We start from the raw sequence: 72,089 nt of genomic DNA, 5'->3' as shown, positions 1-72,089 counted from the left end.
ATTAAAAAAGCCCCAAAAGGCCACCACGTTCATATATTAGAAGTACCAGATCAACCAACTATCGAGGATGTTGGAAGAGGTCCGGCAGAAAGGGTGGTTGAAGGATTGGAGAAGATTCAGATCAACGAGACTGATCCTAAAAGATATTTCTTGATCGGAGAATCATTACCAGCAGATGAAAAGGCTGAACTGATAAGATTTCTAAAAGAATATGTCAATGTATTTGCATGGGTGCCAAAGGAAATGCCCGAAGTGAATGCAGGTGTGATCTGTCACCATTTAAACGTTGATCCTCAGCATAAGCCGATCATTTAGAAAAAACGGAGGGCAGCCGTGCAGCATGTGGATGCAGTAATTGAAGAAGTCAATCGTTTACTGAAGGCCAAAGCAATACGTGAGGTTTACTACCCAGAGTCCATCCAACACCGTGGTGGTGAAGAAAAAGAATGGGAAGTGGCGTGTCTGCGTAGACTTCACAAACCTAAACAAGGCGTGTCCAAAAGACAGTTTTCGTCTTCCAAGGATAGACCAGTTGGTTGACGCAACCGCTGGTTACGAGCGAATGAGTTTCCTCGACGCATATCGAGGATATCATCAGATTGCTATGTTTGGGCCTGATCAAGAGAAGACTTCATTTATCACACCACGAGGGTTATACTGCTATAGCGTTATGCCATTTGGGCTAAAAAACGCTGGGGCAATGTACCAAAGACTTGCAACCATCATGTTCAAAAAGCTGCTTGGCAAGACTATGGAGGTTTACATCGATGATATGGTGGTGAAAAGTCAAGATAAACAGGGACACATAGCGGATTTAAAAGTAGCTTTCGAAATCCTGAGCGAGTACAAACTGAAACTCAACGCCTCAAAATGTGCGTTTTGAGTCGGTTCAAAAAAGTTCCTGGGCCATTTGGTGACCATGAGAGGGATTGAGGCTAACCTTGATCAAATTGCAGCCCTACAAAGGCTACAAAGTCCCAAAACCACTGAGGAAGTCTAGAGGTTGACTGGAATGGCTGCAGCACTTAATAGATTTATCAACAGGTCAAGTGACAAGTGCAGACCCTTTTTTCAATTATTGAAAAAGAGGGAGGGATTCGAATGGGGAGCAGAGTGCGAACAGGCCTTCTAGAACCTGAAGAAGTATCTGGCCGAGCCCCCACTTTTGTCAACTCCACAGCCAGGTGAGTCTTTAGTTTTGTACTTAGCTGTTTCTGAGCATGCAGTAAGTGTAGTCCTGTTGAGGGATTTGGGAATCGAACAAATCCCTATTTATTATGTTAGCAAGACACTGCTGGATGCAGAGACGAGATATCTGCCCTTAGAAAAACTTGTCCTGGCACTTAGGACAGCCACAAGGAAATTGCCACACTACTTCCAAAGCCACAAGGTTGTGGTTTATACCGAGTTTCCATTGAAATCAATGCTACGAAAAGCATACTTCTCGGGAAAGATCTCGACATGGTCCGTCGAGTTAAGCCAGTACGATATCGATTATCAGCCACGCACAGTAATCAAAGGCCAAGTGTTGGCTGATTTTGTGGCAGAGTTTTCTCCTACGGTGGCTCCCCTACCTCCTACGAGAAAGGAACAGACGACTAAGACATCACCCATGAAGAATCAACCCTCAGCCGAACAGGACCCTATGGAATGGAAGTTATTCGTTGATGGATCAGCATGTAATACTGGTTCAGGAATTGGGGTTGTCCTTTTTCCTCCTGAAGGAGTAATGATCGAACTATCTGTTCGGCTTGGTTTTAGTGCATCGAATAATATGGCAGAGTATGAGGCACTCTTAGCTGGATTAAAGAGTGCAAAGACTCTGAAAGCAAAACAAGTCAGAGTGTATTGTGATTCACAGCTCGTAGTTAATCAATTGTCCGGGGAATACCAAGCCCGGAACGAGAAGATAGTAGCATATATGGAAGCGTCCAAGGATTTACTTGATACCTTCGAAAGGGTTCACATCGAGCAGATAAGTTCAGGACAGAATGCCCATGCCGATTCTTTAGCGTGGTTAGCCGCAGCTGTCCCAACTGAACTCAAACGGAGGGTAGCAGTTGAATATTTGATAGAGCCGAGCATTGGAGGGAGTGTTGAGTTGGTCTTGGATGTGAACCAAGGACCAAGCTGGATGGACCCAATCGTGGAGTTTTTTACGAGATGAAACACTCCCCAGTGATAAAAAGGAGGCTCATAAGATAAGGACCAAATCTGCTAGGTTTTGGCTGTCCCCAGAGGGTAAGTTATACAGAAAATCTTTCACGGGCCCATATCTGCTATGCGTACATCCCGAGATGGTGCAGAGATTCCTTCACGAAATCCACGAGGGAACATGTGGGAGACATGCTGGAGGCAGATCCATCGCCCACCGAGCAATTACCCAAGGCTACTGGTGGCCACATATGCAGGAAGATGCAAAGGTGTATGTGAAAATTTGTGAGAAATGTCAAAAATTTTCACCAATGATTCGAATACCAGCCGAGGATCTGGTGCCTTTGACAAGTCCTTGGCCGTTTGCTCAATGGGGAATGGACATCGTGGGTCCACTCCACAAAGCAACTGGGAATCGAAAATTCCTGCTAGTTGCAACAGACTATTTTACTAAGTGGATTGAGGCAGAACCACTGGCCAAAATCATTGAACCTATGATAGAAAGGTTCGTGTGGAAGAACATCATCACTCGCTTTAGGGTCCCTTATTCATTGATTACAGACGATGGATCCCAATTTCAGAAGAAATTCAAGGCTTTTTGTGTCCAGTACGGAATACGAAATTATTATTCAACCCCAGCTTACCCTCAGAGTAATGGGCAGGCAGAGGCGTCTAATAAGATTATCCTTGACGGGATCAAGAAGAGGCTGGACAAAGCTAAAGGGAAGTGGCCTGACGAGTTACCACTAGTACTATGGGGTCACCGAACAACGCCTAGGACGTCTACGGGAGAGACTCCCTATTCATTGGCATATGGAACAGAGGCTGTCATACCTCTAGAAGTTGGTCTTCCAACCAATACGACGGCACTGGTTGAAAGTGGGGGCAATGATAGGGCCCTTGAAATTGAGCTTGATCTCGCCGAGGAGAGGAGGGAAAGGGCCCTGGTCCATCTGGCTTCATACGAGGAACAATTGATGAAGAGCTATAACAAGCACGTTCACCCTCGAGAATTTGGTGTTGGGGACCTCGTACTACGGAAGGTGCTCGGCAACACCAAGGTGGCCAACGAAGGCAAGCTCGGGGCCAACTGGGAAGGCCCGTATCGAGTAACCAAGATTGTAGGCATAGAGGCCTATAGATTGGCTGATCTGGATGGTAATCCAATTCCGAGGCCTTGGAATGTCCATAATCTGCGAAAATTCTTTGTTTAGAAGCATTGAGTTCTATTTTAGATTGCACTACGTGATTGTGTGGGAATTACGAATATAATTCCCTTATTCTAGTTTTTGATTTTATTATTTTAGTTGCAAGGGGTACGAATAACGCCCTTTTGAGTTTCACAGATTATGAATAAAATCACTTTTTGCAGTATAAATATTGTGCTCTTGGTATTTGTCTTAAAAATTTGAACTAAGGGCTTGGTATCCCTCATTCGTATTGGGGAGCAGGGAACAGGCACCTATACAGTAAGTACGATAAACTTAAAACTGTTGAGTACTTGAAACTTAACGAGTACAAGTATGAAACACTTGTATGGTTTGTAAGTACGAGAACACTTAAAACTGTTAAGTACGTGAAACTTAACGAGTACAAGTATGAAACACTTGTATGGTTTGTAAGTACGAGAAAACTTAAAACTTAACGAGTACAAGTATGAAACACTTGTATGGTTTGTAAGTACGAGAAAACTTAAAACTGTTAAGTACGTGAAACTTAACGAGTACAAGCACTCATCACTTGTATGGTTTGTAAGTACGAGAAAACTTAAAACTGTTGAGTACGAGAAACGAAGAGTTACAGGATTGCTAGGTATGCAACACTTGGCTAAAAACACAACGAGCATGTGATTAAAGGATCAATAATCTAAGTACGAACATACAAAGTTATAAATCCGAGTATAAATCATTTGGGTCTTACTTCTCTGCGCATACACAAAGCGGTGTCCAAATATGAGGAATCTGGGAAGCACATGAGAATATGCACAAGAATGACAAATTTTAAAGTATGAAAAACTTAAATACCCTATTTGCATCCGAACATATGCAAAACACATGAAGAGCCGAGCAAAATGTATTGTTATGCCGCAAGGGGCTGAATACCTGTGTTATCAAAATATTAAAAGTATTGGTGCCTCGCAGGGCCAAAGCTTACGGTCACGTAGGACCAGCCAACTTTTCCAAAAAACTGTTCATGGTAAATACTTACCTATCAGTCCAAATTTTGGACCTCTGGAGGAGTTTCATTTGGAACTTCTGTACTGATTTCAGTAATAGCACCATCTCCAGCTGCATTCTCTTCCAGGATGATAGGTTCATTGGTTGTATCACAGACAGGTGAACGTTCCATAGTAGCACCGCGGGTATCTGTTGGGGTCTCCTCTCCAGCATTAGTAAAATCTTCGATTTGTTGCTCAATGTCGTCTTCAGGATGCTCCACTGGATCGTGAACACTTTGAGCACGGGTGCTTGGCAGATCATTGTCAACCGAGAAGGGTGAGTCCTCGGCAACCCCTAGTTTGGTAAGACATGCCTCCCAGCAAGCTGCCCAAATTTGATCTTGGATTGCCGACATTTGTTCCACGTAATTGGCTGTTGCTGTGTCAAAACCTTTTTGGTAACCTTCTTCAAAGGCTATCTTCTTTGTACCATCGATTTTAGATAAAGCCTGGCTAAGGTTACCCTCAGCAGTCTCAAGTTTGCCTTTTGTCCCTTCAAGTTCAATTTTGGCTTTGTCTTTCTCTCTCTCGTCTGGAAATCGTCTGCAGTTGCCTGGTGTTGTCTCTCAAAAGCCTATTGCATTTTGGTCAATCTCTTGTATTTTTTGACCCAGCATTATCATTTTTTGAATAAATTGGCAAGAAACTAGCAGTTGTTAGAAATCAAGAGCCTACCAGAAACACAACTATAAGTGAAGTTGTAAAGAAAGACCTATTACCTTGATTCCACTGACGAGACCAGTGGACACCAATCAATCAGGAGAGGATGCAGCCTCCTTCTGGACATCTACAGGTAGTAGCAGGCCTTGTGCAAGTGCTAGTGCAGTCTTAGAGGAACTAGCATTGTCCTAGGACGCAAGGAGCCCATATTTGAGGAAGCATTTGGGAGTTTGCAGATGAGGGCTGATTGCCAGTTATGTCAGCCTGTCCGGCTGAGTTACTCTGGTCCTCAGTCCTAGGACGTTTGTTCCGATTAGCATCTGTAGCCTCCTGGGAACTATCGTGTTCCCGAGGAGAGGTGGAGGATCGTGTCAAATTCCCCCTAGTTTGGCGAGGTGGTGGGGGAGCATGCCCGATTGACCTCCCCCGACTTCGACCTCGTGCGGACACAGTAAGTAGAGAGCTCAGATTAAGGGGTTGACGGGTCATTGTATTTGGATCAGGAGGAGATGGAGAGTAACCAAAAGAGGAGGATTGGCTGGTATCACGATTTGAAACCAGCTGTTCGGGCTGTTGTTGTTCAAAAACTAGTCCACGCGTAGATCTTCTAAGTCTCAAACGAGGAAGCGGCACACCTTCTGAAATGGGAACTTCACCAGGTTGACCGACAACAGTAACACTAGAAGTGAATCTCGAGTTCCTCGGCTGGGGAGCAGTTGAAGTGGAGGCAGCACTAGTACTTGGGTGGGCGAGTCTCCTGTCGATAACGCCTCTGTACGCGGGATCGTATCCTAGTAGAACGTCCGCATTACGACCCCGACCAGCTGTTAAAGAGCCAGGTTCACCTGTGTATTTCAGAATCCGATTGATATCTGCTGTTCGGACGTAGCTTGGTTCTCATCTGGGGCGCTTGTTGGCGTTATCCGCTGCAAAACAAAAAGTCTAGCAAAGGTTAGCAAATGCAAACAAAAGCGGTAAAAAGAGATCACAAGTAAAATCAAAGTAAATTAAGAGCATACGGGGTAGCCCCAAACATGGGGACAATGGAGGCCCACCACTTGGCCATCTTCCCCTATCGGCTCGAAAGCTCCGGTAACGTAGAGGAAGTTAATCTTGTGATAACGAGCAGAATCTGGCAGGTTTAGCACGAGACGCTTTTCTGCTCTTCTAACTTTGAAGTAATACGTATTGTATTCACGGTTTAGTACAATGCTATACCACCACTGAATGTCCCAAATTTCTAGCTGGGTCCCCAGAATCCTATTTGGAGCTACTACTCCCATTATCACCTAAAAAACATTTGTTGATACTTGCATGGGGGTGAGACGATACCAGTTGAGGATCCGGCGAAGTAGTGGGTGAAGGGGAAATCGGACCCCACCTTCGACAATGGCCACAATAGGGATACACATTCTATCCCATGAGCCACCATCCCTATCTGCTCCCAAAGGGGCAAGTTCGAGGCCCACGTTGTCTGGAATGTTATATTCTGCCCTAAATGCTGCCATGGCAGTAGGAGTTTCACAAAGTTTCCTAAACTTACTGGGTTTTAGGGGATTTTCATTTTCATCCGCCATGAGTATTCTAGAAGTTCTACGAATTTGAAAGTACGTACGAAACCCTAGTGACAGATGAGCCCCGAGGACAGAAAATCTCAGAACGAAACAAGGAAAAAGGAATGAGAATCTTACGAGAAGAGTGGCAGTGGTCCCCAAGCACGAGACCGTGTTGCAGAAGGCGGCAATGGCGGAAGATGAGAGAAACTTTCGTCTGGTTTAAGAAAGAGAAACGATGAAATTGGATTTTCTGGTAAAAAGCCCCAAAAAGGCCCTAGAAAGGATATAAGGAAAGACAGAAGAGAAAACATCACCCCCTATACCGTTACAAGAAAAGTAACGGAAAGAGGGCTTCAAAGGATGTTGTTCTAAACGTCGTTTAGACAAAGCGTTAGTTCACATTAAATGAAAAGCGTACGAGACGCGCCACGTGGAGTCATAGCCTCGAGATGGTATAATGACAAAGGCGCCAAAGCCGTCAATAGATATAAAGTACCATGTTAACATAGGACGCAAGGAGCTCGGCTCCAAGATGATTTTTTAGCTTTACCCATTGCCCCTCAACGGTGGCAATGAGCAAAGCTAGGGAGCAATTGTGGGGAGGTATTCCCGAACAGATAAAGTAATAACCAAGCGCGTGATATGAGCGATCCTGGGTTAAACACGATTAAAACCACCATGAGCGATGGTCGGCGACATGGACTACTGGCATGAGAAGTCATTAGTCTAAACTGACTATTCGGTAGATAGTGACATACCGTTACATTGGTCCAAATAGCTAAACAAAGACCAATGTTATATGTGAAGTAGCCGGCCCAGGCGGTCTGTTCGGCTATGAGAGAGCCGAACAAGGAAAGAGCTCTAATCAAGAATAGGAGCAGAGGGAATACTCTAAAAGATTCCAGAGTAGTCATGTCCCGTAAGGGATAAGATCCCGAGAATACAGGATCTGGGAAAGATACCCAATGAGAATGGGATGTTCGGCCAGTAATGGAAAAGAATCCTAAAAGGACTCTTTTCTAAATAAACTGATAAGGGAAACGAGAATCCTTGATATCCTAGATTTCCTATACGAGTTGGGAATCCTATGGCAACAAGGATATGCTTGGGCAACAAGCATACACAAATCTATAAATATGAGGTAAACCTAGAGGAAAAAGGTACGCAATATGTTGCATTCTCATATTCTCCTACTGATAATTAGGGTTTCTCTAAGTACGTGATACTAACTTAGGCATCAGAGGGCCTTTGCCACGAGAGGCAAAGGTGCACTCATCCCTTATCTGTTTTGCAGATTAGGGTACCGATGACGAATTAGGGTTCCGATGAAAATGCACGAATAAGCCGTAGCAATCCAAGGTGATCCGAAGCATCAATTGTTTTCATCCCCCTACATCCATGAAATGGCATTTTTCCCAATTCAACACCAAATTCTTTTCCTCGCATCGGAGTAGCACTAGCCCCAAGTTGGTGAGACATGCCTCAAAAGAGTCACCGAAAACGGAGAAGTCGTCCATGAACACCTCCATAATCTTTTCCACCCTATCGCTGAAGATTCCCATAATACATCGAGAGAAGGTGTTGGGGGCGTTGCAAAGCCCGAACAGCATACGACAATAAGCAAGGGTCCCAAATAGGCATGTGGACGTAGTCTTGTCTTGGTCCTCTAAAGCCACTTCAATCTGATTATAACCGGAGTACCCGTCTAGGAAGCAATAGAACTTATGGCCGGCCACTCTCTCCAAGATTTATTCTATGAAGGGAAGAGGAAAGTGGTCATTTCGTGTGCTTGCATTCAACTTCCGGTAATCAATACACACCCTCCAACCTATTTGAACACCCATTGGAATAAGTTCATCCTTGTCATTTCTCACCACTGTCATGCTCAACTTCTTTGGTATCACCTCTATCAGGCTCACCCACTTAGAGTCCACAATGGGGTAAATTATCTCGACATACAACAACTTGAGCAACTCTGCTCGCACGACGTCCATCATAATCGGGTTCAATCGTCGTTGAAGTTGGCGAGATGGCTTGACATCATCCTCCAAATAAATGCGATGAGAACAAAAAGATGCATCGATGCCTTTGATGTCGGCTATAGACCACCCGATCGCCTTGGAATGTTCCCGTAACAAGGCAAGCAATTCTAACTCTTGTACTTCGCTTAGGCCGGAGGAGATCACTACCAGGTAAGTTTGGCCTTCGCCAAAGTAAGCATACTTGAGTGTGTCTGGTAGCGCCTTTAACTCGTGCTTCGGGGGTTCCACACTAGATGGAATGGCTCGCTTCTCAATCGGGGTAACTCCTCAAATTTTGGAATCCACGGGTTTATGCCACACACTTGTTCCTCATCTAGCAAAGAGCACAAATACGCAACCTCAGGGGCATCAAGAAAATTGACCTCGGTGGAAGTAATCGCTAACTCCAATTCATCCTTGCAAATGAACTCATCTACATGGTCTTGAATGAGTGAATCAATCATGTTAATGCCGCATAAGTCGTCATCATCCACTACAAGAAAAATCAAAATTGGTGACGAAAAAGCGGCGACGAAATTTAATTTTGTCACTAAATGAGTATATTTGGCGACGAAAAAATAAATTCGTCACCGTTTTGACATCTTCCGTGATGAAATAATTTTGTCACCAATTATACCTGTTTAGCGACGAAAAAAATAATTTCGTCACCAAAAGTACCCATTTGGCGACGAAATACATTTTTCGTCACCAAAAGCTTAAAAAAGGTGACGAAATTATTTTTTGTCGCCAAAGATAATCATTTGGTGACAAAAAATATATTTCGTCGCTAAATGAGACCAATTTAGTAACGAAATATTTTTTTCGTCACCAAATGCTTAACTTTGGTGACGAAAAATAATTTCGTCACCATTTTAACGATTTCAGGGACGAAAAATATATTTCGTCATCAAATGGGTACCTTTCGTGACGAAATTTATGAATTACGCTTTGTCACTAAATGTATTTCGGACATAACTCTTTACTAAAAACTCCGATTGAGATAATTCAAATTGTGTTTGAACAATAACTCAATTGCTTACAACTTTCATGTTTATCAAAATTACTAATTTTAATGTTTAAAGGTTCAAAATTGCATTCAAAATATATTTTAATGTTAAACATATATGTTATATTAGATATTTCAAATATTTACTGAAAAGTGTGTGTGGTGCAGTTGCTTAGAGCTTGCGCGAAAAACTCAAGACACTCGGGTTCGAAACCTAGCAGGAGCAAGAAAGAAGGATTTTTTTCCCATATGAAAACGTCTTTTGTAACGAAAATTTTCGTCACCGATGAGACTCATCAGTGACGAATTTTTTCGTCGCCAAAAGGAATAATTTATGACAAAAAAATTTGTCATCAAAAAGCACAATAAGCGAGGAAAAAAATTTCGTCACCAATTATTCACTTTTTGATGACGAAGTATTTTGTCATCAAAAGACACTATAGGTGACGAAAAATAGATTTCGTCACCAGGTAGGAATCCTCGACAACCTTTAGTCGACAAATTTTTTTTCGTCACCTATATTATTTGTGACGAAAAACAAGCAATTTGTGACGATTTTCATTCGTCACCCAATGTAATTTTTCTTGTAGTGATCCTCCATTTGGCTTCCTATGTGGAACATGTTGACTTGCATCTTCATATTCCCAAAACTCATGTTAAGCCTCCCATCTCAGCAATGAATTACGGCATCTGATGTTGCTAAGAACAGGCGCCCTAGAATGATTGGAACAGATGCTTGGGCCACCGGCACTGGACACGTGTCTAGAACAACAAAATCAACCGAATATACAAATTGGTCGACCTGAACGAGAACATCTGCCACCATGCCCTTAGGAACTCGAATACTCCTATCCGCCAATTGTAGTGTCACCCGCGTCGGCTTCATTTCGCCCAACCCAAGTTGCTCATAGACCGAGAACGGTAAGAGATTCACACTTGTGCCCAAATCAAGGAGAGCTTTCTCCACAACTTTGCCTCCAATAATGATGGATATCGTAGGACACCCTAGATCATTATACTTAGGTTGAAGGGTCAACTAAAAGAGAGAACTCACTTTCTCGGTCAAGAACACTTTCTTTTGAACTTGGAGCTTGCGTTTATGAGTACATAAGTCCTTCAAAAATTTGGCAAAAGATGGAATCTGTTTAATAGCATCGAGCAAGGGAAGGTTAACCGTCACTTGCTTGAGTACTTCATAGCTATCGGTGTTCAAATTTGGTTTGGCCATCGTCCTTAGTCGTTGGGGTATGGTGTTGGAATGGTGAAAACATGAGGAGCATCAGTTTCCTTTGTCTTTCCTTTATCCTCTGTCGTAGAAGCTTGCTTGGGAGATTCCCCATTTGGTGTAGTTGGCTGCAATGATGCCGAAAAAGGTAGTAAGATTGGCGTAACCGGTGGCTCCACTTGAGCATTGTCAACCGTCTTCCCACTTCTCGAAGAAATATTTGCCTTGGCTTGCTCGGGGATAGTCACCGAAGAGCTACCAATCAAATGTTGACCTTGTGGGTTCAGTTGAGGTTGGGATGGGAACTTCTCTTTCTCTTCTTGTAAGACACCAATTGCGGTAGTCAATTTGCCCACTTAATTTCTAATATCGTTCATAGCTTGAGCAGTTTGCTCATTGGGAGTGGCTTGCATTTGGCAAAAAGCATTCATAGTGTCCTCCAAAGATCGCCGTGGAGGTGGTGCTTGTTGTTGCTGAAATTGATTTTGTCCTTGAAATTGGCCGGATGGTATAAATCCCGGCGGGCCTTGGATTGCAAGGAACTTTGGTGGGCCTTGAAGCTGAGGTTGCCGCCAAGTCTGATTTTGAACAGGAGGAGATTGCGAAGCTGACGAGCCTCCTGTCTCATTTTGATTATTCCAATGGAATGCCAGATTGGAACGCAACCCTAGATTGAAAGTATTAGAAGATGGATCCCAACATTGGTTCAATGCACACACCTCTTCTGCAGGTAGTTGACTAAAGTGGTGCCGAAGGGCGGGGATGGTATGGCAATTGTCGGTCGAATGTCCCACCGTCACACAAATCACACATGCCTCATCCACTTATCGAACTTCCTTTATCTCTTTCACTTGGAGTGCGTCCAACTTCATCTTGTCCAATTTTGACGACAACTCTTCCAACTTTGTCTCAAAAATATTGTGTTCGCTTACCAAAAACTTGTCGGAGCCACTCGGGCCTTGATTTCTCATTGCTTGCTCACCCGGATCTATGTATTGCCAAGTCTGAGCCCTTTCCGCCAACACGTCCAAGAACTCCCAAGCATCATCGGGATTCTTTCCCATAAAATTGCCACCTCCCATCGTGTCAAAGAGTTGCTTACTGTCTCTAAAGCAACCCAAATAGAAATAGTTAATCAAAAGGTACATGGGGAAATTATGATGTGGAATAGCTTCAAGTAAATCCTTGTAGCGTTCCCAATACTTGTAAAAGACCTCCTCATCCCATTGCTTAAAATTCTGAATTTGGTCCATGAGGAGCTTTGTGCGGCTGACCGGGAAAAACTTCGTGGTAAACACATCCTGGACTTCCCTCCAAGTTCGTAAAGATCGGGGCTTCAAAGAATGGAACCATTGCTTGGCCTTATCTTTGAGCGAGAAAGGAAACAACTTTAGCCGTGCTTGATCTAGCTGCTCCGAGCTAGTAACAAATCTTCCAATAGTAGTCTCGAATATGAGTATAAGGATCCTCAAATTCGCGCCCTCAAAACTTAAGTATAACTCGGTGATATTCTGGCTTGAAAACAAATGCATTGGCAGCATTGGCGTTCGGAACTACTATCAGTGAAACGTGTGGAGCCCTTTCGGGAGTTAGATAATCCCGCAAAGTTTGAGCCAATTGATCTGCCATTGGTCTCAAAGGAGGAGATAACTCTCGCTGTGGAGAATAGGCCTGAATGATACTACGTACCCTCGGAGGAGAAGCAGACCTATGCAGCCAATTTGAAGAGGGGCTATGATAGACGTGTAGCATATGCCCTGCACAAATCTAGTTAAAAGACTAGAGAGGCTATGTCGCAGCCTCATTCACAAAACAGTCTTGTGGGGTTATGCCACCGCCATGGCTATAAAAGCAATAAAAAATAGTAAAAAAGCAATTCATACTCAAATTAGCTTCGTTAAACCTCAAGTCGAATTGGTGGCTCAGTTAGAGGTATCCGCTAAGTTGAGTTCAAATTACACAAGGAAAAATAAATGGAGTACTTACAATAGTTTGTCGATTCTCCAAATAAGCTATAATAAGATATCCCCGGCAATTGAGCCAAAAATGCTTAGCTCCGGAACCTCGCCATCAAATATAAGGTTGGAAAACCCCAAGTGTAGGGCTAGATCGTCGGTAGCATAATAAACCGGTAAGTCCGGGATCGTACCACAGGGAATCAGAGATAGCTTAATCGGATTGTAAGTTTTATAAGGTGGATTGCGGCGTTTAAGATGACCAACTTGGTTTTGTTTTAAACGATGGAAATGATAATGAAAACGACTAGAAATGAGTTTTATAAACTTAAAGAGGCAAGTCTAGGGATCGTCTATCCCTTGACAAAGGCCGTTACCGGTTCTCAATTATAACTCAAGCAAGAGTCATGACCACGTGCTCACGCCCGGAAGATTTAACTTTAACGACTACGTTTATCAAAAGATGCGATTAAACGGAATTAAAGTAACCTATTTTTGCTAATGTATCTAACACGTAGGAGGCCACGAGCCCTCAATATGCCGCTTGCCAAGACCGCTTGACTAAGCGACATACCAAGGAGTTATCACCCCTCGCTTAGACCAAAATGGCTAGGTTAGATCGATTCCGAAAATCATGATTTTAAGCCCGAAGGTTTGAGAGCCAAATAACCACCTAAGTCCTCAGGAAAGATTATCCCGACACTTACCCAAACGACTACTCACTCATAGCTAAAGCACAAAAGAAAGCATAAAAACGAGACATGAATTTTAACCGATGAAAACGAAAACAAACTTGATATTAAGGAGGATCTAGTCTGCACAAGCAACTTTAATAAACGAGAAAACAATAAAATGAGTAATACCTTAAGGTGTTTTTCAAGGAATTAACACAAAAGCTTAAAAGCTTTAATGGAGTTCTAAAAGCTAAAAAGACTTAAAGGTGTATTGAATGTGAGAGTGGTAAAGAAGAGAGAGGGTGAGGCTATTTATACAAGGTGGCCCTCCTCTTTCAGCCAAATATCTAAAAACATACCAAAAGTGGAAAACATTCCATAAGTGGAAAGTCCAAAAAGCAGAAAAGATCTGCAGAAAAGTAACCGTATTGATACAACTTTTTTTCCCGTATCGATACAACATTGAAATGGTATTTCTCCAAGCTTCTTGTTTCCTTATGGTATCGATACAGTATTTTTGCCAGTATCGATACCGCCTCGTTTTTCTGCAGCCTCCAGGTTTTGGCCTTGCATTGGCACCTGACGATTCCCCGAGTGCCCGATGGCCCTCCAAATGCCTTCACAGCCTTGCCGGCTAGTATCACGCTACCCCCGACACTTGGGCATACTCATGGGCTAAAGTTGGGTTTGAAAAGCGGCATATTATGCCGGCTTACCTAATACACTTAAGAAACACCTTACATGCAAAAGTACTACAAAAACCGAAGAAAACACAAAATAACTAGCATAAACCGAGACTAGGCGCACCAAATATACACAATATTGGGTGCTTATTAATTTATTAGAAGAGATTTTTAAAGCAAAAACAAATGCTGGAAGGTTAATATTAGACTTTAAGACTTTAAATTCTTACAAATGTTGGCGATGAAAATCGTCAATTTTCCTCCAACCATTTTGGACACGCAGTGCGTTTGTGTTAGCACGCAAATTCAACTTGTCCATATATATATATCAGTCCGTCTCTCGTAATAACCACCTCATTTTAATAAAATGTGGACCTTCCTTTCCCGATTGAATTTCGATGATTCGAGCAGCTCAATGTGTTCAGAACGTGATTTTAAGGATACCCGCGAGAAATCAGCAAAAAAAAAATGACTGGGAAGGACTTCATCCGAGCAGTTTTTGTATGTTTTTTATCGAACGGTTCAAACAAAAACTGCTTGGAAGAAGCCCTTCCGAGTCATTTTTTTTTGCTGATTTTTCTATGTTCTGAACACATTGATCGGCTCGGATCATCGAAATTTGATCGAAAAATGAGAGAAATGAGGAGGTCCGCATTTTAACTAAAATGCGGACCGCCTCATTTGAGACTGACTGACTATATATATATATATATACACACACACACACACACCTAATAAAACACAAGAGTCTTTGAGAATATTCTTAAATTCTCAACGGTTCACATTTCTCCCCGACATAAATTTTATCTACCCATACAAACAAAACCAATGGTCCAGATTTCTCCCCAACTTCTATCCTCTATACAATGGCCTTTTCATAAATACTTTACCTAAGAGGGTCTTTTGTCTAACCCCTCCTTTTTGCCCAGTGCTATATGCCAGCAACTTCAATTTCAAAATTTGAAAACCCTATTGAGAGCTTCACTGCTCTCTCTCTCTCTCTCTCTCTCTCTCTCTCTCTCTCTCTCTCTCTCTCTCTCTCTCTCTCTCTCTCTCTCTCTCTCTCTCTCTCTCTCTCTCTCTCTCTTTCTCTCCCAAAATCTCCCTGCTCCATTTCTCCAACGATCCACCTCTGGCGAGCCCCATATTTGGTGAGTTCTCTCTCTCTCTCTTCTCTGAACTCTCTCTCCCTCCTTTTCCCTCTCTCTTGGCCCCCGTTTTCAGCAAAAAAAAAGGCCATTCCCAGACATCCACGTGGCAGCCGAATCGCCGATCTCCGCCTAACAACAATGATGGCTTTCCTTCGCCGCAGCCGTCGTACTCTCTCTCTCTCTTTCTCTTTCTCTTTCTCTCTTTCTCTCAATGCACACCCACTAGCACACATGGCAATTTAACTGCTTCCCACACTCCCACCCCTCTCAAACAAGTCAATAAGTCTCTTTCTTTTTTGCTCCCAGCTAATTTTGATTTCTATTTTCATTTCAAATTCGATTCTTCATTAGAAACGATCATGTGATTTTGTGGAGTCTTTTCAATTCTAGATCTCATGTTGGGGTTCCTATGAATCAAATATACTCTTTGGTCTACATGATTCAATCCTTGAAAGAGGTAATCAGATATATTCTTTTGTCCCTTAGCCGTGATTTTGATACCACACCAGTTTATTTTGACTCAATGTTTTCGTGAACATCCATTCAAAGTGTGCTCCCATTTTATTTTATTTTTTGTTTTATTCTATGTGTTCGACAAAATGTATGAGAGACACATGAATGGTAATCTATATGTATGACCAAACACAAGTGTTGGGAATCTCTTTCTGCCTGGAATGATGTTAGCAAAAATCTATTTGCTTTATGGTTTAAAACTTATTTTTTACTTTAGTTATAGCCAGTTCTTAGATGGAAGTTGCTTTAAGTTTAAAACGCACTTTTTATGAATGATGATGGGTGTTTCCTTTATTGATGGGTGTTGTATGTAATACTCATGAAAGAAACCTGTGGGCTACCATAGCCCTGGGTGGATCGGGGCAGCTCAAAAAACACATTTTTCAATTGAAAATTTTGAAGAGTCACCACCCGGATTTATGGTTCACCACCAGAGAAACCGTTTTAATTGAAAATGATTGCTTGAATTTGAAAACCAGAGATTGTTTAAGGGTTCGGAAGCCATGTTATGAGGGAGGAAGGGTTTTACGGCACCCCTCTCACCCGACACGAGATCGGTCTCTACTAAACATTTGCGGGATTTTTCGAAAGCATTTTGTTTTATTAAACAGCTAGCAAATACTCACAAGTATATCAAGTAAGAAAGTGCAGGCAAGTGCTAGTGTACAATGTATATTGATGAAGTAATGCAAAGTGCAGGATGATGCATGAGAAATAAAGATCTGTTACTGAAATCACTCCTGAGCGCTTAGGACTGCACTCCTGAGCACTCAAGAGCTCTGCTACCTGATCCTGCAAATTTTGGTTAGACTGAGGTGCAGAAATGCTTGAAATAAAAGAAATGTTCAGCAAACAATTTAGACAATCAAGAACCGATCTTGGCTATCCAAACCTTGCTTCATTGTATTACGACTAAATCAGCTTTGGAAATACCAGAATGCTTTCGATGCTAACAAGGGAAATAAAAACATGACTTTCAAGGAAAATATGATTTTGCCATGCTAATGTCAACATGCTGCTTGCACTTTGTTTCCTGAAAATGAAATATTTCTAGTAACAGCCGAAAGCTTGAATTGTTCACAAAGAATTTTAAAATATGGCAGCCATTGGATCCTTAAAACCCTCATTTTCCTTGAATATCCAACAAAAAAAATGTGGACAAAATCACTCCGGAGCGCTTGGAAGCATTTTTGAGCACACGGAGTGCTTGCAGAGCACTTTTGAAAATTCTTATTTACAGCTCTTTTGCCCTTATTTTTATAATAAATCATTCAACCACACATCTAGTGTAGAGGATTGGAGTAGACTGAATGACCTCCCTCAGAAGGATGATAGCCTTTTGGCTTAAAAAGTAGAAGAGATCTACCTTCTTAAATGGAACCTTTCTTCCCGGCTGGATTTTAAGGCTGGAATCTAGTAAGAAAATTCATAAAGCAGGACCGAGTATAATCCATGAATTTCCTGAATTTTCTAGGAGTGCTTGTAATGGCTTTCATTCTGGACAAGATTTTAGGAAAATGATTTTCTTTGCAAAGAGAGGTTTTTGCTTTGAAAATGAGAGAGTGAGGGCATAATTTCGTGATGTTTTCTCCTCTCCAAAATGTGGCATGAGAGCCTCTATTTATAGGCCAAGGAAATTAGATTTGAAATTTGAAATTTAATTATAAAATAACATAAAAATATTAAAAGAGACATGATTTGATCTTCTGATAATTCAGGTCAAAACTACTGTAGCAATGACCAACGTGGTAGAAAACATAGCCATGTGATTGCTAAAAAAGCTAGGAAATTCAAATTACTATGGAAAATCAGTTGACCAGAGCGCTTAGATCGCTCGGATCGCTCGAAAGTGGATTTGAGCGCTCAGGATTGAAGCTCTTGAGTGCTTAGGAATGAGCAAAATCTAGGCTTTTGTAAATAAGTCCTGAGTGCTTAGGAATCGTTCCGAGCGTTTGGGACCCAATTTATTGAATTGATTTTGATTTTTAAGAGTCCAAGAAACTAAATTCCACCATAACCAGGATTCGTCTCGATTCAAATTCATCGTCGGGGGGCCACAAAGACACAAAATAAAGAATTTCCACAGGTTCAAATTGGGGTGTCTATAGTTGCCCCTCTTTGGACAGTGCTCGGTATCATGTCTGGATACGAGTGGTGCCCAAAGATTGAGACAGCCCAATTTAAGCCATATTGAACCCTTAATCGATTACAAAAGATGCAATGAGATTCGAAAAGTGAGGTCGTACCCATTCGAACTACCTACATACCCTTTTATGCAGGGATCAGACCAGCGTAGTTCTTCGGGGCAAATGCAAACACATGTAAGACAAAACTAACACAGGGATGGCCCATGCTTCAAGGTGAATAACTAAAACTTCGACATGTAACAGAATTAGATGCTGAAATGTCACTTGACCAGAAAAATACATCGACGACCAAAAATCATTATCGATGAACTTAATCTGTAACAAGTGGTTATCAGGACTGAGATTGATTTTGTAATTTAATTGAAAATGCAATTTGGAAAAGAATTATTGCACGAGCAATCAAGATCTTGGCACAGGGACCAAAAAGGGAACTAGGGTTTCGAGACCACTCCTGAGCGCTCAGGAGTGGTTCTGAGCGCTCGAGACCATAGGCGGGGCCCAACATCTTCGTCCTCCTCTTTTCGAACATAAGGGTTTCATCCTCACTTCCAAGCGCTCAATAACCAGAGTACGGAACCCACGATCCTCCATTCTTCTCTCCACAATCTTACTCCTTCCCAATCAATTTCTCTCTTCCTCAATCATCTCCTCTCTCTCACAATTAACTTTTTCACCTCTCAATTGTTTGATTGTTCTGTCCATCTATGAAATGGAACGACTCCGAGACTTAGATATCACAACGGTGCAACAGTGGGCAATGGTGTGCTAGGAAGCTCGTCAAAGAAGGAGAATGAGTTCATGGGAGGAAGAAGAACAGACAGCTAGTGACGGAGAGAATGGGGCGACCTCCAGCAGTGTGGTGGCTATTGCAAGTGACGCGATGATGACAGGTGGAGCCAGTGAGGGTACTGAAGTATCCAAAGGTGGAGCCACAAGCGAGGGGACCCACCCTCACACTCCTACTATGGAGGATCTACTCAAGGCCGTGGAGGAGAATTCTGCCAATGGCCAAGATGTCGCAGCAGAGAGCGAGGCCGCAACACTGGGTCTATTTACTATCACACCTGTCTTGAGAACATCTGTGGTAGAACCGAGAAATGAGGATGCCGGGATTGGAGCTTCACAGCCCATTCCCTTAGTTGACGGTGATTTTTTGGAGTCTACAGATCCACGGGACATCTTGGATGCCCTTAGCGTCAATTCAAGGACTTTAAAAGTATTGGGAGAGGTCGGGTCTTCATACGTGAGGGCGGCGGCTACCCTATTAGGGGTCATACTGAGCCAAGGTGGAAGTGAGAGGGTCAGGATGCCAAAGGGAGGACCCGAGTCGGAAGAGGTGGTGGTAGTAGAACGAGTGGCGGCGGTGGAGGAAGCGAAGGCTTTCGGGAGGGAGACTCGCCCCACTTTTTCCCCCCAGACTTATGCTCCGCAGTTGCATCTCTTTGAACCGGTGGAAATAACTAACTATGCCCTGGCTAACGCTGACTATCCGGGAGACATGTTGTTGAGAGTCGAGATCGTCACATCTCGTCGACATGGACCACGGTAAAATTCTAATAACACACTTTAACTATCAGAAACGCCCTAAAATGTCTTTTGATTTGTTAATTATCATGCTAAGAAAATTCTTCTCAAATGCTCTTGATTTTCCTGTAACAATGAACAACGCATGTGTATGGCCACCGGGGTTTCGCCAAGTCCTTGGCGTACAAGAATTGGTAGAAGCAGCAAGCTTGGACCTTTTATATAGCTTGTGACAATGGTTAGGGTCGACCATGCGGTGTTGACAGCACTTACAGAGAGGTGGTGGGATACCACCAACACCTTCCACTTCAGGTTTGGGGAGATGATACTGACACCCCTCAACTTCGCAGCAATCACGGGACTTATGGTTGGAGGAGACCCGATCCCCTATGATACGGGCTTGGTGAATGACAATGCAGCTCTGATATGGTTTCTTGGGTGAGTTCCACTCCATGGTCGGATGGCAACATATGGCCAGTTTGCTAATTACTGGGATCACGAGCCGGAGAGCGACGAAGAGGCAGCCCAGATAGCCCGAGCTTGTTTGCTATACCTGTTTGGGGCTTCTCTGTTCCTAAACCGACGAACACGAGTGCAACTCAGCTACTTGGCTGCTTTGGTTGATTTGAAACAAGCGGGAAGATATGACAGGGGAGGTGCTGCACTGTGCACCTTGTACTGATGCCTTGGAGCTTCTTCACGTAGTGTTGGTAATACCGTTGGTGGATACTGGAGAGTAGTCGAGGTATGATCTCAATCGTGCCTTTATTGCTTATTGATTAACGCGTGAAATTGATTTGAACCTTGAAATAATCGAAACGACTTGAATGCAGCTTTGGGCATATGAAGTGCTAGGGATGTTTCTGCCTGAGAACACCTGTAAAGATCCAAATTTGTTTCCTTGAGGCTTAGTTTGAAATAAAGAGTATAGAAAAATAAAAGAACGAAGGGGCGAGGTGATGACATTCCGACGCTGGTTAGATAATTTGACGGGTGTCTCGGTATGTGCTATATCCTGCATCTCTCAAATAATGTTTAAACTTTATTTGATTTGATTATTAATGTGAAAACCTCGAATGCAGGTTCATTGGAAATGTTGGGATAAGCTGGAAGCAGAGTGTCCGGTGAGGAGTTGAGAGGTGATGAAGAGTAGAGTGCTACTAGAGTGCCCCTTGGGCTGGCAATGGTACTCGGGGGATCGCTTGACTCGTCAGTCACTTGGTCTCTCGGCGTTCATAGAACCGGGGCCACTCCCTCCCAGAGTGCAGAGGACTGATACCTACTTATGCGCAGAGCTTGAGCAATTCACAGCACCTAATACCAATTTGGAGGGGTTTTGAGGCCAACAATAGATTACGACGCTTACAAGGAAAGGTATTTGGCCATGAGCCTAGGCGTGGAGCAATAGCTCCAAAGATGCGCAGCTGAAATTGAGGCTAGGAGAGCAGCTTCTGGAGCTAGGGTTGGAGAAGAGCGAGGCTGTGGTGACCGCCCTCAAAGACGTAGAGGTCGAGGTACCAACTTCCAAGGTCGGGGGAGAGGTGGTGCGGAGGCTACAGTAAGGAGCGAGGATGCTCCAGAGCCAGTCCGAGATCGGACAGGCGCTCGAGCAATTGTGGATATCTCGCACCTGCCTCGCCCGAACATGAACCTTCAAGATCCGGTAAAATAATTGATTTAATAGTATGCAATTCGACTTTTGATGGGCAAGCTTTTGCGTGATTGTGCCAGAGGGAAGACATTACAGACCCGTCCTGCCCCTGAGCCAGCTGCTACTCCAGTTACGGAGCCACCACAGGTATGACATAAATGAATGTTTTGTTCATGTATATCTTATTTGAAAATGTATATGTTTTTGACATGTATTCATGATATGCAGGTGCAGGTGCATGAGGAGACCCATCACACGACTCGGGCACAATCCCAGGCAACCATTGGATCTTCAGCCCCTAGAGTGACCCAGGCGGAGAGCCGCTGGTTTAAGTTACGTCCATAACTGGTGATCCAAAGACAGCTTGAGCTTGAAGAGCCGGAGGAGTCGGGTGAGGCGGAGGGATCAGAAGAGTCACCAGGGGCTTTTGATTCAGTTACCGACTCTGGTTTACCTGATCCTCCTAATGGTGATGAGAGTTCTGAGGAGGAGGATCCACCACAGAAGAAATCGTGACACATCTGAGCTGCTTTTACTTTGCTAGTTTTACGGGAGCCAGCGTGCCGCGAGTAGTTGTAGGTTTCAGGCCTGCGTGCCTTGGTTTTTGCTTGGGTCTGTGTGCCCCTGTAGGTAGCTCTCAGACAAGGATACCCTTCTTTTGATCATTGTATATACTACTTTTGTTAATGAAAATTGCATTTCTTTCTTTTAAACTCTTGCATAGCATTAAGAATGTATCAAATACTACCATCGACTAGCCTGAAAATTATTAAAAGGGCACATGAATTTATACCAATGCCCATAAGACGAATGACAACCCTCATGAATTTACAAGATGCAAACAGTGTGGCTAAATAAATGAAAATGCCCTAAACGTGGAATTTATAGCATTTGAGTGAGAAAAACGACAAATTCAGTCCTTGGAGAGGCAAAAATTATTATCAGGCCCTCTTATTCAAAACCAACTACACCGTATGGTCACTATAACCCATTACGACTTGTGGGATTCGACCAAATTACCAAAATACCCCTAGAACGAAATTTGACATATCCTGGTGAGTGAAAATTTCAAGAAATGAGGAGATTTAGGACAAAAACTTGAATTTGAATGAAAACTGTGCGTGGAAGCTACTGTATCCCTCTTTACATAGACTGAGATTGGCCTTGATCATTGGAATCATGTGAATACCAAATTTCAGCAACATACATTGCCCAAAACAGTCTGTCAAAATTTGGCAGCACTCCCGAGCGCTCGGAAGTGCACTCCTGAGCGCTCAGATCCTCACTCCTGAGCGCTCAAGTCTGTTGTTGTCTACAGACCTAAACTAACTTCTAAGAGAACTTTTGGCTTCTTGTACATTATTTTCTTTTGCATGTAATATATTTAGACGTATACCAGCTTTGGCTTCATCTGCTCCGCATAATATAATATCCTTTAAGACAAATCCCATGCATTCTTTATACTTCCTTTAACCTTGCATGTACGATACAAACTAGGAATGTTGCATGTGGTTCTATAAAACCATGCAAGGTCTCTTACAGATACTGCCCTTTAACAAACTACTTACATTCCGTTGCTCATACTTCATCATTACTTCCTATCAACGTCCATTCTTCATGGCTATGCTCAACCAAGTTTTACTTCGTCCATGGCTGGACAGCCTCGAAGGCATTGATTGGTTGAACTTCCGAGGGCATTGCCTCCATGCACTGAAATATCTCCGAGACATCCACATTCAGCTCGACCTTCTGCATGCGGCGATGCATTTTTGGGATCCGGAGGTGCACGTCTTCAGGTTTGGTATCCAAGAACTTTGCCTGACCGTGGAAGAGTTTCATGCATACCTCAGGAGTCGCGATTCAGATGAACCAATCGTCCTGATGGTCCGAGAGAGCATGAAAAAGCTTCTCCAGACCAAATTGGGAGTGAGCTGCGGTGCTACTGATTACCGCATCTAGAGTGGTATAGTCAACATCTTACGATTGTTTGAAATGTTCAGCCTGCCCAGGGATTTGACAGACTTCAAATACCAAGGTCATCGTATGACAGCTTGCTACATTTGTCTTTTAGCGGCCTTCCTGTTGGTTCCCTCTATTGGTGAGCCAAGCTCCTTGCTGGTGGGGGTCGCGGCTCAGATTGAGGCATGTAAGGATGTGGCACCGCTAGTACTTGCCGAAACTCTAATGGAACTTGATGTGGTTCATGCTGGCAGAACACAAACTTTCAGGGGTAGCCCACTTTTACTTTAGGCAGGGACCTCACTCAGCTCTCCTTTTTCTATTTCTCACATTTATTTTAACTCGATGCACAGTTAGGTTTTATCTGGCTTCTCACTTGTTTTCTCTCTTTTTGTTCTAACAGATGTGGCTCTGCAACCAGCTGAACATGATGACACCTCCTCCTGAGAATTGGTTGTATCGTCCTAGTGAGTGGAACCGTCCTCTTGGTGTAACCAAAGATTGGGACGACTTCCTCGCGTCGGTTGGTGAGGAGTATATTTCCTGGTACTGTCGTTGGTTGAGGTTGCTTGCCATGACTGTGTGTAACATGGGTTCCCAGCAAGTGTATCTGGCTGGGCTGACGAACTTCACGTTTTACCTGCCGTTCCACATTCTTCACCAACTCGGAATTAGCCAATGCATGCCACCTCTGGAATCTAAAGTGCTTCATCTCCCTCCGTTCACTGCTTTAGGTCTTTGAAGCTATGTCCAGACATGGATAAACTGCCAGACTACACCTAGCGATCCAAATTTTGAAACCAGCTAGACTAGAAGATACAAAAAGTGGTTACGGAGGGATGTGCAAGCACGAATGGGTTAACTGATTACTTTGCTGCTTTTTGAAATAAAAAGTGTTTTGTATTTTTCTCTTTCTTTCGTGCTCAGCATGTAACGAAGAAATGTTCAAAATAAAATTGATTGATGGGGGTTCCCCCTTTCGGTTCATTGTAAAAGCGCCTTTGTTTTTATTATTTGACTTGTTAATTTGGAGTTGAATTTATGACCGAACCTCAGAGTGAAGTTGCCTACATATCTCTTGTACAAGAGAATCAAGCCAATACGTAGTTCGGGCTAGGGTTCGCTCAGGTATTGACGCTCTAATTTTTGCCTAGAACCGCCCTTTCGGGTTTTTTGCCTAGCGAGCTCTTTTAACTTTTGCCTAAGCCGCCCCTTCGGGTTTTCGGCCTAGCAGGCATTTTGCTCTAATTTTTGCCTCGTACCGCTCTCTCAGGGGTAATAGCGCTTGAGCTGGTCCAAATTGACAAGACTGGAAAATTCATTGCCATCAAGATCAATAATTGATGCAGCTCCTCCGGAAAGAATCGTCTTGATGATGTACGGCCTAGCCCATTTTGGTCGAAACTTGCCCCGCAGATCAAAAACTGGCGCACGTATCTCTTTGACGTCCATATCCCGCTCTTACAGATCCCTCGACTTCACTTTCTTGTTGAATGCCCGGGTGATTCTTCTCTGATAGCCCTGGATGTGGTACAACACCCATAATCTCCTTTTGTCGAACAACATAAGCTCCTCGAACCTCCCACTGATCCATTCAGCCTCATTCATCCCACATTCGGCCATGACTCTCGATGACAATACTTCTAGCTCAATGGGGAGAATGGCTTCCATACCATACATTAAAGAATAGGGTGTTGCCCCTATTGGCATACGAATAGACGTTCGGTATCCCCATAAAGCTAGCGGTAGCTGATCATGCCAATTCCTAGCTGACTGTGTAGTCCTTTCAAGGATCATTTTGATTGTCTTGTTTGCTGCTTCAATTGCCCCGTTTGTTTGTGGTCGATAGGTCGTTGAATGATGAATTTGGATTTTGAATTCCTCAAACAGTTCCAGGAGTTTCCCTTTGAAATGAGATCCATTATTCGATACAAAGGCTTGTGGGACTCCATACTAGTAAATGATATTTTGCCTGATGAAATGCGCCACCTGGACTGTTAATGTTTTGTATGACACAACTTCGACCCGCTTGGTGAAGTAATCGACAGCTACAAGGATAAACTTATGACCATTGGATGCTGTTGGAGTGATTTTCCCAATGACATCAATACCCCAAGCTGAGAATAGCCAAGGTGTCGCCATAGGGTGTAGCTCTGATGGCGGAACATGAATGAGATTGGTGTGCGTTTGACATTTATGGCATCGTCGCACATATTTCATACAATCAATCTCCGTAGTTGACCAATAGTATCCTTGTCTCAAGACTTTCTTAGCGAGCATCATACCATTCATGTGAGGTCCGCAAACTCCTTCATGAATTTCTTCCATCACTCTCCTTACGTCATTCTCGTGAATACACAACTTGTGAACTCTGCATGGAGGTCGCTAGTACAATTGTCCTCCACAAATGATGTATTGAGACGCCAACTGCTGCAATGCAATCCGATCCTTTTTAGTTGCTTCTGCAGGAAATTCTCCTTTCTCGACAAAATTCCAAATATCGTGATACCACGGCAACCCGTCATTCGGTTTGTCAATGTTCATGACATACTCGTACACTCATCTACCCCTTTGTTGATCGTGACCGGCCTCAATTTCACCCCGATTGGTAATTCAATCATAGACGCCAAAGTTGCTAGGGCATCAGCGAAGCGATTCTTTCTTCTCGGTACGTGCATGAAGGTCACTTTTTCAAATCTGGGAATAAGATCATCAAGTTCTTGGTGATATTGTTTCATTTTCACGTTTCTCACTTTCCAATCCCCATTTGCCTGAGAAACTACCAAGTACGAGTCACCAACAACTTCCAATACCTTGACCTCGATTTCTGATGCTGCTTCCATCCCTACGATACAAGCCTCGTACTCTACTTCGTTGTTGGTCACCTCGAAATTCAGCTTGAAAGCGAGAGGGATATGTGATCCCTCCGATGATACTAAAAGAATACCTATACCAAACCCATTTTGATTAAATGCCCCATCAAAATATAGAGTCCATGTTTCATCTCTTGTTTCCATTACGTTCTCATCAGGGAATCAAAATTCAATATGTTCTGGACTTCCAATCGGACGATCCGCTAAGAACTCAGCCACCGCTCTCCCTTTTACAGACTTCCGATTTATTTGATTTCAAATTCAGCCAATAAGAGCAACCAACGTGCTAATTTACCAGTAAGTGCTGGCTTCTTGAATAGATATTTGAGTGGATCTGTTCGAGAAATCAGTATCATCGAATAAGCAAGCATGTAGTGTCTCAATTCCTTGGTGGCCCAAACGAGTGACTAACATGTCTTCTCTAGTGGCGTGTACCGTTCTTCACAACCCACCATCTTCTTGCTGAGGTAATAGATTGCCCTTTCAACCCCATTTTCTCCTTCTTGTGCCATCATGCACCCCATTGCTGAGGGCGTGACAGACAGGTAAATGATCAAAGGTTTTCCTGGAATAGGCAGCATCAGGATTGGTGGATTTTGGATATACTTTCGAACAGCCTCAAAGGCTTTCTGGCACCTATCATTCCATTCAAATTTCACATCCTTCTTGAGCAGGCGAAACATTAGCTCACATGTTGAAGTCAACTTAGCGATGAACCGGCTAATGAACTGGATTTTTCCCAAGAAATCGCGTACCTCCTTTTCAGATTGTGGAGGTTCCATCTCGAGAATAACTTTGATCTTGGAAGGGTCTACCTCAATCCCACGGGCCGTGATCATAAACCCCAACATTTTCCCTACCGTGACACCAAACGTGCACTTTAGTGGATTCAGACGCATTCTGTACTTCCGAATCCTTTCAAAGAACCTCCTTAGCACAGATAGATGATCTTCCCGCTTCTTTGCCGTAACAATCATGTCATCTACGTATACTTCGACCTGCTTGTGAATCATGTCGTGCAACAGAGTCGTAGCAGCCCTCTGATACGTTGGCCCTGCATTTTTCAACCCAAAAGGCATGACGCGGTAACAATAAGTACCCCACTCGGTGATGAAGGTGGTCTTTTCCCTGTCTTTCGGAGCCAAAAGAATCTGATTGTATCTAGAGAAACCATCCATGAAAGACAACAAAGCGTGTCCTGCAGTATTATCGACAAGTATGTCTATGTGTGGCAGCGGAAAATCATCTTTAGGACTCGCTTTGTTCAGATCTTTAAAATTGACGTAGACTCTAATCCGCCTGTCCTTTTTTGGAGTGGGCACAATGTTTGCAACCCATGTTGGGTATTCAGTTACTATTAGAAAATCGACATCAATTTGCCTTGTGAGTTCTTTTATTTTTAAAACCCAATCAGGGCGCATCTTTCTCAATTTCTACTTAATAGGTTTTGCATCTGGGAAAAGGGGAATCTTATGCTCGACAATTTCCGGGCATGTCTGCATGAGACCAGGCAAAAACATCTTTGAATTCTTTGAGTAAATCGGAGAGCTGCTGGAGCTCATCTGGATTCAGCTTGGAACCGACTTGAACCATCCAAGGGTTCCCCTCATCACCCAAGTTTATTGAGACCATTTCTTCTTTTAGAGGCTGAGCACGCCTTTCATTTTCCCGTTCGATGAGGGAACGGATCTCTTTAGGGATGTCCCCGTCGAAATCTATTCCTTTATCGTCAGGTTTTACACTATTTATTTCAAAATGCGACAAGTAAGAAAAAGCACCATTCACTTCATCTTCATTGAAAAGCTCCACGACAGGAGGGAATACAGCAGTTGACTCAAACTCGAAATAGAAACTTTGACAAGGAGGGCCGATAGGCACAAACTCCGACTCACAGCTAGACGCAGAATCAGTATCTGATTCAGACTTAGCCGTGTGAGCATGCTTTACAAGAGGGATAAAGACACAATTTTCATAACAGCCTGCAGCATCCACAATGAGTGCAGAGGGGTCCTTGCAAGCGCCTTCTTCTCCGAGTATCAGTGCCACTGCATCTTCATCCATACCCCCTGGATTTTCATCCCCAAACATCGATCGGAGACTGCCTTGATCAAATGCCTCGACCCAGTCAGTGTGCAATGCTCTGACAAGCTCTTCTCTCTTTTTAGCTTCATCTTTGCTGTCCCAAGTATCCTCAACAAAGATTTTGAATCCAAGGTATTCTTTCTTTGCTTCCACATCAAAATAGGGCTCTGGCTACCCCTAGTACAAGATTTTCTCTTCTTCTGATACAAAACCAACCACTGGCTTCTCCTCAATGACTCTGGCATGAGCACGATTATGCCACCTTTTCTTTGGGTCACACCTCTTTGGTACATATCCGAGGCCAAAACGCTCATTGCTTCTAAAGAAGTGGGGGAATTTCGAGACCCCTTGCTGATCATGGCCCAAGCCCATGCCTCACATGTAATTCATTCTTCGCATAATTTCTAGTGTTGCAGAACTCACCAAGAAACCATCATTAGCCCAAATGGTACAAACTTTTTCCGTCATTACCGCAAAGCCACCCATAGCTATGTCTTTTTCCCCATGCATGATCTCCAATAGTGGCTAGTTGTCTTCGAAATGGGGGCGGATTCCATAATCTCAGTGAATGATAAGTGTTCCTGAGTCCAGTCCTAGTATGAGTTTCTGATGCAGGGTGGAAGGTACTCCTATGACATTAGGACAGTGGAGCCACGGCTTTCCCAACAAGAGGTTGAATGAAGCAGGTATCTTAAGGACACAGAATTCCACAATTGTCTTGAACTCTCCCGTCACCAACTCATGGTTGACTGTTCCTATGACGTAACGTCGCGTGTTATCATAGGCATGGACACCTAGAGGTGATGGCGTGAAGTCCTTATTTTTTAGACCTAAGCAATAAGCAGTTCGGAGGGGACATACATTGATAGCGGAACCATTGTCAATTAGGATGGCTGGAACCCATTTTCCAAGGCATTTCATGGTTATGTGTAGGGTTTATTGTGGTCAGCACCCTCTGGTGCGAGGTCTTTTTTAGTGATAGCTAGGGTATGCCTGGCAAAGTTAGGGGTGATGAGTGCAACCATGGCTTCCAAGGTTATGTCAGGGGTGACTTCAAACTTGGTAAGAGTATTGATGAGCCAACGACGGAGCTCACGAGAAGATTCCAATACTCCCCAAATCGACATTGGGGCTGGGGTTCTATCAAGCTGTTTTATGATAGGGTCGACATCAAGAATCGGGTCTTAGTGCCGGGTAGTTTTGGGATCGATGGAATTTGAAGGGTTGTTTTAGGGAATGGAAGTGAAAGAGTTGTTTGGGTTAGTGGCTTGGTTTGGGGTGGCTGATATGGTAGAACTGGATGATTGGGCTGTATCGTTTTGAGGTGGGGGTGCTCGGGACGAACTCCCCTTCTGCAAATTGGAAAGCTAGTAGATTCGACCGCTTCTGGTAAGGTTACTGATTGTCTTGGGTGAGGGCTCTGTATGAAAATCCGGTAGATCATCCCACAGGTTTGACAGATCGGTATCTGCTTTTCTTTTCCCTTTATCCAGCCTTGTTTTTTCCAATGTTTCATTAAAGAGTTCCATTTCAAGAGAATCCCACAAGTTCTCCTCTTCCAGAGAATCCTGAAAGTTATCACTTTTAATTAAACCCTCATTAACCATTGCCTTATTGACCGTTAACTCTTCCCCGTTGACCAAGATAGTGACCAGATCAGTTTTCCCCCAAAGGTCCTCAGAATTAAGAATGGCAATGTGAGGCTCCTCCGAAATCTGTACAACAGGCTGTGGAAGTGTTTTGTTGATGATGTAAGGTGAAGGGAAATCGGTGTTTGGTTCAATCTGCCTAGTCATGTATTCAAAGTAATCATCCAAACCTTCTGTTATGGTGTCAAGGGTTTCATCATGGAATTGTGCAAAAAGAATTCGCGGATTCAGTAGGTCTGTTCTTGTTGAACTTCTTCCCCATGAAAAAGGAGAGGTAAGGTTGTAACGTAAGAGGGTCCTCATCTTCTACTCGATGCCACATGGCAGGCTCAGCTTCCCGTTCGCAATCGTCCTCCTCCTCATTGGCTAATTCCAATTCCGAGAATAAGGCGTAGAGCGAGTATCCATTAAATGGGTCTGTTTGTCTTTCCTCCCACTCTTCCCTCCATGCTCCATTTTCCAATCTTGAATGTCCTCAAGCTCTGGGGCTGGCCACACACCGTCGACTTGTGCCCGGTTTTCTATGTCCTGAAATATTTCAATTGCAGATTGCCACCTTAACTCAAATTCCCAATCTAGAGTCTGGATCACACAAATAGCTTCTTCTATTGGCACCTCAATGATCATCTTTGGATGGGCTGCAAGTACGATGTATTGGCTTAGGTCAAAGGGCGATTCGAGATCAATGTTATTAGTTTGGGGGTTTGAATGCTTTGGTAGTGGGTTAGAGACAGTGTTGGGTTTTTGTGGTGGGACCGGGATGGTTTTGTTTTCGATAAGATCTAGGATAGCATGTCGAGTCGGAAGCAATTGTTGGTGGGGTGGCCTACGTTTTGGTGATAGGCACAATAAGCATTGGGGTTATGGGAAGTAGGAAGTTTTTGAGGGAGTGGAGTTGGGTTGAGAGGTATGAGGATATCACTTTCTACCGGTTTTTTAAGCACTACAGAGAGAGTTGCCGAGAACTGAGAGAAAACACGAGGTTGGGACCGAGGTTGATTGTTTTGGGTGACGATTTCGTTGACAGGTTCGGTTATCATTCAACCACACATCTAGTGTAAAGGATTGGAGTGGACTGAATGACCTCCCTCAGAAGGATGATAGCCTTTTGGCTTGAAAAGTAGAAGAAATCTACCTTCTTAAATGGAATCTTGCATCCTAGTTGGATTTTAAGTGTGGAATGTAGTAAGAAAATTCAGAAATCAGGACCGAGTATAATCCCTGAATTTCCTGAATTTTCTTGGAGTGCTTGTAATGGCTTTGATTTTGGACAAGATTTTAGGAAAATGATTTTCTTTGCAAAGAGAGGTTCGTGCTTTGAAAATGAGAGAGTGAGAGCAGAATTTTGTGGTGTTTTATCCTCTCCAAAATGTGGCATGAGAGCCTCTATTTATAGGCCAAGGAAATTAGATTTGAAATTTGAAATTTAATTATAAAATAACATAAAAATATTAAAAGAGACATGATTTGATCTTTTGATAATTCAAGTCAAAACTACTATAGCAATGACCAACGTGGTGGAAAACATAGCTATGTGATGGCTGAAAAAGCTGGAAAATTCAAATTACTATGGAAAATCAGTTGACCAGAGCGCTCGAAAGTGGATCCGAGCGCGCGGAATTGAATCTCCTGAGCGCTCAGGAATGAGCAAAATTTGGGCTTTTGTAAATAAGTCCTGAGCGCTTAGGAATGATTCCGAGCGATTGGGACCTAATTTATTGAATTGATTTTGATTTTTGAGACTCCAACAAGCAAAATTCCACCATAACCAGGATTCATATCGATTCAAATTCATTGGGGGACCACAAAGCCACAAATTAAGGAATTTTCATAGGTTCAAATTGGGATGTCTACAAAGCCATGTTGGTTTGGTTGATAGTTGGCAGTGTATACGATTAAGTTAAGCAATCAGATTACTTGGTACATGCGTTCTGAGCACATGCAAATCTGCAAGAACGTAATTGGCGTGTAAGAGAAAAGTTAAGGCAACCTCTATGCTAAGGGAATGAAAATACAGGGGGAATGACTTTTCTATTTTGTTGAACTTTTTCATGTAGTTTATAAATTAATGCTAAGGCAACCTTCATTCTCTATTTTTACTCTTTGCTGGTTCTATTTTTTTTAGAAATTCATAAAATGTTTTCATACCATTTGTTTTTATTCGCGTTTTCCTGAGAGGCATGGGAGTAATTGCAACAGGGGAGCCTAGAAACAAGACTGAATCCCAATCCGTTAGTGATAAAACTTAAACTTGATAGCCACATATCGGGCAAGCCTTATTCATTACTTGCATATCAGGAATGAATTGAAAAGAGTATAGAATCCCACGAGGCAAGAAATTTCAGAGGAACGTTATTCCATTGTCTAATATGGAATTGCTTGGTATTCTTGATTCTCACTTTTCAGACTATTAACTTAGAAAACTTTGCAGGAACTGAATTTGGGTCCTTCCATACACTCTTTACTCAAGGATTATGTCAGGAGTTTTGATGGAAGACTTGGATTCTACTGCACCTTCATTTTGTACCTCCATTTATTTTTTCTCCTTCCCATTGTACCTTCATTTTTTTGGAAAGAAATTGCGAGAAGTGAATGTGTACATAGGCCTAAAATCAATGGATTCTTGGGCAATACAACTCCATACCAACTCTGTTAGTTGGTATATGCTCAAATTGTGGTCAAGATCTAACAGTGTAGGTGATAAGCCCTCAATAGTGTAAATAATAGGGTTTATCCCTATCATTTTTGTCACACACAAGTGCATAACTTGCTTGATTTGAACGATATTGCATGAAAGGTGTGTTTTTGACGTTTTCAGGTGAATCGCATGAATAAGGCGTGTTTTGACGCCATGGATCAACTCTAAGGATATCCGTACATCCAAGGCCATGTGCCACTTCGTCGTCGAATCCCAAGAATAATGAAAGTAACTTCGGAGGGTGTGCGGGACAACAGAAGCCCAAACAGCATGCTAAGGCTGAAGAATCAAAGGAATATCAAAATTGTCTAGCCGCTACCCGTAGTCCAAAAATGGTTCTAGCTATAGCCAGTGATCAGAAACTGTGTCAAAATTTCAAAACAAGACCGCTACCCGTAGCCCAAAAACGGCCCTACCCATAGCGCCTGGAAGTTTCTGCAGATTTTTGTACCTGATTTTTGGACATTTCAGGGGTAGTTTAGACTTTTGTACCCCGATGTTTGGGGCATATAAATGCATCTTTAGGCCATTTTTAGGGATAGCCTTCATTTTACACTTTCTCTCTCTACCTCCCTCTTCTCCTCTCTTCTCTAGCTCTCCTTCTCTCTTCAAAGGAGTGGGATTAATAAGGTTTTAAGGTAGATTTCTTTCATTAATGTTGTAAGTACTCTTGTTCTTTACATTAATCTAGCTTTTATTTTCGTTTTTGCCCATATTTTCATCTCTCTTCATTTTGCCTTGTGTTTACACCCACTATGGGTGAGTAGTGTTCAAGGCTCGATCATGGGGTGATTTCTACCCCATGATTTAGGTACTTTAATGGCTTCTTTCATTTCTTGTGCTTAATGTGATTTGTGAAGGATTAAGTTTATTTTTATGTAACAAAATCAAGGGTTGTTAACCTCTTTGATTATGTGTAGGCAAGGACTTGATCTCTTGCCACATATAATGCTTGGAGCTATGTCACTCTAGGTGTTTGCCAAAATGTCACTCTAATCTTCGGTCTAAACTTAGGGTTGTTAACTTCTTTGATTGTGTGTAGACAAGTCTTCTTGGCACACCCAATGCTTAGGACCAAGGCACTCTAGGTGTTTGATAAAATGCCTATATGAGTTCCTTTCCATATCCAAACCTTGTTGTATGAGTTAAACTTGATTTTCATAGTTAAATGATCCGAGTGAGATCAAATGACAATGACTCTCACTTGAGTTAATGAAGAGAAGCATTGAACGCCCTAAGTTATGGGCGGAATAAACCCTTAGACCTTGCCGCTTTTAATTTCTAGTCAATCTTTGTTTCAATTAAAGTTGGGAGGTAGAGAGAATTTCCATCACTCAAAAGTCGGCTGTCTCAAAACCGAACTAAGGTTGGCGGTCCTAACGCTAAAAACCCTTCGTAAATCAAACCTCCGGCCTAGCTCTATTGGCTCCCTGTGGATTCGACCTCGGACTTCCGAGTTTATTATGCTACAACTGACCTAGCCCTACGCTTGGGGCGCTCTTTATTTCGGCACACATTAAGGTCGCAAGCAGTAGGGACCCAGTGGCTAGGATACATTTGATAGATAGTCTTTTTCCTTTTGTTCCCTTAAATTGTGGTCAAAAAGCCTATTTGCATATACAAGTTGACAGGTCAGCTGTTTTGATTAATAATCTTCACACATTTCTTATGCATTGTAACTTTTGGTTGATGCTATGAAACTGTACATTGTTGTTTGGCTTTCTTGCACTTTTTTTTAATGGTGTTGCATATATCCAATTGGTTTCTTCTATATAGATTTCAATCCTTTCATATACTTCTTTTGTTGTAGGCAACGAGGTGCACAAAAGTGAAATGGAAGAAAAGTGAAAGTTGCATTGGAAGGAAAGAGTATGTCGAATCGCGATGCTTCAGATCCGTAAGCATTCCCTTATTATGCAGAGCACTGGTGGTGTGCTTATATCTGCTCTTATGCTGTTAAATGCAGAGTACTAGCTGATTTGCTTAGATTTTTTCTCATTTCGTTGATGCAGAGCACTAACTTATGTGTTGCTTGGTTTTAACTTTTTACCTGGTATTTACTGGAATTCCATAGGCAAATTAATAGTTCTTTGTAGCTAGCTTAAATGTATAGTTGGTGGAGTGCCATAAGTATGGGTAATTCTCTTTCGTGCCACTCAAAAGAGGATCACATACTACACACTAATGTTTGAGCCACTAGCTAGCAAGTGCCATAGGCATGGGCAATTCCAATCGGGGTACGTAGTGCCGTAGGCACGGATAAACACTAGTGTGTGTGTATATATAATGAAAATTGAGTATTGGCTTATAAAACGAACAGTCATGAGCTGTTCAACTTTGAAATTATTAGCAGAAATAGATCATCATCTAATTAATCAAAATTGAAATTATGATATACCTATCGGTATCTATTACTATACACGTTGCTATCATGTATTTATCAATATTCGTCAAACTAATTACTATTAGAAATGTTGATGTTCAAATGAGCTCTAAAAGTGAAAGATTTCGACTCTATTTGGAACTTAGGAAAAGAAAGGGATAAGAAGAAAAAGTAATTAAAAATGGAATGAGAGAAAAAACTAGAGAAAAGTTGAAAAAAAAGACGTTGAATTGAAATTTAAGGGGCGCCGCTATTCGCAGCCCTCTATTTACTCCCGTAGCCCACTAAATTTCGGTAAATGATTGTTGAAAATCATAAATAACATTTCGGTAAATTGCTGTTGAAAACAAGATTATATTTCGGTAACTACATGTCGAAAATATGTTCAACTTTCGGTAAACAACTGCCGAACATGCATTTTCGGTAAACATCTGTTGAAAAAAATATTATATTTCGGTAATTGGACGCTGAAAATATATCTCAATTTCGGTAACTAACTGTCGAGTATAATTGAAAATTTTTAACGGGCTATGGGAGTAAATAGAGGGCTGCGAATAGCAGTGCCCAATTTAAAATTTGTACTTGTATTTTAAGTACCAAACATGGGAGGAGAAAATTTTAAATTTCTCTCTTCTTTTTTCGCTTCTTTCGACAAGTTCCAACTTAGCCTTCCATTACAAATGTGAGTTCGAAAAGGTTTCGTAGAAGTCCAAACAGGACTGGACTTCTGAGGGCAATTCACTTGGAGAGATTATAAACATCACATCATATTTTTAAAAACCACATACTTTAGTATCAAAATTCCACCATTCTGTGATAACTACATCTAGAAGGTAGATAATTTTTATATGTCTTGGAGCTAGTACATACTGTCACATAGTGTTCCAAGTTCATCCATGACCGTAATTATTATAGAGCAAATGTATTCGTTGTTGGTTTCACATCAATGTAAAATAGTGAAAATATGGCTGATAGAATCACCGCTTCGCCATTCCTAAAATGACCTTAATTAATTTGGGGCAGTTGTCGCTTAGTTTATCAACCACAAATGAAGGGATTTGGCACTGTACTACATGATTGTGCAACCGAACACTCAATAGTTTTTCATCAAGAAAAGGAACAAAAATATTGGGAGAATCAAACAACCACGCAAGAGTAAATTCTGTTTGACCAAAAAAAATAGAGTATTTCTCCCTGCCATTATTTTTTCAACGCTGCGGTTTTAGATTTTTATAAAATATACTCCCTCCGTCTTTTTTAAAATGTCCTACTTCGTAACTCCAACTTATTAAAAAAATATCATCATTATACATTTCACATCAACTTTTTCCTTCACTTTCCCTACTTACCCATCATCATTACACTTTTTACTCATTAACTTTTCAAAATGGAATCTACTTTTAGGGACAAAATAGATAATGTACCAACTTTTACCCACTAACTTTACCAAATGGACACTTATTAAGAGACAGCCCAAAATAAAATACTGGACTATAATAAGAGGACGGAGGGAGTACTATTTGCGAGCGCAATAGTATTTCTCCCTGCCATTATTTTTTCAATGCTGCGGTTTTAGATCTTTATGTAGGGCCGACCTTGTTAATACTCCTATAATAACTGAGTAAAAGGAAGGAAAGAGAAAGACAAATTAATTTTTTTGGCAAAATCAATATCCTAAAATTATACTAGTAGTAATTCCGGTTCGGCTGGCTTAAATGGCGGGTGATACTAACCAATACCGAACAATATCGGGGGGGTTTTAATCTTATTTTTCGTTAGCTAAATATAAATTTGATGCTCAATTTTTCCACGAAAAAAATACAAAGAATCAAAAAAGATACTACCTGATATCAAAAAAATAGTTCATCGTTATATTCTAACCGGATAAGAAATTAATTATATCTTTAAATTGATAATGAATTTTATATCCAATATGGATCTTGTTTGATAAATCTCAATTAGTCCTATATATAAGACAATGTTTTTAAAATTACAAAAATATTATAATTTACAAGATATAATCTATTTAATGCCGGTAGATTAGAACTTCCATACTGAAATAATATAGAGGAGAAAATGCCTTTCTTTATATATAATTCAAATACTTACAAAAGAACATGTTTTACAAAATATATATTAAAAATTCACCTCAGAAGAACTAAACATAACCTTTTTTTTTCCATGCATAAACACTGCCAAACTACCTACCTACAGGATAGTTAAATGATCTACACTATACTATCTTCTCCGCTACTGATTGTAGTGGCTTCATTTGGTCCATTGATATTTTGATCTCTTGTGAATTTCTTCCACAATTTTAATATTATTGCCGAAAGGTACATTGGCCCAGAGAGATAACACCACATACAATAATCCATGCTCAAGAGGACAACCGTATATCCGGTGAGACGGTGAAACCAATCCGAAAGATATTTATACTTGTGGTTGGCCTAAAAAAGAGAGCAGAGACCTATCCACGAAAATTGTAAATTAAAAACACAAATCGTTAGCCTGATACAATTAGTAAAATTTGGAATTGTTCAAATTAAATTGGAAAAAGAAGTTAAGGATTCATTCAAGATTGCATGAAAGATTCAGCATTAGAACCTAAAACTAATTAATCACACCACAAACAGCTTTCGTCACATAATTGGAAAAGGGTTTGAATACTTACAAGTTACAATCTTAAGTTGGGTTTTGCAACTCCCTCGTGAGATGTCGAGGCTTGTTCGGATGAAAGGTTGAGAGTGCCCTTTGATTGGGATGATTTCCAGAAACGTCATGCATTCCAAGATTACTTCCAAAGGTCAGTCCGTCTTAGGTTCCATAAAGAATACTTCTTTACATGGTGGAAGAGCAATCCAAATTTCATCAAGAAGGTTGGAAAACCAGTTCGGAGGCCATCAGGAAAGGTTGGCTTGCCATATTCCCAGGCTGACACATACAACCAGTTTCAGCAGTTGAAAGCAAATCCAGTTTTCAAACACCAATTGTGGTAGTTCTAGCACAAAGAATATCAGTTTCAACAGTTCTTGCAATAAACATGACCAGTTTAAGCAAATGGAAAAGCAGTGACACAGAAACGGAACCAAATCAATTATATACCCTGTTTCATCCTCGATCCAACGTGGTGATCATTGATTTTGAGCTTCTGTTTGGGGAAGATCATTGGAAGATCGATGTCTACCACTGTTGTCTTTTGAAGAGGATATATTAATTTAGAATATAAACACGCAACCCTCGAATGTAATTTTGGTGTTTTTACGGTCTTGTAGTTCGACAATGGTAAAACCTAAAAATCCCCAACATATGGAAGTTGGAAAAATGAACAAGGAAAGCAACTTAAAGCAACTTAGAACCTAGTTTCTGCTGTTGGAAAACTAGTTTGAGCAGTTCAATAGGAGTTTCAACAATTCAAAAATCAGTTCAGCAATTGAAGTACAAGTTTCTGCATTTAGAACATTTTTCTAAGTAGTTCCACCAATGAGAATACTGTTTCAGTAGTGTTAAAACCAGTTTCTGCAGTAACCACCACTGGCCATGGCAAAGCAAATAAAAGAATCATAGAAGTAATACAGTAAAAAAAAAATTTTCCGAACTCACATATTCAGGCAGCCACCATATGCTAAGATGGCAATCCAAAGCTCAAGAGTTGCAAAAATATAATATATACAACCTTTCATACAGCCACCATATGCTAAGATCCTAATCTATCTAAGGGAAGAAATATATTAACCTTTCGTGATCCTCGGCTGTGACAAGCATTTCAGATGGAATTTCGACCATTTCCTCACCTATTGATGGTTCTTCATAATTTCCGATGCATAAGACGAAGTTGCTAAAAGTTGAGTTGTCACGCCCTCGATTTTCAACATAAATTATTAAGTATTTTCAATAAAAGATCCTCGCTTATCATAAGTAATGCCCAAAAAGTTTCCCACTTGTTTAATTCACAAACGAAATCCCCAACTTTAGAGAATTACAAACTTGGCACCATGGCCCAAAATAACTTAGAATACTAGTACGAACATGTCTAAAGTATTACAAACATTTAGTTATATGATAAATAAGGTAAGTTACTAATACATCTCTGGCAAAAAAAAAAAAGGTAATTACAAAGATGTTTTAATAACTGAACAATATTAGCTTTCAAAAATCTTCGCATCCAAGCACACAGGGCATGCAAGCTATTGTCCGGTGTTTGAACCCAAAAAGAAAGATTAGGTTGAGCTACACTCGCTCAGTAGAAAATTCTCTACAAAATCTATATGTGTATGAGATGACAAGCATGGATACAGTGAATCAAGCTAAACGGTAAATCTCTTTGGAAGAAGTAAATTAACGACGACTCGAAGCCATTAGAACACAAGGAATTTGCACACAATGGTAAATCCAGAAACGACACGTACTAACACCATTTACTAGTGTAAAAGCAATCTCACGCACAAAGACACCCACACACACACACCTCCCACAGAATTTCCACCCCTAGCGATTCTGTATTTCCACCCCTTGCGTTACAGTAAACTCTTCCCCTTATGATTCTGTATTTCCATCCCTTGCATTCCAGTAAGCTCCACACTAAAACTTCACAGTGACAACCACAATATCATCACAGTCAACATCAAAATCATCGGTTCGTTCCACACACTAACATTAACTAACATGTCACAAATAATTCACGGGTCACGACAACAAAGATAAAAATACAACTTTCATATGAACAAGTAACCCTTAACCCTAAGTTGTTCTACCCAAACCATGTATAACTATCAAACACTGATATCACACGAAAATCACCACATAACATGTAGAGAAAGAGAGAAACCCCTGCCGAAGTGGGTTTTGAGCAAAACCCAGGTATACCAAGTGATACAAGCTTGAATCTACCAAAAACAAGCTCCTCCCAAGCTTTGCTACAAAATCTACGATGGATATATGCTACAAAATCTACTATGGATATAACCCAAAAATAAGATAAACAAGCATGGATCAACAAGTGATTGAGAGGAGAGAGAGAAAAACGTGATTGAGAGTCAAGGAGTGAGAACAAAAACACAAAGCTTACCCTTTGTTCACCAAATGTGAGAATCAAGTGAGCTTGAGGTAGAAAACCCTTGGATCTTGAAGATTTGAGGTAGAAATCAAAGGATTTGAGTGAGATTGGAGTGGAGTAGGTGAGAGGTGGTGTTTCAAGGGTTATTTCGTGGGTTTTGGTGTGAAAAATGGTAAATGGGTATATTTGTAGTGGTCTAAATCGCGTGCTGAAAATTCAGTATTTTTACAGGGTGTACCGATACTGGGAAATGATGGTACCGGTACAGGTACCCAGAAGATTCAGCATTGCACAGTTTTCTAGTCAAGGTTTACCTATACTGGGAAAAGCTGTACCTGTACACCATGGACAGATTTGAAAATTTTTGCCAACGTTCATCGAATCAAACCCCGATTGCTACCAACACTTTCACACATCATTTCAACATCGAAACTCGAAGTTCAACTATCCTCCAAATGTCTGATACACAACGGTAGACATATTTGTATAACCTCATTTATAAACATATAATTTAATCAAAATATGATCTCCCACCTATTAAACGATTAAAGAAAATAGAATAATTTACAGGTCTCTACACTCTATCCTCCTTAAAGAAATTTCGTCTCGAAATTTACAATTCAAGCCAACTAAGCTCATGCATCAAGTACACATGCACATGCCACAACATGTATAATCAAACAATGAGTTAACAATCATAAAGTCAAAATTTGAGATTCACTTTGATTCAATTCGGAAATAATTGTGGATACTTCTCTCTAACTTCATCTTCCCTTTCCCACGTCGACTCTTCCTTTCCGAGATTACTCCAAAGAACTCATACTAACGGAATGGTCTTACCCTCAATACTTGCTCGCGCGAATCTAGGATACGTAATCGGCTCCTCCCCATAAGATGCATCGGCTTCCAACTCTAGTTCGGACCACTCTAGAATGTGTGACGGATCCAGCTCATACTTTCTCAACATCGATACATGGAACACATCATGAACGCCTGATAGCCTTGGTGGCAAGGCCAATCGATACACAACTTCCCCAATCTTCTCAATAATGTCAAATGGTCCGACGCGGCGACACCTTAAGGAACACATGATCTCCCACATCAAACAATAATGGTCGGCGACGATGATCGGCATAACTCTTTTGCCTACTTTGCGAGGTTAACAACCGTTGACGAATCACTTTGACTTGCTCGGTGGTTCTTCTTTGTGCTTCAAGAAGACGTTGACGAATCGCTCTCATGCTCTCAGAAGTTTCTTGGATCAATTCCGGCCCAACCAACATAGCCTCGCCCAACTCGGTCCAACAAACGGGTGATCGACACGGTCTCCCATACAAAGCTTCATACGGTGCCAGCTCGATACAAGATTAGTAGCTATTGTTGTAAGCAAATTTGATTAACAGTAGGTGATCTTCCCAATTACTCCGAAAATCCATTACACAAGCCCGAAGCATGTCTTCCAAAATTTGAATCATTCTCTCGGATTGCCCATCCGTATGAGAATGATACGCGGTGCTACATAAGAGATTTGTGCCAAGAGTGGCTTGCAAACTTTGCCAAAAGCGTGCGGTAAACCTTGGATCTCTATTAAACCTTGGATCTCTATTAGACACGATAGAAACAGGAATTCCATGAAGACGAATAATCTCGTGGATGTACAAACACTTAAGCATATCAATCGAATCTGTAACCTGAATAGGTAAGAAATGCGCGGACTTGGTCAATCGATCAACTATCACCCAAATGGCATCATGCCCCCTCGGTGATCTCGGTAAATCCGTAACAAAATCCATGGTCACGTTCTCCCACTTCCATTTGGCCACTAGTAACGGTTGTAACTCCCCCACGCGTTGCTGATGTTCGGCTTTGACCTGTTGGCACGTGAGGCATTTGGACATGAAAGTAACAACATCTCTCTTCATTCTCGGCCACCAAAATTGTCTACGTAAGTCATGATATATTTTTGTTCCCCCGGATGTACGGCCAGTAGTGAATAGTGAAATTCTCTCAATATTTCCTTCCGACACGAAATGGATACTAACAATTTTCCTTAGTATCGCAAACCTTGATCGGCATGTATCATCCACCCCTCTCGATCATTTCCGCTAAGGAATTTGGTGCGAAATTCATCATCTTGTTGTTGGGCCTCAATCACTCGAGTCGACAAAGTTGATTGAACAGCTAAGTTACACAAAGTGACTCCATCACGGACCTCTTCAAAATGTAATGCATACGAGCCCAAGTCGTTCATCATTTTCCACTCGTGGATGGCCAAACTCGCAAGGTGTGTCGATTTTCTACTCAAAGCGTTCGCTACCACGTTCGCCTTTCCCGGGTGATATTGTAACTCAAAGTCGTAGTCTTCTAAGTGTTCCATCTAACGGCGTTAATGTAGATTAAGTTCTTTCTGTGAAAATAATTACTTTAGACTCTTGTGATCAGAAAAGACTTCGAACCTCTCACCATAAAAGTAATGACGCCAACTTTTCAAAGCAAAAATGATGGCCGCAAGTTCTAACTCCGCTCATGAGCTTTCAATTGTTGTGATCCATACGCTACCACTCGTCCCAATTGCATCAATATGCACCCCAGCCCCTCCTTCAAAGCATCACAATACACAAAGTAACCGACTCCCCGTTCAGGCACGACCAAAACCGGCACGGTAGTCAATCTTCTCTTTAATTCCTCAAAGGCTTTCTCACACACATCACTCCAAACAAAACAAGTCCCCTTACTAGTCAACTTAGTCATTGGAGCCGCTAAACGGGAGAAATCAAGTACAAAACGACGATAATACCCAGCCAAGCCCAAGAAACTACAAATCTCGAATACATTCTTCAGTTGCTGCCAATTCATTATGGACTCTATCTTTCTTGGATCAACAGATACCCCATCTTTCGATACAACGTGACCTAAAAACTTCATTTCGGACAACCAAAACTCACACTTGCCAAGCTTGGCATACAAATGGTGTTCTCTTAGAAGTTCAAGACTGATAGAAAGGTGAGATTGGTGTTCCTCCTCTGAAGGTGAGTAGATAAGGATATCGTCCACAAAGACAACAACGAAACGGTCAAGATAGGCACGAAAGATACGGTTCATGAAGGTTGCCGGTGCATTCATCAATCCAAAGGGCATAACGACAAATTCGAAATCACAATAATGTGTACGAAATGCGGTTTTAGGAATATCTTCCCTCTGAACTCTCAACTGATGATAACCGAACCTCAAATCAATCTTAGAGAAACAAGTTGCGCCTCGAAGTTGATCAAATAAATCATCGATTTTGGGCATTGGGTACTTATTCTTAATGGTGATGCGGTTCAACTTACGATAATCGATACATAGAAGAAGCGACCCATCCTTCTTTTGAGCAAACAAAGTCGGTGCTCTCCACGGTGACGTACTTGGATGGATAAACTCCAAACTCTCCAATTCTTGCAACTGAGTCTTCAATTCCCTCAATTCAGCGGGCGCAAAATGATATGGAGGTACGAAAATAGGAACGGTACCAGGAAGCAAATCAATAGTGAATTCAATCTCTCTCTCAGGTGGTAAACCAGGCAAATTCTTTTGGAAACACGTCTAGAAAATCGCAAACCACAAGAGGTAACTCCCCACACAAGGATACATCCTCATTTAAGGCCAAACTCGCTAATATGGCATACATCGACTCTTGCTCCCGAGACCCACACAAGTACGGCTCTAATGGTTCCCGATGCTCCCCGAAGAACTTAAAACAAGCACCCCCAGGCGGACAAATACAAACCCGACGCTTGAAGCAATCTATAGTAGCATGAAACGTAGACAACCAATCCATTCCCAATATAAGATCAAACCCCGACATATTTAACACAATGAAATCAAAGGTAAAACGCAATCTCGAATGATAAGTTCACAATCCCGGCAAATACGGTCTAACGGCAATCTACCTCCTATAGGTGTCTCAACAAACAATGGAGGACTAATACTCTCAACTTCCAATTCCAAAGCACTAGAAAAGATGTAGCAATAAATGAATGCGATGCTCCAGAATCAAAGAGTACTCTAGCAAAAGAGTTAAATAGTAGAAATGTACCCCTCACAACCGAAGCTTCCGGGGCCTGAGAAGTAACATGAGGTGATGGAGGCGGAATAGCAGAAGTGATAGCAAAAACTCTTTCTTGCATAGTCTGATTCTGAACGTGCCCACCGCGATGACCAAAACCCTAAGTAGGCGTGGATGAACTAGCCCCTCTCTCAACCTGAGATCCCTAAGCTGAAGTGGTCTGATGGAAATGAGACTGCTGCTGCCTCTGAGCACCCCGAAATGATTGCCCACTAGAACCCTGTCCACCTCTTGGCTGTTGTACCAAACCTGACTCACTACGTGCCCTTTCTCCACGCGAGCAATTCCTTGCAAAATGACCAGGCTTCCCACACGCAAAGCATGTGTTCAAAATTCGCAGACACTGGGCACGAATGTGCCCCGCTTGACCACAGTTGTGACACACAACCGGGGGTCTATTAGACACTCCTCGAGTCCCAAAAAAAAGAAAATGATGGAGACCTAAATTTTGACGGACCCTATGAAGTTGAAATTTGATCTCATTGTCTCTTTCTCCCTTGACTACCGAAACTCCCCGAAGAAGAGCTCATGCCCCCTACTGGTTGCCTTGGTTCCCAAACCTTAGGATTTTTAGGTGCCTCCTTCAGTATCTCGATGCTCCTAGCACACTCAAAAACATTGGTGAATCTCCCCTTGCGTTGTGCAACCTCTTCATGGTGTCATGTAACTCCTTTTCGAACTGCCTACACTTCCTTTCTTCAGTTGCCACCAACTTCGACACAAAATGGGACAAAGATTGAAACTTTAAGGCATACGCTGACACTGTCATATCCCCTTGCTCCAACTTCTCAAACTCATCCCTCAATTGATCACGACTCATCTCCGAAAAATATTGCTCCTCAAAGAGCACCTCAAATTTGGCCCAAGTTATGTTCTCAACATCGGGCTCATTTACTTGAGCTGCGGTTCTTGCTGCTCTCCTCGCATCCTTTCTTGATTCTAGCATTGACTCCCACCACTCATTTGCCTCCTTGGTTAGTTGAACGGCTACAATATTGACTCGCAAGTTATCCTCCGTGATCTTAAGGGCCCTGAAATGTTTTCAAATTTGAGCTAGCCAATGATCGGCCACAAGAGGGTCACTGTTCGACCCATCAAACATAGGTGGCTTGCTACGACTGAACTCCCTCATCGCCGACAGAGCACGACTGTCTGCACTTTCCTTAGGAACAGGGTTTAGAAGGTTTGCAGCCACGAGAGCTGCAACAAAATCCCTAGCGAAAGGATTTTGAACAACCGGTGCTTCCTCTCTCTAACCATGTCCGGCCCCTTCCCTCAGATTTCCATTTGGATTCTCCTCATGTTGGCTAACCTCATCCTCAACTGGCGGCTCTTGGCCACGGCCACGACCACCCTGACTTTCGGCCTCACCCGCTCTAGTACACATTCTTGGAGGCATCTTACTATAAGTTATAAGAAAAGAAGGGTTCATGAATAACAGCATCATTTCATGAAGTCAAAGCCCCGAAACTCTACGCCACTCTACTATATTGAAATGCAATGCCACATAAGCCATGTGATGTCAATGCACACAAGTACACATATGGTATGCAAAAAAAAAAGGGTGACATTTTGAACCCATGAGACTAGAAGTCTCCCCACGGTCTCAAATTATTCAAATGTAGATGCTCTGATACCAATTTGTCACGCTCTCGATTTTCAACATAAATTATTAAGTATTTTCAATAAAAGATCCTTGCTTATCATAAGTAATACCCAAAAAGTTTCCCACCCGTTTAATTCACAAACGAATTCCCCAAGTTTAAAAAATTACAACCTTGGCACGACGGCCCAAAATAACTTAGAATACCAGTACGAACATGTCTAAAGTATTACAAACATTTAGTCAAATGATAAAGAAGGTAAGTTACGAATACATCTCTGACCAAAAAAAAAGGTAATTACAAAGATGTTTTAATAACTGAACAATATTAGCTTTCAAAAATCTTCGCATCCAAGCACACAGGGCATGCAAGCTATTGTTCGGTGTTTGAACCCAAAAAGAAAGATTATGTTGAGCTACACTAGCCCAGTAGGAAATTCTCTACAAAATCTATATGTGTATGAGATGACAAGCATGGATATAGTGAATCAAGCTGAACGGCAAATCTCTTTGGAAGAAGTAAATTAACGACAACTCGAAGCCATTAGAACACAGAATTTGCACACAATGGTAAATCCAGAAACGACACGTACTAACACCATTTACTAGTGTAAAAGCAATCTCACTCGCAAATACACACACACACACACACCCCTCCCACAGAATTTCCACCCCTAGCGATTCTGTATTTCCACCCCTTGCAATTCTGTATTTCCACCCCTTGCGTTACAATAAACTCTTCCCCTTACAATTCTGTATTTTCACCCCTTGCGTTACAGTAAACTCCACACTAAAAGTTCACAATGACAACCACAATATCATCACAGTCAACATCAAAATCATCAGTTTGTTCCATACACTAACATTAACTAACATGTGACAAATAATTTACGGGTCTCTACATGAGTCAAATGTAGCCCTCATATTTATCGTTAATTTCAATTTCTGCAACTATGGCTGTATATGTGATCGTGCCTAATGTAAGACCCCGAACTTACAATGACAACAAAGTGTTTTGTTAGACAAAATTAAGAGCCTGCGTAAAAAGAATTGGATAGTGCGAATTGCTGAAACGGTCGGAATCCATAGTAGAGTTCTCCACTCCCATTTAGAATTACAATCAAGTGCAAGCAAGCTGGATGTCCAAATGCTCAATTTTCCCTTGTGTTAAAAGGCTTCCAGGAGAAAAGTAAGAGCCTGAACTTGCTTGTAATAGGATGCTTCTTTTGTCAAATGACAAGAAATAAAATTCTGCAGAATTACCTAAACTTCGTATCTCACACTAAAACAAGAAAAGATGTATATACTTTTTAAGTGACTAAGAAAGTCACATTATTCTAAGAAAAATTAACCTGCAACATCACTCTGTGGTTATAGCGTTTTTTGGCCCCAAAGAATAAATAATTTTCTAAGTCATCATTCCTAAAATGTCATCCACAACCATTATCATATAAATATATAAAAGAATACATACCAGCATTACCTCTGTAACGCCCCAATTTATTGGACACGTTAATTAAAATTCATAAAACTATTATATAAGAAATGAAATTTTATTAAACAGATTTTAGTAGCGGAAACCTCAAATACCAAATTTGAACCTACTTAATTGTCTTACAAACCAATAAATGAGATAGAGTTTGACAAATGTGATAACACTTATGGAAATTTAATTAGAAATACGTCAAATTAACAGAGCTTCTAAGGGTATGGCCTCCAGGGCTCAACAAACTCCCCTTCCTTACCTGGGAGGTCCTCACTTTTCAAAGGGCACAAGAAATACATATAAGGTATTCAGATTTGTTCTTGTGACTTTTGAGTTTCTTTATGATTGAGCAAGTAGATTTATTTTAATAACTTCAATTACTTAGGGATTGAATCATTATTTCGCACCTTAGGTTCATTTTCGCATTTTGGTTAAGTATAGGATTAATCTTTAAGTTGCTAAACCCTTTGGGGTTAACTTGTGGGTTTGTAAGCTATAGGGTTTATCTTGTGATTTTACTAAAATAGAACTTTGACTTGATTACATTACAAAGTTAATTAAATAAAGTGACACTTGAACTTGATCTGTTATATTGTAACTTACCATTTCTTTTACTAAAGAAAATATCTTTTATACAAATCATAAGACAACTTATTCATTCCTAATGAAGTAAGATTTCTTTTTGTAAAATGACTGTTACCAATCATTACTAAACTAACTAATTTACATTGTGTTATTTAATAGACTATTGATTTTACGAATTTTTGTCTCATAGTTACTTTATTCTTTTAACTTGTGTAATTTCAGAATTTTCTAGATGTAACTTCTTAAGTCTTTCACCCAGTGGTTTCAAAACAAGATATTATAACTCGTTACTTATAAAATTATACAAATTGTCAGATTGCTTTTCCACCATTTCTCTTAAAACCAATTGGTGTTAGCCGCACTCCGAGTCCAATACAAATCATTTCTTCTTTTGTACATGTGTCAACGTAATATAATGTGCATGCATCGATCATATTATATATTGTAATACAGAAGCTATCTAGTCTAATACCAATTTCCAGAAACGGCAATTATCTATGTAGAACCACTCAAAAAAATCATCACAACTCAATAACAAAAACTTTAACATTTAAAACAATGTCAGTAGTTAGCAGGAATGAGGTTTATGCCCGCAAGGTTGGTTCGTGCCAAATGTTTGACCAAAAGATCAGATTATATCACGCAGAAGTTCAAGTTACGGTAGTAAGGTCATGACTCGTGGACGAGAGGTGCTCTACTCGTACGAACAATATTTGTTATTTTCAATTTCGCTTTGCATGGATTGATCCAAGTCATGATTTTATGACTAAACTATTTTAATATACTTAGAGTTAAGGGGTACAGAAAATCTACCTTGATCGTGGAGTTCTAGCTAGGATAAAAAAAATGGAGGTGATCGGCGGCGGCAACGGACGATCTTCTTCTTCTTTCTTCTTTCTTCTTTTTCTCATTCCTTTCCTTCATTTTATTGCTTCTTTTCCGGTACTCTCTCGGCAAAAGAAAAAAAAAACAAGAGAAGAAGAAGGTATTGGATGATGATATTCTCTCTCTCCCTCTCTCAGCCAATGAAATGGAAATGGGGAAGTGAACTCTCTCTCTCTCTCTCTGCCAAAAATAATAAGGGGGTGGGGGAATTTATTTTTTGTATGGAAAACATGGGAGGTGGAGTGTGGGAGTTGGTTTTGTAGAGAAATTGGTGGGAGGTGGGGAACTAATATTGAGGAGTAGTGGAGGAAGGTGAGATGCAAGTTTGGAAGATAAGGATGGAGGTGGTAGAGTGTGAGAGGGAAGTGGAGGTTTAGTTTCAATAGAATTCTAATTAGCGTTTAGATAGGAAGGGTAAGGGATGAATGTATAGCTCTAAAGTATAATCTATTTCAAATATAATTTTCTAAGTAATATCAATTATACACATAATAATATATTTTAATTAATTAATCTAACTAATTATTGAATTAGTATTTAACATTTTAAATTTGTATTTAAAAAAAATAGGGCAAAAATCTGGGTCGTTACAACCTCTTTGTTCATTTTTGAAAATATCCTCCGCAGATGCAAAATTGGGAAGAGTTGAATCCTCGTGCACAGACCCATTTCTATGTTGAGGTTTTTTTCATAATATTCTGATGCCAACCACTTTCACCCCTTGGAAATAATGCAGGATATTGTAATGGGTCATAGCAACCATAATAGTGCTATACTCGGTGTCTTCTACCAGAATATGCATGAATAACAATCTCTCATTCAAATGGCACATTGGCGTTGTTCCCTTCAATCCAAATGCCTTCTACTTGATCAGCTGATGGGGAATCGCACACTCTCTGATCCAATTTCACTACTTTGGAATATGAATCCTGTAAGATTTCACTAGCCTATTTTCTACTGTGCGAAGAACTTGAGCATATGGATTCTCCAATTGCACCTCCATAAGAATTCTAACAATGTACTTGCTGTTAGTAATTTATTTTAATCAATGGGTATCTGTAATCTTAACGTGGGGAGATTAATAAGTATTTAATAACATGGAGCTCGAAATATAATTGAGATAAGGATGGGAGTGCAATTACAATTCTGTAGTGGGGTGAATTGTAATTTTGTGTGTTAAGAAATAAAATCCTGGTGGGATTAAGATTTCTTATTTACACAAGGAACCCAGATTTATTTCTCCTTAGGTCCCTGCCCTAACCCTATAAATATACCGCTTCATTCGCTAGGTCAAATGATGTTTTTGAGAAATTAGAAAAGTGGGCTGAGAGAGAACAAACAATCACGTAGGGTTTTCACAAACGGGTATGTGATTTGAGGTATAAGGGAATATGGCAGAAGATCGTGAGGTACGGACGAGCAGTATTCATGGCATACAGCAAGATGTGCTGTAACAAGTTCAACCAGCGTTCGTGACGTGGGAGTTGTGGTAAAACCCTAATTCCGCCTTGTAGAGTTTTTGTAATTTTTTTTGTTGTTGTCTAATCTGTACGCGTTATTACTGGGTCTTGGGGATTTGGTTTCCCAATAGTGGTATCAGAGCAGGCTGTAATCACACATATGGATTAAACAGGCCATGTTATCCGTAGGTTATAGAGGGTAGAATGTAAAACTGTGCTAACCCTTGTTTTGTCGCGTTCTTACCCAGCAATTATGGTCACATGATTTTTGTTGATTTTTGTGTGATTGGATCCCACAATAATTTTCGTGGTTGTAATAATTAACGTAGCATGTGTTATTTGTTGGGTGCCACAATTATTTTTCGTGGTTGTAATAATTAACGTTGCATGTGAACTCCAATGGAGGCATAAGATCGATGTTTGTATGTTTCTTCGATTGTAATAGCATTCGACAGTTATTCGGAGATCGAAGATGGTAGATACAAAAGATACAAGTTGCTTGTCTCGCAACAGTTTTTTTTTCCACATTCGTAGGGTCTGATTGCTGGGCTATTTCGACCTAGTAAACATTGGAATTAGAAAATCTGTTCTTCACGAAAGTTGTAGATAATTGAATTTTGAATCCAACCCAATTTGAATCACTTCAATTGGAGGTCGGATGAGGAAGATATGGCCAAAATACTGAAGGCTGTGCAGTTTACGCGGGAATATGTCAAATCCGAATTTTCTTGCCTAAGCGCAGTTGGATTTTGGTTTCCTTGATTGATTCAAAGTATCTAAGCCTTCCACACAAGTATAGTTGAAGGATTTCAAATTCGGAAAGATTGCTTAAGGATTTCAAGTTTGGAAGGATTGCTAAAGGATTTCAAGTTTGGAAGGACTCCTTATTGCTTGAGGATTTCAGGTTTGGAAGGATTCCTTGTTATTCAAGGATTGCATCTTTGACCATAATAGCTGAATTATTTTTTCTTGTGTTTCCTTATTATTTGTATTTCCATATTGTTTGCATATGTGATAGTTTACCAAATTGAGATAACATGGTAATATTTGGCCTTAAACCTATATCACATTTTTTGCAAAACTCAAAAATTTGATAACCCTCACAATTTTTTTAAATAACTAAGTGGGGGAGGGAATTTATTTTGAATAAATCCCATGGTCTCCATTGCTAGTTCGTAGGTGATATAATTAATTTTGTGTGTTGGTTTCAGAACCTTCCTCCCTATCAGACAAAATTAATTGTGGCATCATCGGTACAAAACTTCCTAAAGGGATAGCTCTAAGATAATTGTTGTGTGGGTCACTTCACCACCTGAGGAGGTTCAAAATGGAACAATGGATCATGGGGCCAGGTAATGATATACACTTAGCTATAAATAATAGTATCCTCACCATCTGAGTCACTATTATTATTTATAGGACCGAAGCTATATTGGCTATTTAATTTTGCTTGGCACGGTATAGTTTCTATTGGATAGTAAAATTAAAAAGTTGTGCCTATCTACACGAATGATGAAGAGTAGACGACCTTCCCATCGAGGCATGCTCTTCACGGTGTGTAGGGTTGCCAATGATTTTCTTTTAACATGTGGTTGAGGGAACCAATATTAAAGTAAAATTCAAGTTTTTACTGCCCTTCATAATTGTTGTTATGTTATTTAATTCTCAGATTCAAAAATGGGTTCTTTCAATCCACTTGCAATTATTCTCAAAGCAAATAAATTTACTGGATCGAATTATATTGACTGGAAAAGGAATTTGATATTGTGTTAACTGCTGAGGGGCACAAATTTGTGTTGTTTGACACGCCCTCCTAGACCTGATGAGAATGCCACAAAACAGGAAGCAAAATTCTATAAAAATTGGTGAGTATCACCCATGTTAAAGGGACCCCGATTAGGGATCATGTTCTGAAGATGATAGCTCTTCTTAATGAACTAGAGATCCTTCGAGCTGAAATTGATGGGGAAACCCAGATCGATTTCGTTCTCAACTCACTGCAGTCTGAGAGTTTTAAATAATTTCGCCTGAACTATTATATGAACAAAATGCATTTATCTTTGGCGAAACTTTTTAAGGAATTCCAAATAGCTGAGGGTCTTTTGGTTGTGAAAAAACCACCATCAGTGTTAGTGGCAGAGAAGCTTTCTACTTCTAAGCTGAAAGGCAAGAAGAAGCAGAACAAGTCTTAGAAAAAAGGTTGTGGAGGCAGTTTATGCGCCTCAAGGTAGAGTGATAAAGCCTGCGGGCAAGTGTTTTCACTACAAGCAGCAAGAACACTTGAAGAAGGAATGTCTATTCTATCTCAATAAAGTGAATAATCAAGATAGATTTGTTTGCTAATCGTTGAATCATGTTTAATGGTGTTATCTACCAGTACTTGGTGTGTAAATACAGGAACCACTAATCATATTTGCAATTTATTGCATGGGTTCTAGGAAACCAAAAGACACGGTGATGGGGAGATTTATCTACACATGGGTAATGCTACGAGAGTGGCAGCAGTTGTAGTAGGAAATGTTATTTTAAATTTTAGTAATAATAGGAGTTTAATTTTGAGAGATTGTCTTTATGTTCTCACATTTAGAAGAAACTTGGTTTCAGTTTTTAAGTTGATTAAAGATGGGTATTTGGTTTATTTTAGTAACTTTGTGGTTATTAAGTTAAATAAACGTTTTATCTATTCTGGTTCATTGATGGATAATCTCTACTTTGTTAATTCTATATTTCCTACAGTGCAACTACATGAATTGAATAACACTAATAATATGCCATGTAAGAGAAATGAGCCTTCTAAATTGAACCAAACGTATCTTTGACACTTATGTCTTGGTCATATTAATCTGAATAGGATTTTTAGACTGGTCAGGGATGGACCTTTAGGTGCATTGGAAGTTGAGGAACTTCTAGTCTGTGAATCCTTTTTAGAAGGTAAGATGACCAAGAGACTTTTTTATCTGTAAAAGGTTACAGAGCCAAAGAGCCATTGAAATTGGTTCATTCTGATTTGTGTAGACCCATGAATGTCCAAGCACGAGGTGATTTTGAGTATTTCATCACTTTGATTGATAATTACTCAATGTTTGGATACATTTATTTGATGCACCGTAAGTCCGAATGCTATGAGAAATTCAGGGAGTATAGGGCGGAAACGGAGAAGTGTCTCGGTAAATGTCTCAAGACACTGCGATCTGATCATGGTGGCGAATACCTCTTAGGAGAGTTTAGGGACTACTTGTCAGCTGAAGGGATTACATCCCAGTTGTCAGCTATAGGTATGCCACAATAAAATTGTGTAGCAGAGAGAAGGAATAGGACTCTTATGGATATGGTCAGATCATTGATGAGTTATTCAGATTTATCAATTTCGTTTTGGGGACATGCACTAGAAACAACAGCATACATTCTTAACTTGGTACCATCTAAGTTAGTACCATCTACACCCATAGAACTGTGGATTGGGCGCAAACCTAGTCTGCGGCATGTTCGGGTTTAGGGTAGTCCAGCACATGTGCTGAATGGGAATGCAGATAAATTGGAATCAATGACATAAGTTTGTCTGTTTATGGGGTACCTTAGAGGAACGAAATGTGAATTATTTTATAGTCCTAAGAATCAGAAAGTCATTGTTAGCACGAATGCCCGATACTTAGTGAAGGACTATGTAATAGACCACAAGCCCAGTAGCAAGATTGTTCTAGAGAAATTGAGAGGAAAGGGACCGACAAAAACTTCTTCAATACCAGTAGAACAGGAGGTTACACTGCAAGAAAGAGTTTTTGACACACCGGTACCTCATTGTAGTGGGAGGGTTGTTGTCCCAATCGGTATATGTTCTTGGGAGAATCTTATGATGTGATCCCTGATGAACAACATGCTGAACCCTGCAACTACAATGAGGAACTAGAAGGTAAAGATGTGGAACTTTGGCAAAAGGCTGTGAAATCTGCATCCACATAATGGAACCGGATGGATTCATAGCAAAGGGTCAAGAGCACATGTTGTGCAAGCTTAAGGAGTCTATTCATGGACTCAAGCAAGCATCTAGATCTTGAAGCATCTGTAGCAATCCAGTTTTTTTGGTTTTGATCAATGTCCAGATGAGTCATGTGTGTACAAGAAGCGCAACGGAAAAGTGGTAGTGTTCTTGGTACTATATGTAGATGATATTCTGCTAATTGAAAACAATGTTGGAATATTGTCTTCGGTAAATGTGTGACTATTTAGCCAGTTCGATATGAATGACTTGAGAAAAGCCAGTCACATCCTTGGGATTAAGCTTATGTGAGATCGCAAGTAGAGGATGTTGGGCTTATCATAAGCTACTTATATCGATGAGATCCTTGCTCGTTTTAGCATGCAGGATTCCAAGAAAGGGTTTCTCTCTTTTTAGACATGGAATCAACCTATCCAAGGATCAGTGTCGTAAGACACCTGAAGAGATGGAGAAAATGAAGGCAGTTCCTTATGCCTTGGCAGTAGGAAGCCTCATGTATGCTATGATGTGTACTAGACCTGATATTTGCTTTGCGTTGGCATAGTTAGTAGATTTCAGTCTAATCTAGGGCAAAAGCATTGGACTGCAGTGAAACATATACTTAAGTATCTAAAAAGAACTAGAGATCATATGTTAGTGTTCCAGTCAGATAATCTGGTACCTCATGGGTACACAGACTCAGACTTTATGTCAGATAGGGATTCCAGAAAGTCTACCTCGGGATATGTGTTTACCTTAGGAGGTGGAGCCATAAATTGGAGGAGTATCAAGCAATCGTGAATTGATTGATACCACCATGGAGGCCGAGTATGTGGTAGCTTCTTAAGCAACCAAAGAGGCTGTTTGGCTTAGAAACTTCTTGATGGATCTAGAAGTGATTCCTTTAGTGCAATTAGCTATTACATCTATTGTGACAATAGTGGTGGAATTGCTAACTCTAAGGAGCCATTGACTCATAAGAAGGAAAACACGTCGAGCGTAAGTATCACCTGATTCGATAGATCATTCAGCAAGGTGATGTAGCTGTGTCTAAGATCGCATTAGTAAACAACATAGCAGATCCTTTTACGTATAGCTTATAGGCTAAGACTTTTGATAGTCATGTAGAGGGAATGTGAGAGAGCTGCGTGGCAGCATGACTTTGAGTCTGAGTGGGAGTTTGTTAGGAGGTTATGTAGAAGTTATGCTTTTATGTAATGAATTAATATTTGACTGCTATGTATTAATCAGTTTTATCCATTGTTTGATGAGAATCTTTTATGGGCAATACTTGCATAATATTTTTGTATGTTGTGCATGTGTGTCTTTTATTTTACAAAGTAGATGATCTGGTGTGTAAAGTTCGGCTTACACACAGAAGATCAGATCATCAGTTCTTGTGAAATATAAGATATGGTTCATAGTCTTAGAAGGAACTAGACACACCATCGGTAGGACTATAGTACAATGTTTAGTAGGTCTGTCTTGACTACAGAGAATGGTCTAGTTCTAACTCATTGTGCTAGTACACTTTGTGTGTATTGAATGGGATCACATTGATGGACATGTCTTTATACTAACTTTATAAGACAATTGGAACCTCATGGTTATTATGAATGCTTATGCTCTTAATCCAAAAATAAGTATTACAATTGTATATTTAATGTTGTTAACTTTGATTCATTAAAGAGTGAGATCTTTACACGGTTAATAGTCTCGGTGAGTTGGGTAGCAACATTATGTATATGACAACTATTAATTATTGATGGAATCCACGTCCCAGTAAGGATTGATGATACCCCTTGAGTAAGCTTATAAGTTTCGATTATGTCAAACCCAACAGGTGGATATTTATATCCGACATATCGAATAAGTTAAGCAGATAGTCTCAAGATAAGATGTTGATTAAGTGAGAGCTTGTTAGTAATTTATTTTAATCAACGGGTATCTGTAATCTTAACGTGGGGAGATTAATAAGTATTTAATAACACGGAGCTCGAAATATAATTGAGATAAGGACGGGAATGCAATTAAAATTCTGTAGTGGGGTGAATTGTAATTTGTGTGATAAGAAATAAAATCCTGGTGGGATTAAGATTTCTTATTTACACAAGGAGCCCAGATTTATTTCTCCTTGGTTCCTAGCCTTATAAATATACTGCTTTGTTCTCTAGGTCAAATGATGTTTTTGATAAATCAGAAAAGTGGGCTGAGAGAGAGAACAAACAATCACATAGGGTTTCCACAAACGGGTACGTGATTCGAGGTATAAGGGAATATGGCAGAAAATTGTGAGGTACAGTCGAGCAGTATTCATGGCATACAGCAAAATGTGCTGTAACAAGTTCAACCAACGTTCGTGACGCGAGAGTTGTGGTAATTTTTTTGTAGAGTTTTTGTAATTTTTTTTGTAGAGTTTTTGTAATTTTTTTTGTTGTTGTCTAATCTGTACGCGTCATTATTGGGTCTTGGGGATTCAGTTTCCCAAGACTTGCAAAGATGTGCATCTTTCAAAATCTGCAATCTATTTTCCACCTCATTGGAAATACATTTGAAAGAAACATGAACCATCCGTTGAAGGAATAAGAGAAGGGAGGTCATGGTTACTGGAATTTCTTTGCACCACAGAAAGAGCAAGGTCTACTCCATCATACTTGAAATTCAGAGTTACAAAGATCTGTAGGGCAGGGGAAAAAGCCAACAAAAGAAACATGAGTAGCGATAAATAATGGAAAATTTGTGGAAGAATACGCTTAGTAGCATGTTTTCGATAATAACAACATTTACCTAGCACTGAGAAAGTTGGAGTAGAACCTTGTCCATTACTATCTATTCATGTTGTTCTGTTTAGGCTTGTAGAATTCAATGTTCTTTTATCGAACACATTTTGTATATATTTTCTTTTTTCTTCAGCAGTCAATCGAGCATACCGGTCCCTCCTATACTTCCGATAATGGGACATGGGTTCATCTGTACATTAATCAAACGAGTAAAGTTAAGCTGAAGTAAGTTAACACTGGGGCAATGCTTAAGATTCAATTGAACCCACAAGTTGTGGACTAGTAAACATTAAAGGAAGTGAATGGTATAGGTTCCATTCACTTCTCTTGCAGTCATAACAAAGTTTCACCTTCTTTTGATCTTATTTTTGGGCAACTTATATGGAGGAATGTTTTCCGACGGTCGGTTTGGAAAGTGGTCTGAACAAATTCACAACACAATGAAAAGAACAAATGAGACATTGGGAAAATGTTGTTGGAGGCAATACAAGAATAAATGGGGTTTATCTGATATTTCAAACACACACAAATAAAGCAACTCCCCTCCTACTAAGCTTCTTATCCTCCTATTTTCAAGGGTTCTTATGTTTTTTTTTTTCTTTCAAATTTTGGAATCGAGCCCGACAATACTTCGTTAAATCCAAGGAGACTTGCACAGTTGTTTGTACTTTTCCATTTTTTTGTCGCGAAAATAGTTACTACGAAACCTCTTACACCAACTATTTTGCTCCAAATTCAAAGAAGGCAGTCGATATATACAACGTAGTCATCCAAAAAAGGTATGATCCACAACCCAAGTCCTTTTTGGAGGAACCCAAGTCCTTTTTAGAACAACCCAAGTCGTTTAGTTCCAAAGGAGTAAAGGAACCCAAGTACCTCTCTCTTTTAGAGGCATTTGTGCAAAATATAAACTTCAATTTAAGATTGCCATTGTAACATGTGTCCAACAGTTAGTAGGCATATAATTAAGCCACCCTCAGACTTGTGCCCACTTGCTGCCATGGAATGCAAACAAGACTCTTATACCAATTGTTTTGGTCCAAATTCGACAACTTTCAAAAAGGCAGTCAATACAACATAGTTGTCCATTGAAGGTATGATAGAACAACCCAAGTCTCTTTCTTTTACTCTTTTTTTTTAAGAATCGTATAGTTCCAAAGGGGTAAAGGAACCCAAGTCCCTCTCTCAGTAAAAATCATTTGTGGAAAATATCAACTTGAATTTTAAATGTGCCATTGAAACATTGTGTCGAACAGGTAGTAGGCAAATAATGAAGCCTTTACAAATTATTTTGTAACAGTAAAATATACACTGATGAATGAAGATATATGTAGATGTAGATAGAGGTGGGGTCAAACAATGGATTAAGTTGGACTTACTGGGTAATTTTATCCGGCGGCAGAAATTTTGGCGGTGTAGAGAGGTACGGTGGATGGTGGGAGTTTGGATTGGCAGGAACTTTGTCGGTTGGAGTTGGAGATGTGGATGGAATGGCGTTGGGGTGAATTTCCATTTTGAGTGGTCCGCAGCTGTGATGGTTTAGTTGGGGGAGCCGTTGGATATGGGATGCGTCGTTTGGGAGTTACGTCGAGGGAATAGGTGCATGTGTTTTGGGGGAGGAGAAGTAGGAAGGGTAATTTGGGAATAGTGAAAAGTCGACAAACAGGGGAGTCCTTGATAAGGAAGTATAGACAGATAATAGATATAGATTTCCTTCTCTTCCATTGCCTTTGAAGTTTGAACCAAACAACGCTTAAGCCGGCCAACTGTCCTGAGGAAATTAATACTCCTAGAGTCCTACGGTACCCATCCCTAGTCGGCTAGTCCTCTAATCTAAAAGACTCAAAATCCTCATTTCTTTGCTATTGGAGAATCTCTACTCAGTACTGACCATACCCCCTTCAGTTTTTCCCAAACACCCATTCGGCTTTGGCTCTTGCAGAAATTTGGGCATGGACGGATCGAATTCGAGATGGCCAGTGGCCGAAAATGGCCACTACGACGATCTTCTTCACGATGGTGGTGGTGGGCCCACAATCAGGGTTAATGCCGTCCATGGCTTGAGCCAGCTTTGCCTCGTTGTTCCCTCTCAATTCACTTTTGGTAACTTCTTTCATTCGAGAGAAAAAGAAAAACGGATGAGTATTCCTTTCTGGGTCATTTTCTGTGTTTCTTCACTTGGTCTGGGTTTTTACTAGGTTTTAGGGAGAATAAGGAAAGAAATTGCTATAAGCTTTTGTTACTCTGTCAGATAAACGAATCATCTCTTCTGTTTGACGTGCGCGCGCGCGGTACCTAACATTGTTGTTAGCTCATGACAATTGATTTGACGTGAAATTCTTATCTCTCACTGCACTTCCACTCATTAGTGTATGTAACCATGTTCTTATGTTAGTTCTTCCTATGTATATAGTGCTGAAGTGATTTCTATTGTACTGAATGCAAATGGGTTGGTCATAGATTTCTCTTCCGCGTTCATTCGTTTATTCTTGGCGATCTATTATATTTGGTGTTTGCATATATCTATACTTCGCTTGTGATGGAGGAATTTTTTTGACATGCTTGTTTCATGATATTTTATAATTATGGTTACAAAAGGAAGTGTTAGGATGCTCTCCCTGTCATAGGTACATTCTGCTGTGTGTGTGTGGATGCACTGGAGGTTGTTGATTATCAAATATAAAAATATACTCAACTTGAAGCATGTCCTAATACAGAAAAAGCTAAGATAGGCAGCTTGTTTCATCGGACATGCTTTGGGCTTACTTTGATTTGTGTTTTCGAAAGGGGAGCTGAAGAAGTGTATTGCCCAAGAAATTGGGTTGGAGCCTAATCAACAAAGATTGTTGTTCAGAGGAATGGAGAAAGACGATCAAGAGTATTTGCACATGGTGGGTGTGAAGGATAACGCAAAGGTTTTACTCATGGAAGAACAGAAAACCATTGAGAGAAACTCTGAGGAGGTTGAGGGCAATGAATTTTCTAGTGCTGCTGAAGTCAGACCAGAGAAAGAGGTAGATTACTTTTCACCTAGGCTTGTTTGGCTTGAAGTGAAGTGAAACTATTTACGATCTAAAACATTTTCCATGTAAAATCATGCGGTAAAGTAATCCTTTTCCTTTTGTTTCCAGTGTTTAGTTGGCGCTTGAAAAACTTTTCCCATGGCCACAAATTTCGTGAAACAGAGAATCCGAGACAACATTGTAAAGACAATGTCCCAAAATAGACACATTAAAGTTCATATGTCTACACAATTCCATGTATAGAGAGAAAACTTGGGAGGATAGCTATAGGCGTACAATTGAATCGTGAACTTCTGGACCTCAACATTAGGAATTGAAACTTTGAAGCCTTCTCTCTCTCTCTCTCTCTCTCTCTCTCTCTCTCTCGTCTTGTGGCTGTCGGACAAGGAGATGTAGTCTCTTCCATTTTTGGGCTGTTGATGAAGGCAAAGAGTTCGCATCTATGAAAGGGTCGAGACCATGGCGCAAAACAACGTACAGGTAAATTGAAATGAAATCACCTTCAGCCAACGATATACACTATCTTACTCTGTGAAATATTCTAAATAATGGAAACTCGGGAATCATTTTTCATAATAATATTTAAGGTTCAACAGAAGTAGCCCTAGTTTCTCCCTTGTCCACGCACGTCCCTTGGGGAGTCATTTCTGGTTCTTCTGTTTAACAGTTGGGTTCTATGGAAGGCACAGTCAAAGATAGGGAGCTCAAGGAGGCGGTGGCAAGATCCTGTGCAGCTGTTGCTCAAGTCAGGGCAGAGGTCGATAAGCTTTCAGAACAGGTAAGTTCCTTCATACACTATCACTTGATTTGCTCAACACCTAAAAAGGCCAATCAGACTGTTCTCTTGTAGGTGGCTGCACTGGAAGGAGTTGTGTATGGTGGGACCCAGGTTGGAGAGAAGGAATTCATAATTCTATCCGAGCTGCTAATGAGGCAGCTGCTTACATTGGATGGCATTGAGGCTGAAGGAGAAGGGAAAGTACAGCGAAAGCTTGAGGTTAGTGCTCAGTGCCACCAAGTGTGCTGTTATTATTAATGGTTTTTTTTTCTTTTTTGGTCTGCTGGATATAATTCTCATCGCATGTACAGCCTTGAACTGGTAACCATGGTTTTGAGTTCCCAGTTCACACCTAGAAGTATTAGCGTGAATGACAATATTAAAGCTAGAATCTGATCGAGGTTCAGCTTGATACATGGTTCTCTGTGATGTTTTATAATTTCTATAGAAAATTAGTCTTAGGTCCTTGACTCCATTATGTGAACTTCATAAGCCCACAAGTCCGCCTATTAATTTTGTAAGGTCTCAAGTCCATTTTAGGGTACCCTAGGGTTTAGGCACTTTCATAAGATTTTAGGGTGCACTTTTTTATTATAGGATAGGGTACCCTAGGGTAGGGCAGATTACCCTACCATAGGGTACCCTAGGGTTTAGGCATTTTTATAGGGTTTTAGGGTGCACTTTCCTATTATAGGATTTTAGTGGTTTAGGCACTTTCATAGGGTTTAGGGTTTTAGGCACTTTCATAGGGTACCCTACGGTTTAGGTTGTGTGGACTTGTGGCTTTATAAAACTATTAGGTGGACTTGTGGGCTAATGAAATGTCTATAGTGGACCTATCACTAAATCTAATTTCAATGCTGGATTGCTATATGGCTTTACATGCTTATACGTAAAAATCTTTAGTTGTATGATGCAAGAGTGGGGTCAGGGTAGTCAAGATTATGTTGTTCATGGGAATTGAAGAGGGGAGAACGAGCAGACATCGAGGTGGCGTGAGGGCACATAGAAGAGTTTAAGGTTGGGTGCCTTAGCAAGCATTGACATAGGAGTGTACTTATATTTATTGAAGTATTTGTTAATGGTAAATATTGTAGATTGTGGCAACTTCAAGTTTTGTTTTCTATATTCTATAAACAGAGACATACAGAGGAATAGAGTAAGTTTGACTTTTTTTTTGGCAGTTCTCATCATATCCTGATTCTCTATCAATTTTGTAGGTTCCTTATAGTTGATGGTTGCCCAAGTATCTGTTCCATTATTAGCTTTTCTTTTGATTCTTTGTCATTCGGCTTTTTTCTCCAGCTGCTAGCTGTACTTTGCCTATACTCCCCGTGTCTGCTTCCGGGTATTTCTTCTCTTGGGTGGGGACTGGACCCATGCGCTGTGTACATTTGAGTGCTCCATCCTAGTTTGAAGAGGCGTTTTTCTAGATGGGAACACAGATATTGAGTGGAATTTGTTCCCTAAACCATGGATTTGCACTCTGACTGGAATCCTCGTCCCTTGGCGATGTTTGTTACACAGCTGTGATTGAAAGATGTTCACATCCTGTTTGTTTGATTTTCTAAACTTGTGTTTCTTATGGGCCCCATTTGGTTCCCATAGGTTTTCTCAAGTTTCCTGGAAAATTACCATGAAACGCAAAATAACTGTGGGAAATCACTGCGATCGCCTTCTAAAGTTTCCTTTTAGTAGGTTATTGGATGCATATAATGTAGCATAATTTTTTGACTTTAGTAACATAACTTCCATATAGTTGCAAGACATTTAAGAACTTCATGTTTGGCATTGGAAAAGACCCTAGGATTGTTATGTTGCACTAGAACATCATCCTCTATATGATGGGAGTTCATTTTCCTAAGTAGCAGCGATGACGTAGAGTTAGATTAGGGTCTTGAGCTGCTAATGGTAAAAGTTCTTGTAGTTAATATAATGGCTCAGATTCCTATTTTGTTTGTGAATTAACATAAAACTTGTTTAACAGGTTCATCGTGTTCAAAGCTTTGTGGATACAGTGGACTCTCTAAAGGAAAGGAACTCGAATCCATTGAGCAACAACAGCAGGAATGTATCGGTAACAACTGAATGGGAGACCTTTGGCTCTGAAATGGAAAGCTTCAGTGCCCCTCCGCCCTTTCCATCATCTACTGCAGTGAGTCAAGATTGGGAACGCTTCAATTAGCTACTATATGTCCACTTGAAATACTGAATATAGGTAGCTGGGAATGCTAAAGTTATGTTCCATTTTTAGTTCAGATTTTTCTTTTTTACTACAAATGTCGTGAGTGCAAGGGCAAAGAAGATTGAAGTGCCAGTATTTACTTTCACAGTGTGATTCCCTGTTGAAATTGTTGTACTCGAATTTCTAATATGACCTTCCCTTTTGATACGGGTTATTCCCTTTTGATACAGGTTAATCAGTTAATACTTAATAGGAGCAGCAGCATCAACTTGATATTTGATTTGTGGATGTTCTTGTTTGCCTCAGCTTATTTAGGTCTGTTGATTGTTGCCTTCTTCCTTCTCGTCTTCCATCCTTTCGTAATAGACACTTATTATGCTTGCTGTTGGTAGCTTTCTGTTTTGCTTTGCGTCTGTAACTGGTTTGATCTACTCCGGATTGATTTCTGTTTTTCTCTCTATATATGGTGGTTCTCTTTTTTGATTAAAAAAGAAGTGTGATTGTCAAAGACCTCTGTTTCTTCTGTGTGAGAAAAGGAAGCCTATGAAATGACAATCTTTTGGATAACCCATATTGTCAAATTAACTGACCCACTTTGGTTGACTTTCTGAATCAATTAGTTGATCCAAACAAGTGTTCACCCAACCTAATTGTGTCACAATAGTCAGTAGGCCACAATATATGGTTATGTACCGAACTCCAATGTTCTGGGAAATGTTTATATGACCTGAGTATCATCTTTATTTCTCTCTTTCTACTGCTAACATCACTTGCTCTCTCGTATGAGTGATATTTAGATGCACCCCAGATTGCTCTGTGGCATTTTTACCTGGTACATACAAGAAAATCATGTAGCGATCGATCTTACAAGTAGAATGTCAAGATTCACTTTTGCTGGTTGTTGAAAAACGAGCTGCCTCATATGTAGGAGTAGTGTGTTTCGGCAACTCATTAGCAATAATATCATGTTATGCCATATGGTACACATGGTAATCCGAGTGTACCCAGTTATCACTTGTGTTATACACAAATACATACAGTATTCCACACAATCAAAATATTTCCGCTCGAGTCACATATTTGCGGAATTGAACCTATTTTTGAAGAAAGCATATCTGAAAACCAGTGGCAGTACTTCGGTTATGAGGGGAGGGGCTAATAGGTTACAATATCGGTGTAATCAAAGTTTCTCATTTCCAAAATTTTTCTTACAGTAGAAAATTGCAAGATCTTGAGGAATTACCAGTACATTTGTTTTGTACAACACATGCTATTGCAATGATAATATCCAACGGATCACAGGTTAATGGTGACACCTCTGGCTTTGGCACCATGACCAAACCCAGACATTGCATTTTCCTCAGCATACGACGATACATTCCAACCGTGCTTAGTCGGGTCATACTTTTCACCATCTCCCCACAAAGCGTATGCTTCCTCCCCGTGCACCGCGTCGTCTCCGATCACAAGCTCCTCCTCGGGCATTCGTAACGGCATGAACAGCTTTATTGACAAAAGAATTGCGGTTGTTGAAACAATGTTCCAGCCGATCACAAACAACGCCGCCACCAGCTGTTTCAGGAATTGGATCCCGCCCGTACCCCCGTAAAATGCACCCCTTGTGTTGACCACGGGTAGAATGAGCCGGCAGAGTGCTGGCTCTGCTAGGAGCCCGGTCAGAAGGCCGCCTAAGAGTCCGGCCACGGCGTGTGTGTGAAATACTCCCAGTGTATCGTCCACCTGATCATAATCTCTCACCATCAATTGTTAATTATATATATATTTGTTCTGGTAATAAATTAATAATGAAGAATATGATACATGTTGGGTAACGTGGCCTATTTCCACGATCCCCTGGATTTATTTTCTCGGTCTATTCTCATGTAGTCATATGTCATATTCCAAAATGAACCTTCTTTTGAATATATTACTTGTTCTTTTATGTTTTGAAAACGAAGTATGGTAAAGTATGATGAGTTCAAATGACTGAATCAATCTTGATGATATGGAGATAAGATTGAAAATATTAACGGGTTTGGGTGATATGATGGATACAAAGCTAAATCTCACGGGTGTAGGTCTTTCTTCCAAAATCGAGATGAATTTTATTACAATTAAAACAATTTGCAGTAGTTTAGGCCGATGATATATTTTCCATGATCCGGAAGTCAATTTTCTTCTCTTATATGTACGCTACCATTTCCGTCTACTTTAAAAAATAAAATTTTCATCTGGAGGTAACAAAAAATACCAAAAATTGGCAAAATGCTGCAGGCTATAGCCATCTAACTGTAACCACCACCCCACAATTGTTTGAGAATTTGAATAAGCCTAACCCACCAACTTTTTGGTTACCTCAGTTTCTTCCTTCCACTTGTTCTTTTTTTAGTTTTCTTTGCTTTTATGGTCTTGGATTCTGTGGGAAATGGAAGCCATGCTAATTTAGACGAGGTTTGACCCTAAGGTCCCGCTAACAACAGGATCCCATTTTTTGTCTAAAGGTACAATATGAAATGAAAAGAGAAAAGTAGGTATAGATGAAACACGTGTATATGGTCTGGAAGGTAATTTCCTTCTGTTATGTACATCTCCAACATAAAAGAACAAAAATTTGACCACTTGTCTCTAATTTAGAAAAATCAAATTTCCATTTTCATTACAACCACCATGCCACAATTGTTTGAGAATTTGAATAATCCTAAACCACCAACTCTTTGGTTGCTTCAATTTCTTCCTTCCACTTGTTCTTTTGGGTTCTCTTTTTATGATGGGATTCCGTGGGAAATGGAAGCCAGGCTAAATTTTAAACACGGGTTTGACCCTAAGAAGGGGTTCACATTTTGCCTAAAAATAAAATATGAAATGACATGATAAAGGATTTACAAGTAGATATGGACCAAAAAAACACGGGTAATTATCAGTCGTTCGGGAGCCAAGTGATGCTCTTGGAGACTACATATATACTTTGTCTTGGGTCCCACAAGAATGTGTGTTCTTGGAAACCAGCCACTAGGTATGTTGATCCCAAGTAAATATGTGGTTTTAGAGTGATCTGGAGCACCACCTGGAAGTGCTCCCGAACTACTGAATAATTAGAACAAAAGCACATGTTTATGATGATATTCATATATATGATATAGTATGAATTTATACATGTACGTATACATGTGTACCTTCTGTAGCAAAGAAGACTTCTTGTGAAGAATCATCATGGAGAACCAAGGAATGCTACCAGATAGGATGCCCATCACTATCGCAGCCCACGATTGCACCACTCCTGCCAAATAACGATAGAACCCTTTACCTTTTTGATGATTACCAATTGAAACATTCTATTTATCTACCAGATCCGAATCGATCCTCTCCAAGTATGTATGGGAGAGCTGTTTGGTTGTCTCACAAATGTAGACCCCACAATAATATTCTTACCGGTAGGAATACTATGTAGCGTGAGAAAAAAATGGACTGTTCGGGACAGTAACTCTGGAGAGGATACCATCCTTATCTACCTATTTTCTTGCTGCAACCAACCAGGTTTACCAGCCTTTCATTACCTTATAGGACTTGTTTGGAACTTAAAGAAGAGAAATTGCAACTAAGTAATTTAAGCTGTAATATTGCAGAAATGATGTATACCAGTGATTGGTTCCATCTTAATTTGCTGTTAATGTTAAGATCAGCAGACGCCTTATATTTTGTTTGACATACAGTGAAGAAATTCTAGTGATTTAAAGCAACCTTGTTCTGTTATTCTGTTTTTGCTTAATTTCTTGTGCGATCAAAATAAGCTTCAAACATAGTGCTATCATGTGCAAACTTGACGTGAGAGAAATGAAAAACTCCCTAGAATTTGTCGCTAACATAGTGTTTTATCATCATGTGCTAATTAGCTTTACATAATAGAGTTAGCATATTAATTTAATTTCGATAAAGAAATCTGATTCATAGTACTTCCACATTAATTATGAACCACAACACAGTGAAAAGTGATAGTATCTTTTTACTAATTGTGTGCGTGTGTGTGTATATATATTAGTAATTGAAACATTCAAGAACATATATATGTATATACCTGCTCCTGGAGTGATGCAAACGAGACCAGTCATCATCCCTTGAACAGCACCGATCACAGAGGGCTTCCCAAAAAACACAACATCAAGGGATGTCCAAACAAGAAGGCTTGTTGCTGCACATATGTTTGTGTTTAGCACTGCAATTGAAGCATCAATGTTTGCAGCATAAGGTGCCCCTCCATTGAACCCTGACCACCCCATCCAAAGCAACCCCGCACCCGCTAGCATAAGCAACACATTGTTTGGCGGAAATCTCTCCCTATCACTCTTCAGCCTTGGTCCAACCTAAATTAAAGTATATCAATCAATCAATATGTATTTATTTATTTATTTTAGATGGGCTAGCTCATAGTACGCCATGAGAATAGAATATATGATCAATACATGACTACACTTCGTTTATACGGGAATAATACTAAAATTTAAGAGTGGTGTGGTACCCAATAAGCCGCGGTGAAACCAGCAATTCCAGATGATAGGTGGATGACATAGCCACCAGAGTAGTCAATGACACCCCAATGAAAAAGGAACCCACCACCCCATAAGCTAAAAGCACCAACAGTGTATGAAAAAATCAGCCACAAAGGCACAAAAGCCATCCACGCCCTGATGTTCATCCGACCAAGCACAGACCCAGCTAGCAAAATCATGGTAATGGCAGCAAAAGTGAACTGGAAGTAAACCAGCGAAGCCATCGGATAAAACGGCTGGATCATGGGTGTCTCGAAATGAGTGCTCTCTGGGACGGCAGCTCGGTCAATGAGGAACTTTTGGCCTAGTGACGGTGCACCCTTTCCCCAGAAAGGGAGCAATTTATCACCGAAAGCCATCCGGTAGCATACTAGCACCCAACAAATCAGGACGGCAGCGAAGGCATATAGGGCCATAAAAGCAGAGTTCACGGCCCATTTCTTTTTCACGATGCTAGCGTAGAGAATGACTAGGCCCGGCATGCTTTGGAGGCCCACAAGTGTTGATGCGGTCATTTGCCATGCGTTGTCACCCTTGTTTAGCCACGTGGGTACCACCGGGAGGTGGGAATATTGGTACGCCAGAGCGGTCGCCATGGCTTGGGATTTTTGACACGGCTGGATCAAGATTCGTGTTTTCTTTCTTGGCCTTGCCTTTATATTCTGTGAGATGATGATTTTGGTAATAGAAGAGAATAGTAGTATAGAATAATGTCTAGGCTGTGGAAAAAAATGGGAACGACTTGGTGGAGTCTTTGGTCGTTGTGGGCCTCGATCGTACCTGGGGGCGGAATTCTTGAATGTTCAAAAGTCGTGGTTAGGATTAAATGGATATGTATGGAGTATGGTCTGAGAAAGGAAAGTTCTTGTGAAACTTGGGAGGGTTTTTCGATGGATGGGTGGTTGGTACTGAATAGGTACGGAATCCCCTGTGCCTGTGAATAAAGTTGGGTTTCCATTGTCACCGGGTTTTTTTGTTAACCGTGCGTTGTTTTCCTTTTTCACATGGAGTACAATATTTTGGGGTTGCAGGCAGGCTTGTAGCACTAAGTGGGAAGCGGGGCCCTGTAGTGATCAAACTTGCAAACTTGCTACAGGGTGTATGAAATAATCACATCCCTCTATCTTAGTATTTAATGGTTCAGATTTAAAATAAACTCATTCATGAAAAAGAATAACTCTTCCCTATAGGAGATTTTAAATCCGGATCATTGAAAACACTTTCGAATGACTGAGATTACTCTCTACACGCTATAGGGCCTTCGAATCCCACCAAGTGGCATGTGCGAGTTTGTGAATTTGAATTCCATTGAAGAGTTTATTCGTATTTTTTTTAGCACACAGACACAAGTGTTGTGGGCTCCACACATAGAGTTACAAATATAGTGTCAAAATACAGTGCCACTAGACTTATGATTCTAAATAAGCCTTTCCTATTATACAAACTCTCACTTAGGAGTGTCTCTTCAGCAAGTCATCGAAGGCGCTAGTGGTGTTTGTTTGGACTCCTACTGATTTTATGGATTAATTAACGAGAAAACACAATAGTCGGGCTCATGCAGGGGTGGATCCAATGTAGGCACAGGAGGGTCACGTGGTTTGTTAATAAATAATATATATGATGCCATTTTTAACATAACAATTACTAGTGTAGTGGTATATGATACCATTTTTAACATAACAATTACTAGTGTAGTGGTATATGATACCATTTTTAACATAACAATTACTAGTGTAGTGGTAGAGATCACGGCTCCTTCACAAGAGCTCAGCAGTTCAATACCTACTGTCTGCCTTTATTGCTCCCTTTTTAACAAAGGATTTCTTACCTTGTACATTAAAACATTAGTATGATTAAAGATATTTGACTTTGTTTCAATTTTTTTCTTTTTCTGTAACTTGAAACTTATTGTTTTACCAAAAATTTGATCATTAAAAAGATTATATTCAATTTTGAAAGTACTAGCATGGACATTTTTGGAACTTGATTATGAGTGTAATTATAAAATGATATATATATATATATATATATATATATATATATATATATATATATATATTTGTATTCTTAGCAAGTTTGTTGTTGTCCATTACATGATCTTCATACAAAATTAAACTTAACAATGTTACAACAAATGTTCAACTTTCTTCAAGTGATTTTATCTTTTTCAGTTACTGTCACAAAAAATTATCAACTACCTCATATTTAAGGTTTACCTTGGGCTTTGAAATTTAAGGGCCGACCTTGTACTCGAAACGTGACCCCTCTACGTGAAATTCCTGGATCCACCACTGAATGGATACATAATTAAACAACAATTTGATGAGTGCTCTCATTTTTAAAATGTTCCATGTCTGAACTTGAAATGGAAGGATGTGTGACTTGCTTTACGAAAAGAATAATTAGATATTTAATTACCTTGATTTAAAACATCTGTTAATAAGTCTTTTTTTCAGTTGTATTAGATGCAAATAGTAGGTTGTAATTTTGTTATTTAATTTTAACATATTTTTACACTAAAAAAGAATAAAATATCTATCAAGTTCTACTTGTATAATTAAAAACGAATGTGTAGTTAGTTCAAAATTTCATACATTTGATATGCTAGCGTTGTGCATGCCATATAAAAGAATTCTTAAATTAAAAAAAGTGATATAAAAGTGCACTGCAACACCAACTAAAATGAGAGATTTCCACAAATTCCCAAAAATGTATATATATGATCTTGACTTGGAATAATTAAATGACTTGAAATAAGCGTCACTAGATTAGAGGACTGTATGACAGTGAACTAGAATTTTAGCCAAATCAAAGTCTCCTCATATAAATACTCTACCATTACCAAAGATGTTGCCTACGTAGAAGTTTCTAACGATGACCTTCAAACTTCGCGTGACCATTTTTTCTTTCTCATGTATCAAAATTCTCGCCCGCCCCCCCCCCCCCCCCCCCCCCCCCCCCCCCCCTTAATTCTCTCTCATAATGCAGTCAAATAGACGTACATTACTATCTTAATTTTCCAAATCAAGGTACTATATCATAGGTTTAAAATTGGTGTGATGTGGATGACACTGATTAATCTATCTTGTTCGTAGTGGTTTTTAATTTTTTTGATATGTTTGGAGGCCGAAAAGGAGGCAAAACCAACTAATTTGTTCTGGTTTTGTTGGGCCGAAAAATCAAGAGTTGTTTAGTAAAGGCCACAGCCTTATTGGGAGCAGGTCTAGTGAGTTTGGGCCTTTTCCACTCCTAATAGATGTTGCCATCATTCTAGTACCATATATACTAGCAGTATTGGACAGACAAATGGGAAACATTTAAATCTTTGGTCCAGAAGTCTAGTTTAATTTAGGACTTATGTTGGAGAAGATCGAATTAATTTCCTTAAACCACCAATAGATCCAAAAATGGTTTAGAAAATTAGAGGCCGGTCCTCTTTTTTAGGCTTGGTTTGATCCCAACCCTGAAATATTTTCCCGAAGCTGGATGGCTCGGGTATGTTGGGTCATGGACGTTTTTGCCCTTTTTAGGGTTGACTATATATAGGCTTGTTTTCAAAAGAATATTGGCACAGAGAGAGAGAGAGAGAGAGAGAGAGAGAGAGACAGAGAGAGAGAGAGAGAGAGAGAGAGAGAGAGAGAGAGATTGACGTCTAGCTTGAGCGATTGATGTTCGATTGAGAGAGGAATTGCGTCGGATTGAGATTCAATCGATCTATTGAGGTATTTTTTTTTTAATTTTAATGTGGTGTATGTTGTTAGATTTGATTAGTTATTCAGTTGATGTACTTTTTATTTAGTAGTGATGTATGTTGCTTTGTGATTTGTTGTAGCTTTGTGGTGCCTAAGGAGGTGCAGGTTGATGGAGTCGAGCAAATGACGTATTTAATATCGTTTATGCTGTTAGATTTTGATTATTTCACTCTTTATGTGATTATTTTCATATTATTATTATTTAAATATCGTTTATGTTGTTAGATTTTGATTATTTTACTGTTTATGTGATTATTTTTATATTTTTATTATTTAAATGTCATTTATGTTGTTAGATTGAGGCCAAGCTTGAACTATCATTGTGTTTGTTGTTAGATTTTGATGTGAACTGTCTTTTGGTGTATTTTGCATGAGAACTGTTTAATTCCTATGAAAACTGTATGAAAACGGTTTATGAAAACTGTGTTTTTTTTTATATGAGAACTGTGTATTGTCACGCCCTCGATTTTCAACATAAATAAATAGTCCTTTTTGATAAAAGATCCTAACATATCATAAATTTTACCCAAAGAGTTCACATAGGTTAACATCTTTAAAAAACAAGTCCCCATGATTAGAGTTATACAACTTTGGCACTCCGCCCCCATAGAAAACTTAAATACATGTTCGAACAAACCATTAAGTTACAAATGGTTTAGTTAAAATGAATTTCTAGAATAAATAGTTACAAACCCATCTTTATCAAAAGAAAGTCCTTTAGAAAAGATAATTAAGTAACTAAAACAGTTAACTTCCAAAAATCTTTTACTTCCAAACACACAATGCATGCAAGCTACTGTCCAGCATTTGAACCTGAAAAGAAATATTAGGTTGAGCTACACTAGCCCAGTAGAAAAATCTTTACCAATTCTATATGCAAACATGGGGATAAGTGCAAAGGAAAGAAAACAAGAGGATTTAACTCAAGCGACGAAATACAATCAACTCAAGGATATGCCAATCATTCAAGACGATCGTTCTAAGATATGCTATAATTGCCTTATACCATATAGTTCACAATACTCAAGCAAATCAACAATTTCGACACGACTCACTAACACTAATCTCCACCGACTATATTTCCAC

At 40.3% G+C, this 72,089-nt stretch overlaps 3 protein-coding genes across 5 annotated transcripts; 2 read left to right on the top strand and 1 right to left on the bottom strand.

Moving 5' to 3' along the window:
* Positions 1–18,395: 18,395 nt before the first annotated feature.
* Positions 18,396–21,848, top strand: LOC131322608 (uncharacterized). The gene is made up of 4 exons (XM_058353983.1): positions 18,396–20,232; positions 20,321–20,488; positions 20,570–21,285; positions 21,367–21,848. Exon 1 carries the CDS (start codon positions 18,754–18,756, stop codon positions 19,510–19,512), a length of 759 nt encoding a protein of 252 aa, XP_058209966.1. The 5' UTR covers positions 18,396–18,753; the 3' UTR covers positions 19,513–20,232; positions 20,321–20,488; positions 20,570–21,285; positions 21,367–21,848.
* A 36,557-nt stretch (positions 21,849–58,405) lies between these two features.
* LOC131322267 (BAG family molecular chaperone regulator 4-like) lies at positions 58,406–62,987 on the top strand. 3 transcript variants are annotated; one of them, XM_058353515.1, is made up of 5 exons: positions 58,406–58,824; positions 59,509–59,735; positions 60,412–60,522; positions 60,595–60,741; positions 62,510–62,987. In XM_058353515.1, the coding sequence occupies exons 1-5, from the start codon at positions 58,674–58,676 to the stop codon at positions 62,705–62,707; spliced, it is 834 nt and encodes a 277-aa protein (XP_058209498.1). In that variant the 5' UTR covers positions 58,406–58,673; the 3' UTR covers positions 62,708–62,987. The 3 variants fall into 3 exon arrangements, with proteins under 3 accessions (XP_058209498.1, XP_058209501.1, XP_058209499.1); XM_058353518.1 differs by lacking the exon at positions 58,406–58,824 and adding an exon at positions 58,854–59,091; XM_058353516.1 differs by lacking the exon at positions 58,406–58,824 and adding an exon at positions 59,150–59,170.
* A 799-nt stretch (positions 62,988–63,786) lies between these two features.
* Positions 63,787–68,000, bottom strand: LOC131322266 (ammonium transporter 2). The gene is made up of 4 exons (XM_058353514.1): positions 67,221–68,000; positions 66,780–67,065; positions 65,881–65,984; positions 63,787–64,447 (listed from the first exon to the last, which is right to left on the bottom strand). Exons 1-4 carry the CDS (start codon positions 67,845–67,847, stop codon positions 64,004–64,006), a joined length of 1,461 nt encoding a protein of 486 aa, XP_058209497.1. The 5' UTR covers positions 67,848–68,000; the 3' UTR covers positions 63,787–64,003.
* Between the last annotated feature and the right edge of the window lie 4,089 nt (positions 68,001–72,089).

This window comes from Rhododendron vialii, chromosome 4a, assembly GCF_030253575.1.
Source record: "Rhododendron vialii isolate Sample 1 chromosome 4a, ASM3025357v1".
Classification (NCBI taxonomy): domain Eukaryota; kingdom Viridiplantae; phylum Streptophyta; class Magnoliopsida; order Ericales; family Ericaceae; genus Rhododendron; species Rhododendron vialii.
The sequence above is the reverse complement of the archived record's forward strand: the minus strand, read 5'-3'. Positions and strand labels throughout refer to the sequence as shown.

Bases quoted from the DNA above. Each gene is read 5' to 3' on its own strand.
- LOC131322267 (XM_058353515.1), top strand. From the start codon at position 58,674: ATGGACGGATCGAATTCGAGATGGCCAGTGGCCGAAAATGGCCACTAC. The intron at 59,736-60,411 runs GTAGATTACTTT...TCTGTTTAACAG, and splicing joins AAGTCAGACCAGAGAAAGAG to TTGGGTTCTATGGAAGGCAC. The intron at 60,742-62,509 runs GTTAGTGCTCAG...CTTGTTTAACAG, and splicing joins AAGTACAGCGAAAGCTTGAG to GTTCATCGTGTTCAAAGCTT.
- LOC131322266 (XM_058353514.1), bottom strand. From the start codon at position 67,847: ATGGCGACCGCTCTGGCGTACCAATATTCCCACCTCCCGGTGGTACCC. The intron at 67,066-67,220 runs GTACCACACCAC...ACTTTAATTTAG, and splicing joins GTTTCACCGCGGCTTATTGG to GTTGGACCAAGGCTGAAGAG. The intron at 64,448-65,880 runs GTACACATGTAT...GATTATGATCAG, and splicing joins AGTCTTCTTTGCTACAGAAG to GTGGACGATACACTGGGAGT.
- LOC131322608 (XM_058353983.1), top strand. From the start codon at position 18,754: ATGAGTTCATGGGAGGAAGAAGAACAGACAGCTAGTGACGGAGAGAAT.